The sequence below is a fragment of the Plecotus auritus genome, assembly GCF_963455305.1.
Source record: "Plecotus auritus genome assembly, chromosome: 8".
Taxonomy (NCBI): domain Eukaryota; kingdom Metazoa; phylum Chordata; class Mammalia; order Chiroptera; family Vespertilionidae; genus Plecotus; species Plecotus auritus.
In genome coordinates this window covers 26817858-26874046 of record NC_137782.1, presented here as the reverse complement: position 1 = coordinate 26874046, position 56189 = coordinate 26817858, and the positions used below count along the sequence as shown (strand labels likewise).

Sequence of the window (56189 nt, the reverse complement as noted above, 5' to 3'; positions counted from 1 at the left end):
TTTTTTATGTAAAGGGTCCAAAACTTTCATCATATACTCAAACTATTGATGATGATCTTCAAACCTTTAAAGACCACTTACTCAACAAATATTGGTTAAGTATTTACAGGCTAGGCATTGTGTTAAGAATTGGGAAGCCTTAGCCAGTTTGGTTGAGTGGCTAGAACACTGGCCTGCGAACTGAAGGGTCTTGGGATCAATTTCAGTCAAGGGTAAATGCCCGGGTTACCAGCTTGATCCCCAGTGGTGGAGGGGGAGGGCGCATGCAGGAGGCAGCCAATCAATGATGTTTCTCTCTCATCATTGATGTTTCTATCTCTCTCTCCCTCTTCCTTCCTCTCTGAAATCAATAAAAATATTTTTTTTAAAAGAATTAGGAATATACGCCCGTCCAGTGTGGCTCAGTGATTGAGAGTTGACCCATGAACCAGGAGGTCACAGTTTGATTCCTGGTCAGGGCACATGCCTGGATTGCAGGCTCAGTCCCCAGTAGGAGGTGTGCAGGAGGTAGCTGATTGATGATTCTTTCTCATCATTGATGTTTCTATCTCTCTCTCCTGCTCCCTCTCCCTCTCCCTGAAATCAATTAAAAAACAAACATATTTTTTAAAAGAATTGGGAATACAGTAGTGACCAAGATAGCTATTGTCCTGTGCTCAAGCATTTGAGAGTCCAGTAGGGGAGAAATCAAATGAGTAATTTATTACCAGAAAGACAAGCATCACAAAAGGGAGGCATACTTATCTACTCCAATTGCCCCCATCATGCAGATGAGGAAGCTGAGGCAGGCCCAGAGTGGAGAATTTTCCTCTCCTAGGTCACGGAGCAAACCAGGGACTGAGTGGGGGACAGGAAGGAATGGTAGCTAAGAGCCAGCATGCTAGAGCCGAGCTGCTTTGGTTCCCAGCTCTGCTCTGGCATAGACTTGCTATGGGATCTGAGTAGTTGGCATATTGGTCAATGCCTCAGTTTCCCCATCGGTAAGATGAGGTTAACAATAGTGCTTACCTCATGGGGTTATAAGGGTCAAGTGAGTTAACAGATGTAGAGTGCCTGACACATAAGAAGTGTTTGGGGCTACTCTAATTATGATTGCTCCTGGACTAGCTGGCTGTTTTTACCAATGGGAAGCAAGGAAAGAACACCCCACCAGGAACCCTAGAAACTGATTCCTGGAGTCAATCCAAGCAAGAAGCCTCCTTTCCTCACTCCCTCCCAACTTCCTCCTTTACCCCCTGATTCCACAACCCTCATCAAAGGGAACTTGGAGAGTGCTTGGCTTTCAACACAGCAATGGCAGGAAGTGGTTCTGGTTACCACATCCCCTTCCCCCCTTCCCCAGCCCTTCTTTGCACTACCACAACATAGTTTAGCCAAGACCCTGGGAGAGGAGGCAGGAAGCAGGACATACCCCCAGGTGGGCACCCTCTAAGCCTGACCAGAGTCATAGCTTAGCCTCTAAGCCCCTCACCCAGTGGAGGCCCCATCAGGATGGGAAGGGGCTGATCCTGGAGCCCTGAGTCACCAGCTGGATGACACAGCCCTGCGGGCTCTATTAGTAACTCCAGGCCCCTAGACCGGGGTCAGCCTCACGAGATGAGGAATCTCTCCCCCTAACTAGGAGGGGGAACTCCAAGCCTATTTCTCCAAAACCTGCCAGAGAGGGGAGGGGCAGCCAAGCCTGAGAGGCCCCGGCAGGATGTTGAGAAGACACTTGTGTCTAGGATGAAGCAGAAAGGTGTGTATATTGCAAGACATTTCCTCAGGGGAGAGCATCACTCATGTACCCACCCCCACCCACAAACACACCTGCCATCCCTAGCCTCAGGGTGGTGACAATTCCCAGGCTGACTCTTAGAGGCCCTAATAATAATATTGTCATGCCGCCCACTTATCTGTACTGAGCTCCTTCAACAGGAAGCCATAGAGTGTAGACTTTGGAGTAGCTCCTATTCCTTCTGACTGTTTGACCTTAGACAAGTCATTTTGGCTCTCTGTGCCTCCACTTCCTTGTCTGTAAAATGAGGAGGGAACAGCCATCACTCAAAGGATTGTGGGGGTATTAAATGAGATTACACATTATATGTGTCCTGCCTGGGAATCGAACCAGCAACCCTTCAGTGCATGGGATGACGCCCAACCAACTGAGACACACCAGCCAGGGCAGCAAACCTTCTTAACATCTTTGAATCTGAGCTTTAGAACTCCTTGGCATTCACGGAAGGCAGACATTGTAAACCATGTTCATAGTGATGGACCCAAGGCCCAGAGAAGGGCTTCGGTTTGCTCACTGTCACACAGCTGATGAGTGACAGCGCTCCTGCCCAGGCCTTCTGACTATGAATCCCGTGCTAATATCAGGTCACTGGATCTGACAAGAAGGAAGTCACTGGGGGAAGCAGCCTGGGGGAGTAGGGGGTGCCCAGAAGTCAGGCTGGAGGGGGAGTCAGGAACAACAGAGAGAACAGGATTGGGTGTTTGGTCGGGTGAAGAAAAGATGGAAAATTAAAGGGGCTGGAAGGGGCAGAGAATAGTCGAGGGGCATTTCCTTGAAGGCGAGAGCTTCATGCCCATAGGAAGGGATGGTGCTTGGAGGGAGAGACATGCAAATTGAGGGGGAAAGAGGATGAGCCTGGGACCAGTTCCTTTGGCATCACGTTGCCCACTGGCAGGTAAGGTTATGCTGGGGGTTCCAGCAAAGCAGGTGCAGCCCCAAAACACACATTTAAAAGATTATTTGATTTTTTTTGATTTTTTTTTATTAAGACTTTTTTAGAGTAGGTTTAGGTTCACAGCAAAATTACAAGGAAAGTACAGATTTCCCATATATTCCCTGCCCCTCACATGCAGAGCCTACCCATTATCAACATCCCTCACTCGAGTGGTACATTTGTCACAATTGGTGAAACTTCACTGATACATCGTAATCACCCAAGGTCCATAGTTTATTGTTCACTCTTGGTGTTGTACATGCTATGGGTTTGGACAAATGCATAATGACATGTATCCATCATTGTGCTATCATACAGAGTCATTGCACTGCCCTGAAAGTCCTCTGTGCTCTGCTTATTCATCCCTTGCCACCACAAAGATGGTTTTTATATTTGCAAAAAAATCCTTAAAGCAGCCAACATGGGAAAAATCAGATCCCTGTTGGACTTCCTTTCATAGCCATTTCAGGGTTCAGTGCTGTTTTCCTTTGGATGACAGATCGGGGAGAGACCGTATTCTCAGTGATCACATTCCACAGGTCTGAATCTGGTCCTGTTCACAATGGGAAGAGGTGGAGGGACCCTAATCCTCGGAAATCACACATTAAACATTTAGTGGTCACTCGGTTCATGCTGGTTGGAGCTGCAGGGAGATGTCCACACAGCACACAGGGCAACTGGCAACTTCTTTGCCCCTTTTACAAACCTGGGTTGCACCCCTATTCTTGGCCGGCATATGTTCTCAGGCATCTTCTAGTTCTGGTGCTTCTCAAAGTGTAGTCCCAGGCCAGAAGCATCAGCACCACCTGGGAACGAACAGGTTAGAAATGCAGATCCTCACTGCCCCCACCCCAGAACTATAGAATCAGCACCTCTGATTGGGGCCCAGCCATCTTTGTTTTAACAAGCCTGCCAAGTGATGCTGGTGCTCGCTCAAGTTTGAGCCCTCTGCTCTAGTCAAGCTTCAACCCAACACTAAGGCGGGGGGGGGGGGGGGGGGGGGAGGGGGCGGGGCAGGAAAGATGCTTCTGACACCATTTCCAGATGAGGAAACTGAGGCTCAAAGAGATGAAGCCACTTGCCCAAGGTCACACCGCTAGTACCCAAATCTGGCCTTGCTGACTGTAGAGCTAATGCTCCTCCCCACAGTATTACAGCTAGGGCTGACAATCAAATATTAACAACCAGGACTTCACAAACCCCCAGCAATTAGAACTCATTCAGTCCCAGGAGCTGGGGGAGGGGGGTTGTGTGGATCATGAACCCTTCCACTCCTGGATCCGCAGTCCTAGGGGCCTGGGGGAAGAGGCTAGGGCTCTGGGCCACTTAGACAGTTCAAAACAGCACCTGTTACCAATGGGTAGGGAAATATTTCAATATTTAACAACTGGTGCTTCTGTACCAGTTACACACCAGCTGAACATGAGCCCTGACAACAGTCCCCTTCCTAAAAGGCCAAGTGGAGGGCCTAGGGCTAAACAGAGCTCCAAAGAGGACACAGGTACACACTCATCTATGAGCACACTACCTGTTCAGCAGTGCTTCTCAAATGTGGCTGCACACTGGCGTCACTAGGACTTTCTTTTGAATAGTGATGCCTGGGTTTCACGCCCCCCCACCCCCACCCCACACACACACACACTCACCCTCGGTATTCTGACTTAATTAGTCTGGGGTACAGCCTGGGCAATGGGACTTTTTCCTATGCAGCCGGGTTGAAAATACTGCTCTACAGGGCCCCTGAAACCTGTAAGAGATGAGATTAAGAACCCCTGGTTTGCATCAGTATTTCCCAAGGCTGGGGACTTAAGAAAAACAAACAGGTTCTCAAGAGATCTGATTCAGTAATCAGTGAGGCCCAGAACTGGATGTTAGCAAGCACCCCTGGTTTAGAAATCAGTGGCAGAGACAGCCCCTAAGGTCCTAGGGGCTCAGAGATTTTACCCCCTCCCCCAATCCTCCCCCAACATAGTTGAAGCAATTGAGAACATTTTGCCAGGAAGTATCCAGAACCAATTTCTGCAGCTCTTCCTTCCCCTGTGCTTTGGAGTCATTGCTTCAAAGAACACGCTCTGAATCACAGCCCAAGACACCCTCCCGGGAGAGCCATTTTCAAGCGAAATGCTGCAGAGCCCCAGGCCTGCTCTGATTGCCTTTTCTTCCCATTAATCCTGGGATACCCTCATTTAGATTCGATCTGCATACATTTGCATATTGAGTTCCAGTGCCCCCGCCTCCCGCCTCCCCACCCCTGTGGTATGTTAGGGGACAATAAAACTAATGTATTCACAAAGCCTGCTGAGATGTGTTTGAACCTCATGCAGCGCTGAGACTGATACACCTGAAGCCAGGCGCTGGGAAGGGAGGATGGCACAGGCGGGGCGTGAATGCTGCAGGAAGACTGCAGAGAGGATGCTCTCGAAGCCTCCAAGTCTCCGGAGCTCTGGAAGCAGCAGTTTTAGCCCTGCTCCTGATGAGAGGCAATCTGGGATTTCCCCGGTGGGAAAAGATGGGGGGCACCAGTAGATGGAGTGAGGGAGCTCACCCTTTCAGGGGGGTGGGTGAGATTCCTTCCCAGCCTTAGAAGGGGCCTGGCTTGGGGGTCACTTGGAAGGCTCTCCAAGGTCCAGCCATGGGCTCCGTGAAGAACCTACCAGGTGTCAGCTGGTGCAGTGGAAGCAGCTGGGTGCTGGAATCCAACAGACCTGGTTTGAACGGTGTGATCCGGGGTGAATGGCTTTCTCCCTGAACCTCAGTTTCCTCATCTTTATAATGGGATAGTCAGCTCATTACCTGGTGATGGGAGCCATGCCTTTATTTGGTTTCTCAGTAATGGAATATCTTTTCTAGGCTCCTTCTGAGGCTGGGAAGGAATCTGCTAATGGATGCAAGTGGGATGTGGCATTGGGAGCCCAGCAGCCCTGAGAGTGCACATGGGCTGTCCCTGTGGTATGGTTCTGGCCACTTCCCTTGCCTCCTAGTCCGGCATTGAGCACTCACATCACTGCTGGGAACCTCCAGAAACCTTCTCAATATCCTTTTTGCTTAAGTTAGCCCAAAGCAGTTCTGAGTGCTTGCAACCAAAGGCCCCAGTTGACACAAGGACCATTCCGTTTCTTCTCCTCAACCACTTAAGAGTCTGGCCGTGACCGCAAGCACCACCAGCCTAGTTGCCAAAAGCCTCCTGAAGGTCCCAGGGCACTTCCAGTGCAACTTGGTCCAGATCTACTCCTCTCCAGCCCTGCTCCTTCCTCTAGGCAAACTCCCCTGCCTCTTTCATGGCATTCTCTCCTCCCTGGCCTTCCTAATTTCCAAACCATCTGTATATAATCCTATAGTGCTCGCCCTTCCCCCATGTCATCCAAACAGTTGACAACCTGGTTAATCCTCTTAAATCCATCCTCTCAGTATTAGTCTGGTAGGGCGGCCATAACAAAGTACCACAGACTAGGGGGCTTAAGCAATAGAAATTTATTTTCTCACACTTCTGGAGTCTGGAAGTTTAAGATCAAGGTGAGGACCGGGTTGGCCTGTGTCCCCGGTTTGTAGATGGTTGCCTTCTCCCTGTGTCTTCATGTGGTCTTCCCTCTGTGTGTCTGTGTCCTAATTTCTTCTTCTTATGAAGAGACCAGTCATACCGGATTAGGATCCGCTCTCATGACCTTGTTTTAACTTAACTGCCTCTCTAAAGACCCTATCTCCAAAAACAGTCACATTCTGAGGTGCTGCGGGATAGGATTTCAACAAATGAATTGGGGGGGGGGGGGGCAATTCAGTCCATAACACCCTCCATCCTCTGCATTCTCACTGCCACTGCTTGAGCTTCAGCCCTCCCACTTCTCACCTGGTGGCAAATAGCTCGGCCCTCCAGTACCCAGCACCCACGCTGGTTGGCAATCCCTGACCATGATCAGAAAGCTTCCATAGCTCCCTACTGTCTCCAGAATGAAGACCAAGCTCCCTAGCCTGGCATCCGAGGCCCTACAAAACCTGGCTCCACCTGCTTCCACAATCACCATCGCAATTAGGGCCAGGAAAAAAGGCAATGTTGGCTAGCGCCTTGCTATTCAAAGTGTAATTCATGGACCTATAGCATCCGTACCACCTGGGAGCTTGTTAGCAATGCAGACTCTCGGGTGGGCCAGGCCCCTGACCCGCTGAATCAGAATATGCATCACCTACACAGACCCCAGGCGATAGATGGATCCTTCATATGCATCCAGGAGTTTGAAAGTTCATCCACAGAGGGACTCATAGGAGCATGACCTGTGGTCACCTGGTTGGCTCAGAACTTGACTTTGTCCCAACAGAGCTATTTAATTCACAGGACTCTGAGATGCACAGCAGATGACAATTCTGAGCTAACAAGTGAACCTGACATCCCAAGGCTATTAAGAATGCCTAACTCACAAGTACCAGTATAATCAAATGAAAAGGTTGCTGGAGCCAGCTCTCTGCTGGGAAAGGCAATGTTCTCCTCTTTCATTTCCCTTCGGCAAACATGTATGGAAGCTTTGAAGAGTGCCAGGCTGGGTGCTCGGAGGGTATTGGGCATATGGAAAGAAAGGAGACATGAGTTTGTTCTGCAAAAGCTCACGAAACAGGAAAGGAGACAGACCATAAAAATATGCACTCAACAACCATTGTCTATGACAGCCCACCCTTGCACTCTATTCCTCCATTCCTCCAACTTCAGTTCTTAGAACATGCCATGCTCTGGCCTCTGGACCTTTGCACTCTCCATTCCCCCTGCCTCAAACCCTTCCCACGCCTCCCATCTCTGCCCTCCCCCGTGTCTGGCTAAATCTTATTCATCTTTTAGATTTCAGCTGAGATGTCATTTCTCCCAGGAAAATGCTGCTGACCACCCCAACCTGAGAAGGAGGCTCTTCCGTGCTCCCATGGCCCCTAACCCCCTCAGCCAACCACTTCCCTCATTGTGGCATTTTTCACAATTAAGAGTGAATTTCCTGTCTATTCATCTATCTCTCCCTGCAGGCTGAGATCATTATGAGGGTAGGACCCTTATCTGCTGTGTTCACTGTATTTGTAGGTATTTCCTAAACATAGAAAAACAATAGTAATACTAGTCAGCTTTTTTAATTTAGCTCATAACATGTGCCAGGCACTGACATAAGTATTTATATGTACTAGTATTCACTCATTTAATCGTGAGGGGGGTGCTATTTTCCCATATCACAGATGAAGAAAGAGAAGCACAGAGAAGTTAAGTAAATTGCCCAAAGTAACACAGCTTGTAGGTGGCAGTGAAAGGATTCAAAACCAGGTAGTCTGGCTCCAGAATCCATATTGGAAGAGGAGGTGATTAATTCTATTGGGGAGAAGTAAAAGGTCAGGGGAGGCTTTATCAGAAATAACATCTGAACCAGGTTTTGAAGAGTGAAGAGGAGCTTGCCATCTGGACAAGGAGCAGGGCTTTGCAGACTTGACAACCTCCAACAAGTACCTTTCAGTGCAAAAGCATTTTCCTAAAGGGCAAATGGAAAGTAATGGACAGGACTGGCCAATGAGGCTTAGACAGGGTGAATGCCTTAGATGGCATCCAGTTTCAGCCTGAGTCACCCATGGGTGGGGCAAGGCAGGTTACATATACCCTGGAGCTCTGCTCCTTCTGTCCCTCACTAAACAGCCCCATGTCTTCTGTCCTCTCTGTCCTGGCCTCTCAAATTGACCTGGAGGACTCTACCAGGCACCTTCATGCATACCATTCATTCATTCACTCATTCATTCCGCAAACCTTTACTAGTCTCCTTCTAAGTGTCAGACAACTGAGCTGGGCCCCTGACCTCAGGGGATGACAAACTGATGTGTAAGACAAATACATTCGCAGACTTTTACAATCCACTCTGATTAAGCCACATCGGAGACCTTTTGTCACCTTATTCTCAGGGTAGGCGCACAGAATATACCGTATGTATGGACCACTGAGGAAGGAGTGACATGGGGATGGTGAGTGACAGGGTGGGAGGGCCGAGCTAGACCTCAGAGCTTCTCCTCAACCTCTCTGTGCCCCTATCACTCAGCACCTCGTCTGTGACCATGGGCTGAGGACAAGAGACCTCAGCCCCCAGGTGTGTTGGTCGGTCTAGACCTGGGCTCTGACCTGATGGCCATGAAGCCTGCGTGCATGTTTCAATTTAAATTAATGAAAATTAGATGAAATTTAAAATTCAGTTCCTCAGTCTCGCTAGCCACATGTGGCAACCATACTGAGCAGCACAAGTCATAGATCATTGGCGGCATCCAGAAAGTCCTTGTGAACCATGATGCTAGTCCACAGCAGCGACTCACCTTTTGAATTCAAACGTATTTGGGAATTGACAAGTCTTCATTTTACCAGAAAAAAATTTAAAGCAGTAATAATGATTTTATTTATTTATTTTTTAAATGTCACGAGAGCCAGCCATGCATTTCATAGATTTTGTTACATTTGCTTCTTTTCTCCCTATGTTCTCTGTACGCTCCATGTTCTTTTTTCTTTTTTTAATATATTTCTTTATTGATTTCAGAGAGGAAGGGAGAGGGAGAGAGAGATAGAAACATCGATGAGAATCATTGATCCACTGCCTCCTGCACACCCCCTACTGGGGATCGAGCCCACAACCCGGGCATGTGCCCTTGGCCAGAATTGAACCTGGGACCCCTCAGTCCGCAGGCCGACGCTCTATCCACTGAGCCAAACCGGCCAGGGCAATAATGATTTTTTTTAATGGCCTTGCCTATGTGGCTCAGTGGTTAACCACTGACCTATGAGCCAGGAGGTCACAGTTCAATTCCAGGTCTGGGCACATGTTGGGGTTGCATGCTTTATCCAATTCCCAGTCAGAGGCATGCAGGAGGCAGCCCATCAATGATTCTGTCATCATTGTTTCTATAGCTTTCTCTCTCTTCCTCTCTGAAATCAACAACAACAAAAAAAAATATATATATATATATTTAAAAACATGAACACTAAAAGTAATATGAAAGTTTTTATTAGGCCCGGGGTTTAAAATAGCCATATTAAGAGATATCCATGGAACAATTGGAGAAATTTGAATATTGTGTATTGGATAATTGTACTGTGGTTATGGAGGAGACTGCCTGTTATTTAGAGGATTTAGGGGTGAAATATGAGGATGTCTGCAGTTAACTCCCTTGTGTCTGAGGGAGGAGAGAGAGAGACAGACAGACAGACAGACATGATGAGGGGAGAAAATGTGTCTACATGTTAACAATTCTCATTTGAGAATTCTTCAAAATAAAAGTTGGGGGAGAGGGATAAGAAGTGAAGACAGTGGTCACTCCACTGCCCAGCAGATCATGAGGGCATTTGCAGGGCTGCGCTGATGCTCCAGTTCTTGACGTGGGATGCTGGTTACATGATGCTGTAGTGGGTTGAACTGTGCCTCTCTCCCCGGAAATCTATGAATGTAACCTTATTTGGAAAAAGGGTCTTTGTAGCTGTAATTAAGTTAAGGATCCTGAGATGAGATCATTCTGTATTAGAATGGGCCCTAAACCCAATGACTGGTGACCTTTTCTGAGAAAGCAGAGGAAGACTTGAGACCCAGTGAAGAAGGCTATGTGAAGATGGAGGCAGAGATATTGGAGTGATGCAGCCACAAGCCAAGGAACTGCTGGAGCTCCCAGAAGCTGGAAGAGTCCAGGAAGGATTCTCCCCTAGAGCCTTCAGGGGTGAATGGTCCTCTGACACCTTGATTTCAGGCTTCTCTCCTCCAAAACTAAGAGAATGAATTTCTGTTGTTTTAGGCCACCAGGTTTGTGGTACTTTGTTACAACAGCCCTAGGGTGTTCACTTAGTGGCAATTCATCAAGCTGTACACTTGTGATTTGTGTACATTTCTCTATGTATGTTATACTCCTTAAAAATGTACTGAAAAGAAATAAACCAGAATGACTATCTATTATCAGCATTCATTTTAAAAATTTAAAAGGCCTAGGAAGGACATAATCTCAAAATAAAAATAGGCCCTTAAAATGAAATCTCACTTTATGATACGTTTTTCCCTTCCTTTTGCTAAGAATCCGCAAACATAGCCATTCTAGCTCAGCGCCAGCTGCAGATCAGCTACATCAGAATCCCCTGGGGGGGTTTGAAAAATACAGAATCCCAGACAGAGGTCACAAAGACAAGATAGGGAGTCCAGAAATAGACCCAAATACATGTGGGAATTTAATATATGCTAAAGGTGGCATTTCAATTTAGTGGGGGAAGACAGATTATTCAATATGGTGTTGGTTCAATTGGCTAGCCACTTGGAAAAAAATAAAGCTGTGCCTCTACCTCATTTTATTCACCAAAATAAATTCCAGATGGATGAAACTTTTAATTAAGGGGAAAAACACCCTAAAAGGACATCAAGAGAATATAAGGCGTTTTCTTCTTATAATCTTGAGGTAAGAATTGCCTTTAACAAACATCTACTCAATACTTATTCCCTAACTTTGTGCTTGGTGCTGGAAATGGAGACGAGTGGAGGTCCTTTGCCTTCTAGAACTCAAGCTAGTGAGGGTGATCTAGAACTGTGGTTCCCAAGTTTTAAGATTTCCCTGACCATTATGAATTATTTAATTTAAATTTTTTTTGCTTTTTAATAATCTCAGAGTGGGGAAAACAAGTTTATATGCACAATCCATAATTGCAAAGCAGTTATAAAAAAAAGATTCATACATTTCATTAGGTAAAACCAGATGGTCAAAAACAACAAAACAAGAACAAATAGCCTTGATGGGAAGGGGCGTAGAGATGAAGATAGATTGCTTGATGAGTGTGAGGTTTCCTTTTGGGGTGATAAAAAATGTTTTGGAACTAGTTAGAGGTGGTGATTGCACAACAGTATGAATGTACTAAATACTACTGAACTGTGAACTTGAAAAAAAAAACTTTTAAATGATTAATTTCATGTTATGTGAATTTCACTTCAATATAAAAATAAATAGGAATACAAATTTTGAAATCAACTTTTAAAAAATGTTAAGTGCCTCACTGGGAAAAATTTATAACATAAGGGGAAGATAAGAATTCATTTCCCTAATATACAAAGAGTTATGACAAATCAATAAGGCAAAGATAAACAATCGGTGTTGGTAAGGACATGGAGCAACAGACCACCTCATTTATTGTTGGTAAGAATGTAAATTGGTATGAACTTTGGGAATGTAATTTGGAAATAATTTAAATGGACAGAACTTTTGACCCAGCAATTTCACTGCTGAGATCCTTCTCTTACAGATATACTTACACAAGTGTTCATTGCACTATTCTGGCAACTCAAGCAAACATATAGTTCAAAGGTATTTTTTGCAGCACTATTTATAATAGCAAACAACCTAAGTGCTCATCAGTGGGGAACTAGTTAAACATAGTACGTCCTCTGAGTAGTGGATCCTACCCAGTTTCTAAAAAGAACAAGATGTATCTATGTGTGCTTAGGGAAAACTATTCAGACAAGAACTATTAAGGGTCTGTCTGGGGGGACCGATGTCCGCAACACTTAGTATTATATATCCAGTGTGTGCAGACCTTTAAAAATTTTCTGGAGGGTACACAAGTAGCTAATAACAGTGGTTACATACAGAAAGTCACACTCATGCCGAAACCGGTTTGGCTCAGTGGATAGAGCATCGGCCTGCGGACTGAAGGGTCCCAGGTTCGATTCCGGTCAAGGGCATGTACCTTGGTTGCGGGCACATCCCCAGTAGGAGGTGTGCAGGAGGCAGCTGATCGATGTTTCTCTCTCATCGATGTTTCTAGCTCTCTATCCCTCTCCCTTCCTCTCTGTAAAATATCAATAAAATATATTTAAAAAGAAAAGAAAGTCACACTCAGATTGGGGGACAAGGAGAGAGATTTTTTACCTAAACTTCATACCTTTTTATACTTCTTAAATTTTTTCAAACTGTGAACATATGTTACTCTTATGTATACTGCTTTTTAAGGTTAATTTTTAAAATTATGCAATAGCTTAGGCATAGGAAAAGTGTAGGTAATAATGAAACAGCTCTCACCAGTGTTGCCCAGTGGTTAGAGCATCCGCCCACACACCAAAGGGTCTCGGATTTGATTCCTGGTCAAGGGCATGTGCCTGGGTTGCAGGTTCAATTCCTGGCCCCTGTCTGGGCATGTGGGGGTGGCAACCAATCGATCTTTCTCTTTCTCTCCCTCCCTCTCTCCCACTACCTCTTAAAAAAAATCAATGGAAAAATATCCTTGGGTAAGTATTAACAAAAAAGTCCTACATAATAAAAGGCTAATATGCAAATAGATCGAACGGCAGAACAATCGGCACTATGATGCACACTGACCACCAGGGGCAGACGCTCAACACAGGAGCTGCCCCCAAGTGGTCAGTGCGCTCTCACAGGGGAAGCATCGCTCAACCAGAAGCCGGGCTCACAGCTGGCGAGTGCAGCAGCGGTGGCAGGAGCCTCTCCCACCTCTGCGGCAATCAGACATCCCCTGAGGGCTCCTGGACTGTGAGAGGGTGCAGGCCGGGCTGAGGGACACCCCCCCCCCGCCAGTGCATGAATTTCGTGCAACGGGCCTCTAGTAAATAAATAAACTCAGGTTCCCAACACCCATCTATAATAATAAAAGCGTAATCTTCCAGAGAACCATGCTATGACACCCACTGGCACCAGGCCAGCCAAGGCAGGTGCAATGCGATTGGATGGGGGCCTGGCCATCGCCCCATGATCACCCTGCAAAGGGAGACCCAGGTCACTGGCTGGTGGGGCAATCAATTAGGGGGGGCTCCACGATTGCCCCAAAGAGGGAGGCCCAGGCCACCAACTGGGGGCTGTGGCAGGTGGGCAGGGCCTCCCTCTTTGGGGCAATCAATCACAGGCCTCCCGAACTGTGAGAGGGCACAGGCCGGGCTGAGGGACCTCCTCCCCAATGTACGAATTTCGTGCACCAGGCCTCTAGTATTAAATAATTTAACATGACAGACACAATTTGAAGACCCCTGTGCATCTTTCTTTAACCTCACTTCTCTTCCCCTACCTAGAGGTTACACCATTCTGAATTTGATGTTATCAGATATCCATTTTTGTTCATTTGTTTGTTTTTTGCTGTTACTTACTTAAACAACAGTTCCAGAAACTATAAGTCAGAGCTCAGGATGCCGGCACGCTCAGGTTTTAGTGAGGGCTCTCTTTCTGGCTTGCAAGCAGTTTCCTTCTTGCTTTGTTTTCACATGACAGAGAACCAGACATGCATGTTTTTATTCCCAGGCATTTAAAACACTCTTTTAGCCCTAGACAGTTTTGCTCAGTGGGTAGAGTGTTGGCCTGTGGACTGAAGGGTCCTGGGTTCAATTCCGATCATGGGCACATGCCCGGATTGTGGGCTCCATCCCCAGTAGGGAGTGTGCAGGAGGCAGCCCATTATAATTCTGTCTCATCGTTGATGTTTCGATCTCTCTCTTCCTCTCTGAAATCAGTAAAAATATATTTTTTAAATCTTTTATAACTTCCTTATCTATCAATAGACAGCATATTGTTCTGCATGTTTTATTCTTTATATAAATAACTAGGGGCCTAGTGCACGAAATTCGTCCCTCAGCCCAGCCTGCCCCCTCTCACATACTGGGAGCCCTCAGGGGATGTCCTACTGATGGCTTAGGCACACTCCCCATTGGGAGCAGACCTAAGCCGCAGTCTGGCCTCTCTTTGCGGGAGGCCACCGGCTGATCAGGGGAAGGCGCCAGCCCCATCACTCCACTGCTGCAGCCACTGCCAGTCACCACAGCCGCCAAGGTATTTTCATCAACACGGACTCCAGTCCCTTCACCATGAAAAAATGACAACTTTCTTTAGGCATTTTCAAGATGTCTTTCATAAGCTATGACAGTGGTCGGCAAACTCATTAGTCAACAGAGCCAAATATCAACAGTACAATGATTAAAATTTCTTTTGAGAGCCAAATTTTTTAAACTTAAACTTCTTCTAACACCACTTCTTCAAAATAGACTCGCCCAGGCCGTGGTATTTTGTGGAAGAGCCACACTCAAGGGGCCAAAGAGCCGCATGTGGCTCGCGAGCCGCAGTTTGCCAACCACTGGTCTATGACATTTCTTTCTTTATGACATTTCTTTCTTTATTTTTCTTTTTATCCTCACCTGAGAATATGTTTCCATTGATTTTTTCCCCTTCCCTCTGATCCCAGGCTCCGCCCCTTCCCAAGCCTAAAGCCTCCGCCCCAGGATTTAGGCTTGGGAAGTGGGCACCCCCGCCCCTCCAATGGCAGGCTAGGCCCCTTCCCAAGCCTAAAGCCTCCGCCCCAGCTGGGAGTGACCTGGGTGCCAAGGAGGTTCCCGGGACCCAGGTATGTATGCAAATTAACTTCCATCTTTGTTGGGTTAATTTGCATACTCACTCTGATAGGCTGTGGGCGTAGTGGAGGTACGGTCAATTTACATGTTTCTCTATTATTAGGTAAGATGTTCATCTATACAGTATAGTTCTTAGACCCAGGCAAGTCGGGTCTTGGACCCTGATTTTAAAGGGGTCTCCTTCTGGCCCTTCTCTGTCTGTGCCCCCCATGGGGCAAGGAATCCAAGAGAACATGCACACATGGAGTCTGTGAGCCTCTTGTAGACCACAGTCAGGTTACTCTGGACCCCAGAACTCCAGGCCCAAACAGCCTCCCGCGCTATGCAGTGCCTAAGCAGGGTTTTCTCCCGGTACACCCTCCTGAGGGTGAGCCACCCTAGGCCAAGGGGTGACTGTTTGGGGAGAGGTAGGGTGGGGAGTAAGTGGAGCTGAACCTTCGCTGGAGTGCCCACACACACACAAAAGGAGGCAATACAGATGGGGATAGGCATCCATTTGTATTTTTGCCTTGGACTCTCCTCCCTCCTCCCCCATATGCACATTAAATTCTATGCATTTTGACAACTTGCTTTTCCCCTCAACATTACATTTTTGAGCATAATCTATGGTAATATCTATAGCTCCAGTTTACTGATTTTCTCTCCCTTACAGCATGCCCTCAAAATTTTAAAAGTTTCAGAGATCCCTGATGCCTCACTCAGAAGATTCTGATGTGGGAGGAGGGGCCAGATGGGCTGAAGCATCTGCATCTTTAGGAAACTGCGTGATGCAGCTCGGCAGCTCGGTTTAAGAACCACGGGGAGATAACCCCTCTTGGAGTGCCCCTGGCTTTGCACAGGCAACCTTGTCACTTTCTGCTGTCCCTCCTTGTGTCCCCAAGGTCTGTCTGGACCGGCTCTGCGCAGGCCACCAGCCCGGCAGCCTGGTTCAAGTCTGGGAGAGCTGGCGAAGGCAGCGGGCGCCCCCTGCTGGATACAAATGCAAGCTGAGCAGATTGGGCCCTCCTCGGTGGATCTCTGGCCACAGGCACCCACCCAGCCTTTCCCCCAGCTTTTACTACGGTAGTAGGAGCACTTGGACGCAAATTGCCATCTATTCTGCTCTCAAAAAGTGTTCTCACGTAACAGACTCTCTATGGAATCTTTATTAGGGATAAAAGAGTGTGTGGTTGAGAAACTGCCAGGCTCAAATCCTGGTTTATTCTCTGATCATTGTGTGACCTCAGGCAAATCATTGGACCTCTGAATAACTCAGTTCCTCATGAATAAAATGGGACAGTAATGTTACCTAGCTCATAGGCCTGCTTTGAGGATTCGAGTTTAAACGGGTGCCTGCAGGACTAGTTGCTATAAGATGCCAGACCAGAGCTAATGATTTCTCACAGTGATCCAGAGCTTACTGGTCCAGGAACTGCTGTGTACTCTTTCTGCTGACTGACTGTATCATTTAATCATCACAATTCATGATGTGAGTGTGCTTATGTTCACCCCCATTTTACAAAGGAGGAAAGTGAGGCACAGAGAGATCAAAGGCTCACAGCTCACAGCTTGTAATAACCATGATTTGAACCCAGGCGATTACACTCCAGAGCCCATGCTTTTTGTTTTTTAATCAATTTTAGAGAGGAAAGAGGAATGAAAGACAGACAGACAGACATCGATCGGTTGCCTCCTGTATACACCAGAAATCAACTGGGATTGAAAATGCAACAGCCCAGCTGGTGTTGCTCAGTAGTTGAATGTCAACCCATGAACCAGGAGGTCACCGGTTCGATTCTAGGTCAGGGAACATGCCTGGGTTTTGGGCTCGATCCCCAGTAGGGGGCATGCAGGAGGCAGCCAATCAATGATTCTCTCTCATCGCTGATGTTTCTCCCCCTCTCCCTTCCTCTCTGAAATCAGTAAAAACCTATTTTTTAAAAAGCCTAGGTATGTGTCCTGACCAGGAATCAAACCTGAGAACTTCCAGTGCACAGGGCGATGCTCCAACCGAGCCACACTGGCCAGAGCCTATGCTTTTTTTTTTTTTTTTTTTTTTTTTTTTTAGGGAGAGTAGAAGAGAGAGGGAGAGAAACATCAATGTGAGAGAAACATACTAATTGATTGCCTTCTGCACCAGCCCCCACCAGGGCCCAAGCCAGGGAGGAGCCAGCAACCAAGGTATGTGAACCCGGCACTTTTTGGTCCGCAGGCTGATGCTCTATCTACTGAGCCAAACCAGCTAGAGCACAGCCCATGCTTTCAATCACTACATTCTCATGGCAATTTGGGGGCATGTACTATGCCTATTATATAGCTGGGAACACTGAAGCTCAGAGAAGTGAAGTGACTTGCCTCAGATCATACAACTAATTAGTATTGGAGCCCTGGCTTGGACTTGCCCCAGTTCTGTCTCCTTGCATTATCTGACCTAATTCCATGGCAACCCAGTAGGCATGGTGACCCTGTGTGACAAGTTAGGACATTGATCTGAGATGGTTGAATGACTTGCTCAAGGTCACAGAGCCAGTTAGTAGGGAGCTTTTCCTGTTGGGAGCAGAGCCCAAGGACATTCTGTTCAGGACCCAGCACCTCTGCAGCACCCTGCTCCAGCCCCTGGCCATCTCTTATCTTTATGATCACAGCTCCTGTTCCTAGGACTGTGAGTTTAGCACCACTTGCTTCCAGGCCAACCTCAGCACAGCTGTCAAAGTTGTGCTATCAAGCTGTCACTCATCTGAAACCTTGCCTCAGCATTGGCTCACGGAGCTTTCCATGTGACATGGAAGTCAGATTCCATTCCCCTGCCCTCAGTGGGAGGCAGCCGGTACCATGGAAGGAGCAGGATGTTGGAGCCAGACAATCCAAGGTTGAAATCCAGCTGGACAGGCATCCTCACCTCCCTGAACTCTCATTTCATGACTTCTAATTGGGGATAATGATCTGTGCTTTGCAGGCTCCTGTGAGGATAAAATGCAATAAAGTGTCTACAGTATCTGGTACACAGTGGGTGCTGAGTAAATGTTAGCTCCCTTTGCTAGTTCTGTGCTGCAGACTCTCATCTGCTGTGCATGCCTCCTCACGGGCCCAGAAGTCACCACCTTCCCCTCCAAGATGGTCCCTTGAGCTGTTTGAGAGGTCTCTGAGCCAGGGTTGGGTGAGTGTAGAACATACATCCTCTGTGGTGCCTGGGGCAAAAGAAAGGGCATACAAGCCCTGGGCTCACAGGCAGAATAACAGTACCATATATATCTCATTGTTCAATGGCCAGAGATTAACTGAGCACCTACTATGTACCAGTAACTGTTCTTGGTAATAGGCTACAGTGTTAAGTAAGACAAGATCCCCGTTTCATATATAGCAGGTCCTTGAATACAGTTGTTTCATTCAACTTCATATCGTTATAGGAACTTAATTTAACTATTGTTTCTATCAATTAGCCTGTGCTAATTATAGCTCATTTTGTTTCACTGTACCTCATTTTGAGGGCGGGAGTGGCTTCAGCAGTTACAGTGTTTCCTCTGTGGTTTTAGCTCCTGCTACTAAGGCCCATCATGGCCCCAGCTCCTCCTCTCTGGGTGGCCCCAGTTCTTGGTCTTGGAAATGCCATCTCCTCCCTTTATAGATCCAGCCTCAGGGAAGGTTGTGGCTTCCTGAGTTACTAATCTCAAGTTTGCCTCAACTTTCCCTGGTTGCTCTTTCTGCCCATCAACTTTGTAACTAAGTCTCCATGTTAGATTCCCTCTTTACAGAATCGTCTGGCATAGTCTTCTTTTTCTAGCTAGATCCCTGCTATTGTGTCTCTGTTTTCTTGTCTATAGAGTGGGGGTTCATTCATTCATTCAAGAGTAAGTATCTAGTAGCTTTCTTGTGACTATAAACTGTGTTAAGTGTTGGGAATATAGAAAACAAGACAGATTAAAAAGCATGAAAATCCAGGTGCTGCATACCCTCATGCCTCTGTAATGCTCAGATGAGATGTTTACATAAATGTCACCTGCTGTTTGTGTCTCAGGAATTGCCATCACAAGCAAACACTATTAGGACTATAGACTGTTTTCTGAATCCAACTGTTCTTGTCCTAGGGCCTTTCACCACCACCTATCCCCTCCAATACTGAAATAGAAAGATTTAGGACAAATTAAAGGAAGCTTTAATTTACACTATGGGGAGTCAACTTATGTGGCTCATTATCCCAATGGTGGTACAGTTTTTGGGTTTTTGTTTTTTACATTTTGATTTTTTACAGAGAGGAAGGGAGAGGGATAGAGAGTTAGAAACACCGATGAGAGAGAAACATTGATCAGCTGCCTCCTGCACAGTCCCCACTGAGGATGTGCCCGCAACCAAGGTACATGCCCTTGACCGGAATCGAACCTGGGACCTTTCAGTCCGCAGGCTGATGCTCTATCCACTGAGCCAAACCGGTCAGGGCGAGCGGTGGTACAGTTTTAAGCACAGGGTTAGCTAAACCCATAGGTGGCAGGGGCACGGTGAGAGAAGGTAGAGATGAGTCACAGAGCACCCACCTGCTGACTGCCTACTCTCAGCTCTGCAGCCCTCCTGTAGCATCTAGCACAAAGGCAGAAGCACTGGACTGGGGGTCAGGACACCAGGGTTTGAACCCCAGATCTGCTGACCAGCAAATTCATAACCTCAGACAAGCCATTTCATTTCTCTTAAACTTCTGTTACTTTGTCTGTAACGTGGGAATCTTGAGAATACCTAGGAGGATCTCTACTTGTTGTGTTGATGAGTTTAGAAATGCATGTAAAGCACCTACTGCAGTACCTGGTACTTGGTAAGAGCACAATAAACGTTTGCTTGTATGGTTACTATCTGCTGCAGGAGATCTGGCTGGAATCGTAGCCCTCTGCATGACACTAGGAAACTTGAAGTGGGATTTTGAGCCACTCAGCTTTTCCCTCTGGGCTTGTTTCCCCACCTGCAAAAAGGAAAAATAGTAACCATCCTGCCTGATTCAGGAAAGTATCATCTAAGACCCAGGTATTATCACTACATGAGCAATGATACCTTGTTCTAAGCATGGAGTTTGGAGCCAGATTGCTGGCTTTCGATCCCAGCTCCACTCCTTACTTATAGATTAAATGCTTAGAAAATGACTAGATACAGAGTATTTTTTTTAAAATATATTTTTGTTGATTTCAGAGAGGAAGGGAGGATAGAAACATCAATAATAAGAGAGAATCATTGATTGGCTGCCTCCTGCACACCCCATACTGGGGATCGAGCCTGCAACTCGGGCATATGCCCTAACCAGGCATTGAACTGTGACCTCCTGATTCATAGGTCGACGCTCAACCACTGAGCCACACCGGCTGGGCCCCCTGCTCCCTTAAGATAGATACCATGGTACAGCGAAGCACTGGTACAGGGTGTTTTCCCCTCTTGACTCCTCTAAGCATTTTTCGCAAAAGGTATACTTTAATGTCCTTCTGACCTAGAGGCCCTTCCCTGCTTCTAGAGGTCTTCCCATCAAAACTGAGGCCAGAACTACAAACTGCATGTTCTGATATGGGAAGAACCCTGGATTAGCAGCCACAAAACCAGGGTTGGCTTGATTGTCTTTGTGATGGAAGAATTCTGATATGTTGTTTCCAAGGAGCCATGACCTTGGACCATGAGTTTCCCCTCTCTGGACCCTGGGCTCTTCTTCTGTCCCATGATGAGGCTTTTACCTTCTGTATGATAACATTCTGCAATTTTGTGATTTGTTGGCAAAGGCCAAGGTCAGGGTTGAGCCTTAAGACTAGGGATAGGAATGGGTACTGTGGGACTACTACTGAGTACCATGACATCCTTGAGGCAGGATGCATCCTATCAGCAGGGGGTGAGGGTTGGAGGGGCTCTCCAATGAGGAATCAGGTTGATGTTGGAAAACCACCGGTTGAGTGCAAAATCAACCTATCACTATGCCATTGTTGACCCAACTCTCCAGGGCTGCTCTGGGGGGCCTGACCCTGCCAGATGGGGGCAGAGGGAGAAGAGGGAGCCAAGTTCATCCCGAGGCCTCGTGCTCTATTGCCCCTGCCAAAACCTGCTCCTATGAAAGGACCAGGGAACCCACTCATGCTCAGGTGCATACAAATTACAACAGCTCAAAACACCTTTTATCTTTTGTAATAGATTTTCTTTAAAGGAATTATTAAGATTCTCCCCCTCCCAAAAAAAATTGTATTTTTCAAATGAAGAAAAGAAGTTGTGCAACAACGAGACTTAGGGATAAACCAGGGCACCAGGCTCCTTTGCAAAATGCTAAAAAGTCTTAAATAGAGGGTAGTGCCAAAGATGGCATTTCAGGTATCAGGAGGAGGTGCCCACCTTTCTGAAGGGCTGCAAACCGTTAAATACATCTACACCATGTACACTGAGCAGAGGAGGGCTGTAGAGGATGTCCTGGCCTCCAACTTTATTAGTGTAACATAGACAGCAGGCGCCCCCCTTAGCCATGGGGGTTAGTTCCAAGACTCCTCCCAGTGGATGCCTGAAACCTGGACATAGGTCATGTAAATTACCTATACATACATACCTACAATAAAGGTAATTTAGTTTATAAATTAGGCACAGTAAGATATTAACAATAAGTAATAAGATGGAAACAATTATGACAATATATTGTAATAAAAGTTATGGAACATGGCCTCCCTCTCTGATAACTGATCTGATAATTGAGAGGGCCACTAAGTGACTAAAAGGTAAGTATCATATATACAGGGTGGATGCTCAGGACAGGAATGACCCCCATCCCAGGAAGGAACCAGATGGCACACGATTCTATCACACTACTCAGAACAGCGTGCAATTTAAAGCTTGTGAGCTGTTTAATTCTGGAATTTTCTATTTAATACTTTCAGACCACAGTTGACCCTAGGTAACTGAAACCTTGGAAAGCAAGGCACTGGGGATAGAGGGGGACTACTGCATTATACAAAACTCACTAAGGGCCAAGTATGGAATCCTCTCCATTTCCCCAACTAGTTGGGACTTGCCTCCCAAATCCTTTTACTTGAAGTGACCTTGGACCAGCCACATCCCATCCCAGGACCTCAGTCCCCCATCTGTACAACAGGAATTACAAGTTCCCCATCTGCCAAAACACATCAAACCTAATTAAGTAGCCGGTAAAAGCCAGGAAAAATGACTGATAACACTTATTTCTCCACCTCCAAGTCAAAACCTCCGGGTCGCTGCAAGCTTTTCTGAGCTGTTCCGGGAAAGGCGTGGTCAGGCCCCTGGGAGCCACGCCCCCAGGCAGCGGGGCGGCCTTCGCCGCGCCCAACTCTGCGGCCCAAGGTAGGAACCCAACAGTGTGACGTACCACTCCCTTTGTAACCCTCCACCAAGAAAGTAGTCCCCCAACCCGTAGCGAGCTCCGTCACCCATACTAGGCGACATATAAATCCTAGCCCCTCTCCAGACTCAACTATGATTTTGTGGCCTCAGGGACACCTTCCGGCACACTGGAAACCGGTCTTTCTCCAGGTCGCCGTAGGAAGTAGTTCCGGCCCACGCTAGGCCGATGGGTCCCTCCGCAGCAGGCAAAATAAGATGGCGACCTCGTCGATGCCGGAGTCGGAGAGAAACGCGGCCACGGAAGCGTCAGGTGAGCGTCGGATAGAGTCAGGTCGCCCCACTGCACCCTGCCGTGAAGTGGACCCACACTGCGGGAATACTCGGCAGCAAGGTCCCGGCCGGCGGGGCTGTCCGAATAGGGCCCTGGGGTCCCAGGCCCTTTGGTCGCTCTCGCAGTTGCCTGAGCGGAAACCCGGCGCCGCCACAAGATGGCGTCGGGCCTGGAGCGCAGGCAGCGCCGGGGACAGCCCCGAGTCGCCAGGCCCCGGGACCGTAGCTGTCAGCCCCCTCCGCAAGGAAGTAGGGGAAGGGGGAGCGAGCCACTGACCAAGGGGGCCTGTGGGCTGTACCACCGACCCTGCACCCGGGGGAACTCGGAATGCCGAAGGGCGGAACCACTGAGCCCTGACGGGACCCTTAGAGCGAACCACACCGAGAAAATCGTGGAGGGGAGGAGAGAAGGGTCATACCGCCATTGACCACCCTCCCGGGGATGGGGAAGGGCTCTGGACTGGGAAGCAAGGCTTCTCGGCCCTGTTTTCCCGAAGCTTCCCTCACTACACAAGAGAAAGACCCACCCGGTCGGAGACTCAGTCTGTTCGTCAGCGAAATGGGCGCACGGGTGCAGCTGGGTGGGCCGTGGTTGCCAGCGCCAGTGAGGTGGCCCACCTGTCACCTCTTCTCTCAGAGTGAAGGCCCCAGACCCTGCGCACCCTTGTCAGGCGGCCCCCCGAGCCCATGGAGGAAAACGAGGTGGAGAGCAGTAGTGACGCGGCCCCGGGGCCTGGCCAGCCCGAGGAGCCCTCTGAGAGCGGCTTGGGTGTGGGCACCTCGGAAGCCGTGTCCGCCGACAGCAGCGACGCAGCGGCAGTCCCGGGGCCGGCGGAGGCCGACGACTCTGAAGTGGGGCAAAGCTCGGACCGCGGCAGCAGCTCTCTGGTATGGACCGTGCTGGCCGGCCTGGGTGGAGGCAGGGACCCCAGGCAGCAGTGCCTGGCAACCAGGGGGAAGCAGCCTGCAAGGCTGGCTTGTAACTAATATTTGGTTTTGGTTTACTGTGAGTCCCTAACATGGATTTTCTCATTTACACCTCAAACCCTGTAAAGCACATACCACTCTTTTCCACATCTTACAGAAAAGAAACCTGAGGCGCAGAGTGCTGACAGAGTCAGGATTCAAATATAGGCTGTGGTCTTACCCACTGTCCTCACTCTTTGGGAGATGGGTATCCTGGTTCAAGTCTTGCCTCTGCCTCTTATTTACAGAGTAGCTCTTTGAGCCGCAGTCTTTCTGTCTGTAAAACGGAGCAGGAATACCTGCTTCTGAGCGTGCTGTTTTGAGCTCCCACCAGACATTCTCTTGCAAACACTTTGTAAAACCATTTTTCCCCTGGCTCTGCCACCTCCCTAGCCCCCTCCCTAGTGTGATCTTCAGCAAGCTACCCAATTTCTTGATCTCAGTTTTCTCACCGGTAAAGTGGGAATGATGAATATACCCACCTCAATAGGGTTTTTGTAAGAACTAAATGAATTCATATTTGCAAAGCAATTAAAACAGTGCTTAGCACATAATAAACACTCAAGAATTAGCCATTACTGTTGTTATCTGCAAGACAGTGATCAATTTCAAGACATCACATTATAGAGGTTCACAACAACGGCCCCCACTTTGGGGTCCAGGGTTTCGTTAATTCAGCAGAGATAGGCCTACCATGTGCCCAGCTTGGGTTGGATCCTGGTGATACAGCAGGAACAAGACAGATGTGGTCCCAGCCCTTGTAGAGGATGCAGTCAGACCTGGGAGATGTTACACTACACGGTAAATAGTGATGTGATGTCGGGACACAGGCCACTGCAGCACTGAAGATGGAGAGGTCCCAACTTGGCCTGATTCAGGGTCAGGGTCAGCTTCCAAGCAGAGGTACCAGCTAAATGGCGGGGAGAAAGCTGGGTAGGATGTAGCCATGGTGTAATGCTGGGAAGCCTTTCAGGCAGTGGGAATAGCTTATTCAAAAGTGCAATGAAAATAGCTATGCCTGGCTGTTGTGTGGGGTATGTGGGGCCCTTCCTTTGACCAGGTACCCTGGGACTTGTTCTTGGGGAGTTCTGCACCTAGAGGGCTTCTCTCACTAGCATTCAGTGGGGCTGAGGGTGTGGGTAACTCGGCTCACCATGTGCTTGGGCCTAGGAGCTCTACCTAGCAGGTGGTAGCCTGCCCTGCCCCATCCCTGGCTCCTAAACACCCTCTTTCCCTGTTTCCTATCCCCCAGGAGGAGGTATCTGAGAGCAGCTCAAGCACGGACCCCCTGCCCCATGGCTACCTCCCTGATTCATCTTCTGTGTCCCATGGGCCAGTGGCAGGGGTAACAGGTGGCCCCCAAACTCTCGTGCACTCCAGCGCCCTCCCAGACCCCAACATGCTGGTGTCCGACTGCACGGCTTCTTCCTCAGACCTGGGCTCAGCCTTTGACAAGATCATCGAGTCCACCATTGGGCCAGACCTCATCCAGAGTAAGTCAGGAAGAGGGTGGCAAGAGTCAGGCCCCTGGGGCTTCCCTGCAGAGTCCAGAAGAATCAACTCTGCTTATCCCAGCTGTGCAAACTGGGGAAAATAACTCTCCCACTCTGAATGTGTAACATGGCAACCGGAACTCCTGCCTCATAGTGGTAAAATGGTGTGAGGACTTAATGAGGCAGCACAGTAAAGTTCTTAGCATAGTGTCTGGCATGTAATAAGTGCTCCTTAAATACAGAAACAGTAACACCTAACTTTATACTGAGGTCTGTTCTAAACACTTTATATCCAGTGGCTCATTCATCCCCCAGGAACCCCAAAACATGGGTGCTATTATGATCCTTGCAATATAGATGAGAAATCTGAGGAACAGAGGATGTAAAATAATTTACCCACTGTCACTAGCAGCTGTTGAGCCATGAGCTCATACAGTCTGATTCCAGAACTCATGATTTCCCAAACTGTACCTCCTGTTAATGATGCATGTAAAGGAAAAGCCCTGGGATGGTCTGGAAAGCCAACCCTAAGGAACTGGTGCTGGAACCGGGCCTTAACCTTGGGGACTCCAGGTTTAGTGGTCAAAGGTGGGGCAGCTGGGATAGCCATGGCATCTGTATGATTGTGGGTCATCATGGCACACAAACCAGGCTTCCCAATAGCCCTGTCCTGGGTGGATGAGAAGGGGTTAGGCATCTGAGGCTCAAAGGGATGATGCAGCTGGTTCGAAGTCACACAGGTGAGCCAGAATGAATGTGGGCAATGACAATTGTCATTGTCAGCTGGGAATTCCCTCCCCACATCTCTGTCTAGGCTGCATAACTGTAACCAGTGCTGAGGACGGTGGAGCCGAGACCACACAGTACCTGATCCTGCAGGGACCAGATGACGGTAAGACGCCAAGCTCCAGACCCAGGAAGCCCTGCAGTGGGCTGGACTAGGAGAGGGAGGCTTAGCCACAAACTCACTGTGTGATCTTGACAGTTTAGCCACTGCTCTTGGCCTCAGTTTCCCCACTGTTACTCTTGTAGGGAGTTGGGTTCTAGGTTCCCTGGGCCTGCCTGAGAGGGACAGCTGTAGCTCATGGCTAGCCTGCCCCTCCACTTCCCTTCCCTCTGATTCCCTCACCAACCCCCAGGTGCCTCCATAGCATCGCCAATGTCCAGTTCCACCCTAGTCCACAGCTTGGCAGCCATTGAGGCCCTCGCTGACGGCCCCACGTCCACATCCACATGCCTGGAGCCATCTGAGGAGGCACGGGGTTCGCCCAGCTCCCCAGCACAGCCTCCCCCAGCTTCTGGCACTGAGGAGCCAGATCTACAGAGCCTGGAGGCCATGATGGAGGTGGTGGTAGTACAGCAGTTCAAGTGCAAGATGTGCCAGTACCGGAGTAGCACTAAGGCCACACTATTACGCCATATGCGGGAGCGACACTTCCGTCCAGGTACATTGATAGCAGCCTACCTGGCTGGGACGGCATAGGTGGGGACGGGGTGCTGAGAGGCAGACATGGAAGCTTGTCTTACCTCCCCCACCTTCTCCCAAGTAGCAGCAGCAGCAGCAGCAGCTGGTAAGAAGGGACGTCCACGGAAGTGGGGTACCTCGACCAAGACCCAAGAGGAAGAGGCACCAGAGGAGGAAGACGATGATGACATTGTAGATGCCGGTGCCATTGATGACCTAGAGGGTAGGCCACATGGCTTCCAGGTCTGCTACCTCCACCCCCATCAACAAATACTGGGCTCCTGGCCCTCACGGAGAGCCAGGAAAACAGAATTGACACAGATGCAGTCACAGGTGCTTCCGTATAAGACAGAGGCGTTGGGGTGCTGGGATCAGAACCTCTGTGTGTAGTTGTGTAGGCTGAGCACTGTAAAAGCACCAACCACAACTAAGAGGGCCACATTCACATTTGTCCAACAGAAATAGAATGCAAACCACATACGTACTTTTCCTTTTTGTAGACAAATATTTTGGTTAATCCTCCCCTGAGGATATTTCTTCCATTGGTTTTTAGAGTGGAGGGGAGAGGGGAAGAAGAAACATTGATGTGAGAGAGATGGGTTGGGGAACGAACATGAACACACAACCCAGGAATCAAAACAGGCTGACGCTCTAACTGCTGAGCTACACTGGCCAGGGCCTTTTTTTTTTTTTAAGGTAAAAGGTGGAATTAAGTTTATTGTATATTTACCCAACATATCTAAAATATTATTTCAACATGCAGTCATTATAAAATATTATTAGTTGTTTTACTTTCTTTTTTTTCATACTGATTTTTAGAATCCAGTGTGTATTTTACACTTAATTATGTCTCAGTTTAGGCTAGGCACATTTCAGGGGCTCAATAGCCACATTCGGCCAATAGCTTCTGCATTTTCATAGACTATATCTTACACAGTCATAGCGTTTATAGACTTGAATGTTTATTTCAACTATTTCCTAACAGTGTCTGTAAAGTGTCTTTAGGAAGCAGCGCCTTTTTCTAAATCATGTCCAAGTGCTGTATAAGCCAGTGGTAGGTGTCAGGAAAGGTTCAGAGGAAGGACTGCAGGAGCCTGGAAAGGGATGTGCACAGTCAGCCATGGGGACATCAGGAGGGCTGTCTGGAGGAGGGGTCACTGGTGGGCATGAAGGAGGAGTGGGCAGGGATGGGGAAGTGGGCCTCTTCCCGGGGGAGCAGGGCAAGGGATCAGAGCTGAAAGGGTGGGTCCAGCATGATGCCCACCTTCTCTCACTGTCCCCACAGAGGATAGTGACTACAATCCAGCAGAGGATGAGCCCCGCGGCCGACAGCTGCGGCCCCAACGCCCCACTCCCAGCACACTGAGACCCCGGAGGAGGCCTGGCCGGCCCCGGAAGCTGCCTTGCCTGGAACCCTCAGACCTCCCAGAGGGTGAGACTTGGTCGTGGAAGGGGCCTTGAGGGTGAGGCTGAGGGGTGACCTTCCCTGCTTGCCTCTGTGGAGTCCTGGGGACAGTGTACTGTGCAGAGTAGCATGGCTCAAACCAGGGTAGCTGGCTGGCCTCCTGATAAAGGGGAAATTCCTCCGAGACCAGGCTTGAGAAACCCTGAGTTAAGAAAAGGTACATCAGCTTTATGAAAAGACTGTTCGGTGGTAAGTTGTCACAGAGCAGGAAGAGGTTGAGTCTTTATAGCTGAACTAATAAGGTAAGTGTTAAGTATTATTGTTGAAATAACAACAAAGTTGAGGCCTGAGACTGTCCAAGGAGCACAAGCTTAGAGCATTACAGGCTGGGATACCTCATGGGCATTCATGCCAGCTCTGCATGGTACTACTGTGTGACCTATAGCATGTTACTTCCCCTCTTGAATCCCCTTTTTGTAAATGCAAGTGATAGCACCTGTCTTTTAGGATTGCTTTAAGGCAGGGGTCCTCAAACTACAGCCCGCAGGCCACATGCGGCCCGCCGAGGACATTTATCCGGCCCGCCAGGTGCCGCTGCCTGTCCTGCTTAGCAGCCGTCTCGTCCCGGGCCCGCAATGCGCATAGGAATTTGTTCATAGTTTTTTTTTAAACTATAGTCCGGCCCTCCAACGGTCTGAGGGATGGTGAACTGGCCCCCTGTTTAAAAAGTTTGAGAACCCCTGCTTTAAGGCATAAATATGCACAAAAAGGTACATGGTGGCTGTCTTCGTACATGCAGTTTGGAGGAAATTGTTTTATTTTTTAGTCTCATTTTAAAGTAACTTTTTACTGAGATATATGTTTGGAAAAGCACATCTAAAGTGCATAACTCAGTGAATTTTCAAAGTGAACACACCTGTATAACCTAGCACCCCAATCAAGAAACAGAATGTTACCAGCATTGTCTGTATCATTTTTAATTTTTAAAACATTGTATTGAGATATTGTTGATGTGTTTGAATATATAACACTCCTATCTGCCCTCCAGCCACCCTAGAGAAACCAATGTTAAAGTGCTGCTGTTGCTTCCCAGACTAGAATGTTCTCATGAGGTCACTAGATAAGCAATTATTATCTTCATTTGCCAAATAGGGAAAATGAGACACAGAGAGGGACTGGCTTTGCCTAAAGATACCCAGCAAGTCAACAGAGCTCAACAGAGCTGAACCTAGCACGCAGGTCTCCTGACTGAGAGGTCCCTAGGTCTCTGCTGCCTCTGACTGTCACATTTAAGTCATGCTGTGCTGCACTCGAACCACTGGCTGGCTGCGTCTGTGCTGTGACCTGACATGCCCATTAGTGGAGGGTGGCTGTGTGTGGGGGGAAATATTTGGCTGGCCTGTGTCACACCTGTCCACATCTGTCCTGGTGTGTAATGGCTGATCTGTGATCTGGCATGTCGGTGGCAGGTATGGAAGGAGAGCCTCTAGTGAGTTCCCAGAGTGGACAGAGCCCTCCAGAGCCACAGGACCCCGAGGTACCCAGCTCCTCAGGCCCAGGACACCTGGTGGCCCTGGGCAAGGCCAATAGGGTTCCTGTGGAGCCCAATGTGAGCCAGTCGGATGCAGAGAACGCAGCACCCACCTGCCAGGAGGAGCCCGACACCCCACCCCGCCGCCGTGGCCGACCCTCCAGGCGCTTCCTAGGCAAGAAATACCGCAAGTAAGGGGAACAGAGATGGGGTCAGGGAGGCAGCCGGACAGCCCCAACCCAGCCAGACCTCTCCTCAACACCCTCCTGGCAGGTATTATTACAAGTCACCCAAACCGCTTCTGAGGCCCTTCCTGTGCCGCATCTGCGGCTCCCGCTTCCTGTCCCATGAGGACCTGCGCTTTCATGTAAACTCCCATGAGGCCGGAGACCCCCAGCTCTTCAAGTGCCTTCAGTGCAGCTATCGCTCACGCCGCTGGTCCTCGCTCAAGGTGTGAGCTGCATCTGGAAAGGAGAGTAGCTGGGAAGGGGAAGGCACGGCAGGGGAGGAAGGGAGGTTGGATGAGAGAAGGCAAAAGCCTGGTGGCACCGAGAGGGAGTGGAGGTAGAAGGGCCTTCCCAGGCACCCTCTCCTGCTGTTTCACGGGGCACGTGTCTGGGCTGCCGTGGGCAGTTTTGCAGATCACACACTGCACAGCAGAACGGCATTTTCAGGTGTGCTATTTGTGTAGTGGACTTCATAGATTTGCTTGTTCACCACCATTGCCAGCAGGTGGCAGTGAAGTTGGTGTTATCTAGTGCAGTATGTTAGAAAGTTTTCCAGCAGATGGCAGTAATGTGTCTCATGAGAGGGGCCCAGTACTCTGGCCTTGCAGGCCACTCATTTCATCTTGAGGCAGCCGGAGGAGGTCCCTGGTAGGTGTCAACAATCCCATTTTACTGACCAAGGAACCACAGCTTGGCTGGACCAAAGTGAGGCAGCAAGTTGGCCATCATTGCGGGTGGGGGGTCCTCAAGGAAAAACAGCCAGAGCCCCTGTGCTTTCTGCACACAGTGCTTCCTCAGACAGGGTCCTTTGACCTGGAAGTTTTCTCTGGAAACCCAACGGTGGGGGCAGGGGTGGCTATGCCATCTTGCAGTAGGGAGGGCATAGACTGTGGAGCTGTGCTGCCTGGGTTCAACTTCAAGTTCACAAGGTCACTGTAGGACCTCAGCAAGTCACTTCATTCTGAGCCTGTTTCCTCCTCTATTAAATGGTCAGCAGAACAGGGCCTGGTGCAGAGCAGGTCTGCTTGTTGGGGTGGGTCCCCAGCTCTCATAGGCCCCAGCGCTGGCAGCACTCCCTCTTTTTTCGAGCCTGCTCCCACAGCAGTTCTAGAGCTGTGGGCACAGGTGAGGTGTGGCAGGAGGGAATCTGAGCCCCAATCCACTATCCCTATGCCTCTCTCCCAGGAGCACATGTTCAACCATGTAGGCAGTAAGCCCTACAAGTGTGACGAATGCAGCTACACCAGTGTCTACAGGAAAGACGTTATCCGGCATGCAGCCGTGCACAGCCGGGACCGGTCAGTGGATGTGGATGGAATGGGGACAGGGTGGGAAAGTGGGAGCCCAGAATAACAATGGTTCCAGTTACTACCAGCTCAGGGCCAGGCCCATTCACCGCACAATATAGACATTGGAAAGCAAGGCGATTTATCCCTGATCACTTGGCTCAGACAGAGCAGGAGCAGGGCCTTGAGGTCCCTTATTTAGTTTCTTCCCAGCTACAAGCTTTAATTTCCCTTCTATAAAATGGAGACAGACATTGTTGAGAGGATCTAGAGATTTTTCAGACTCCTGGTCCACACTCATCTTTCATGGTACTATGAGAGAGCAGACTTAGGACAAGTACATGGCAAAACAAAAAAACCTTAGGAGCCTAGTGATTGCTCACTGAATTAAAATTAGATCTGCAGCTTCAAGAAGGAGTTAGCTTCACAGAAGGAGGACCAGTGAGCAGAGGTTGGATACAGGGATCCACTAGGTGGATCTGTTAACAAAAATTAATTAAAAGATAATTTTATTGTGTATGATTTGCAAATCAGAGAACACAGTCCTCGGTATGAACCAAAGACTTACAGGGTTCTTAAAAGGAGAAGGGTTGCCCTAACTGGTTTGGCTCAATGGATAGAGCATCAACCTGTGGACTGAAGGGTCCTGGGTTCGATTCTGGTCAAAGGCACATGCTAGGGTTGCGGGCTCGATCCCCAATAGGGGACATGCAAGGGGCAGCCAATCAGTGATTCTCATCATTGATGTTTCTAACTCTCCCTCTTCCTTCCTCTCTGAAATTAGTAAAAATATATTTTAAAAATAATTTTAAAAGTAAAATGAAAGGAGAAGGGTTGCTAGTGAAACAAAGTTATAAACTTACATTATTGGTTTTGTTTTTTCACATCTTACATCATTCAGTTTTCCACATCTTACATCATTCAGTTTTTGATCAGTCATGGCAGCTGGGTTTTTCAACAGTCAGCTGACTCTGGTCAGCAAGTGGGGCTGTGATGCAAAAATCCAACTGTCGGGCCACATTATGTTGTAAAAGTTCTTATAAGTCCTCAGATCTAAAATCGTGTATGGGAAAGCCAGCTCTCCAAGTTGCTTACAGGTTTTCTTCAGAAAATAAAAAGGAAGGGGAGTTCTGTGTCCAAATAAGGTTGGGAACACCAGGTCAGCCGACTAGTACAATAGCATTCTTTCCTGTGGGATTTCTCAGAACTTTAAAATGCAAATGTATTTTGTTACTGGGAGGAAGAATACACCATTCCCAAATGTAGTGAAGTGCAGACCTTATTTACAGTACCCTCTTAGCATTTCCCCCAGCAAACTAAGAGAAAGGGGCTTGGGTGGGTAGTCGGGACACTCAGGGCTGAGACTGGGTCTAAGTGTATTGGGTGGGCTTGGAGAAGCGATGGTCTAACTCCTGTGCCTTTCTTCTCCAGGAAGAAGAGGCCAGATCCCGTAAGTCTGGGGCCCTAGCCTGGGAAGGGAGCCTGCTACAGAGCTGCTTGTGGGGGTGGAGCCAGGAAACAAGATCTCACCATCTGGACCCCTCTTGTCCCTCCTCAGACCCCAAAGCTGAGCTCCTTCCCCTGCCCTGTGTGTGGCCGTGTGTACCCCATGCAGAAGAGACTCACACAGCACATGAAGACACACAGCACTGAGAAGCCCCACATGTGTGACAAGGTAGGTGGGGCCAAGGGCTGGGCAGGGATGGGGGCAGGAGGCCTCCCTGGGTGATCCATCACCCAACTCAGCCCATCCTTTACAGTGTGGGAAGTCCTTTAAGAAGCGCTACACCTTCAAGATGCACCTTCTCACACATATCCAGGCTGTCGCCAACCGCAGGTATGTCCCTTGAGAGGCCTCTGGGGCTGGAGCAACCCCCACCCCCACCCCACTGCTGAGCTACCCTCCTCTGACCACCCCCAGATTCAAGTGTGAGTTCTGCGAGTTTGTTTGTGAGGACAAGAAGGCGCTGCTGAACCACCAACTGTCCCATGTCAGCGACAAGCCCTTCAAATGCAGCTTTTGCCCCTATCGCACCTTCCGCGAGGACTTCCTGCTATCTCACGTGGCCGTCAAGCACACAGGTCAGGCTCGTCACCCCTCCCTGTCAGTCCTTGCCTTGCCCTGGTCCCCAGTCAGACCTCCTCCTCCTCGCCCCTGCAGCCATGTGAGCAGCTGGAGCCCCTCCATTGTAAAGGAAATCCCCTTTGCGGAGGCCACTCTAACCTCAGTGCTAGTTCCAGCTCAGCCCACTGCTCTCAGGGTTGCCCTGGGCCAGTCACTTTCCCTCTCTGAGCCTTCCTTAGCTATGAAATGGGGGACTAGAACTACAGCTTGGTGGTTATAAAAGTGAGTTCCACTTGTTCTCTGAGCCCTGTCTGTGCTGGGTGCTGGGCTAGAGATGGGTCTTAGATAGGCCCTGCCCTCAGGACATGAAGCAGCAGAAACAGCATCAGTCTGTGCTTGCCCCATGGAAGGTGTACAACGGTTGGTTTTTATTCTCCTTGGTTCCCAGCCCTCTGGCAGGCACACTAGGGAAGATTAGAGAAAGGAAGCCCAGGGGCTCCTTCACCAGATTTCTGTCTACCTGGGAGCTGGTGATTCACATGAGGAGTGTGTGATCATGTGACCTTGAAAGTAGGCACTGGCAGGAAGGCTTGAGTGCAGAGGGCCAACCAGGTTTGTTTCTGTCCTGGCTCACCACCATGGACAGCGCATGTGTTTGTCTAGCTCAGGAAGGAATCGGGGAGTTGGAGAGGTCCTTGGGGTGGTGAAGGTTTCTCTGGGAGGATGGGTGAGGGGGTGGGTAGGCACAAGCATCCACCCTCATGTGCCTACAGGGGCCAAGCCCTTTGCTTGTGAGTACTGCCACTTCAGCACGCGGCACAAGAAGAATCTGCGCCTGCACGTTCGGTGCCGACATGCAAGCAGCTTCGAGGAATGGGGGCGGCGCCACCCGGAGGAGCCCCCCTCCCGCCGTCGCCCATTCTTCTCTCTGCAGCAGATTGAAGAGCTGAAGCAGCAGCACAGTGTGGCCCCTGGACCACCCCCCAGCCCCCCAGGACCTCGCGAGGTAAGCTCAGCCAAGCAGATAACAGACAGAAAGGGCTTGGGGCATTCACCAGGATGACAGTGTGACGTCACCTCTCCCAGCATCCTCATTTGCACAATGGGTGCAACAAAGTGACCCCTGCCTCTCTGGATTGTGATAAAGTGTAGCTGAGGCATAGACATGTCAACCCTAAGCTCAGAGTAGGGGTGGCTTTCCAGTGCTAGTAATAGAGAGGGAAAATATCAGCAGCTTAATCGTGATGATAGTTTATTTTCTCGTATAAAGGAAATCCAGAGATCACTCCAGGGCTGGTGTGGTGTCTCCATGGTCAGTCATTAGGGACCAAGCTCTCTGTATTGTTTTCACAGCCCTCTTAGGAAAACCCCTTCCATCTTTGTGGTTGCCTCATGCTTCATTATAGCTGCAGGAGCTCCAGCCTTCCTAGCCACATCCTAGGCAAGATGGGGGAAGGGCAAAATGGATGTCTGCCATCTATCCACATGTCTTCCCTGTGAACTTTACCAGAAACTCCTGTTCAGCCATGTGACCACACTTTACCTAACTACAAGAGAGGCTAAGAAATACAGTCCTGTAGCTGAGTATGTAGCCTCTTCACTCCCCCAGCAAAAGATGGACCATCACAGTGTGCTGCTAGAACACGGGCTCTGGAATCAGTCTTGTGTTCAAGTCCCAATTCTGCTACTCACTAGCTGTGAGATCGTAAGCCAAATATTTCACTTCTCTGAGCCTCAGTCAGTTCATCTCTAACATGGAGCTGTTAATTTAAAAGTGGTTGTGAAGATGAAACAAGCCAACATATATAAAATGCCCGATACAAAGGAGGTGCTCAGTACATGGCACTGGAATCTGAGCTGCTCTCTCTCAGGATTGGTCCTATCCCCACCCTGCAGGTTCCCCCAGAGGGAGCACCTTTCCAGTCACCTGAGAACCCCCCATTGCTCTGTTCTGACACCCTGGGTGGCGCCACCATCATCTACCAGCAAGGTGAGCTCTGAGGAAAGGTGGGAGCCAGGGTGCTGGGCATGGGCAGGGCTCGTGCTGGAAGATGGGGAGGGTGTTGGTGCCAGTTTTATAGCCTTTTCTAAGTCTCAGGTCCCACCAACCCAGGAGCTGAGGAGTCAGCCGCCATGGCCACGCAGACAGCTTTGGATCTGCTGCTAAACATGAGTGCTCAACGGGAGCTGGGGGGTGCTGCCCTGCAGGTGAGCCACCTGGGGACCTCCTCTTCACTAGACATTGGGAAGAGAGGAGAGTGATGAAGCAGACATGCCGCACCCATGGGGAGCTCCCAGTTAGTGGGTGAGACAGATCCACTGACACCCAGTGGGCACATGCACAGGAGGGGCACCAGCTGTGCCAAGAAGGCTTCAGGAGGGCAGGGAGGTCAGAGGATCTCCCACTCCACTCTCCAGAGTCACCAGCAACCTCTGCAATGCTGAGCAGTGTTCACTGCTCCCCATGCCTTCTAGGGCCCTGTTCTCGTAGCTCTGTGGCCACCCTGTGCCTGTGGGGTCTGAACTAGCTTCCCACCTAACCTAGTGCCCTTATTCATGACCCCCTCCTACAGCCTGAGGACTCCGGGGCTTTCTCCAGCTCGAACCTCTGTCTTGTCCGTGCACCTCAAGCCCACACTCTCCCCTGAGTTCATCATCTTCTCCCTCTTTCATCCAACTTCTCAGGATCACCTTTATCCCCATCTCCTCTCTCTCTGCACCTCCTTGCACTTCTACAAGGCAGGGAGAAGTTTGTGTGCCTCCTGTCTCTCAGCCTCTTGAAAAGATGTAGAATATGTGAGATGATAAATTTCAATAACTTGGAGCAGTAACATGCTGCTAGGGGCTGGGGGACAGACAAAACTCCATGGAGGAGGGAGCCTGGTGTTGGACCTGGAAATCTTCATAGGATTTAGTTTGAGGCATTTGGGGGTGTAGAGAAGTTTTATGTTTTTATATAGTTAGGTGTATCAGTCTTTAATCATTTTTGCCTTTAGTATTCATCCCTAGAAAGGCCTCCTTCTCCCCAAGACTATATAAAATTCATTTGGACTTTTTTCTGAGGGTTTCATTTTTTACACTTAAATCTTCATTCCATTTTATTTTTGGTGTATGCAGAAAGGTAAGGAACTAACTTAATATTTTTTTCCAAAAGTTGTCCAGGGCAGTATATCAAATAATTTTTCCCAGTGGTTGGAAATGTCCCCTTTATCGTTCTCTAGATTCCCACACACGCTGACCTGTCTGCTCTTCTCGTGCCAATATAATGCATTTCTTAAATTACAAAACTATATGCTTGTAGAAAACAAAATGAACATATGTCCTACAATAAGGTGAAAGTTCTTAACTTTCCTCCCTTCCCACTGTTAGCAGGTTAATAAGCATTTCTCCAGTTTTGTCCATGTGCACACTAACAGACCTTTTGTTCCTTAAAAAATGGGATCCCACTAGTCATCTCATCAACAACCTGTCTTCTTCACTCAGCAGTGTAGGGGGCTTGGCCTGACAAGCACATACAGGTCTCCTTCTCAACGTCTCCACATCACGTCTCCACATCCTACCATCAGACAGATGTCCTAACATTTACTTCGTCATTCCTTTATTGGTTGGGTTGTTTCCAGTTTTTCATTAACTCAAGGCAGTGCTTTAGTGCACATACGTTTTCAGGTGCTCATAACCTTTTATTTAAAAAAATATATAACAAAAAACCTCCTACAAGTAGAATTGGTGGGTCTGAAGGTATAAAGCCTCACAAAAAGATATGCCAAATTATATGACCACCCCTAGAGCATGTTTCTCTATGCTCTTGCCAACACTGGGTATCATCAGTCTTTATAAATTTCTTCAATGTAATAGAAGTATACTTCATGGTCATAATTTATAATTTTGCAATCATAAATGAGATTGAACTTCTGTATGTTCATAGACCATTTTATTTCTTCTCTGACTTCTGGGTATCCTGTATCAATTTTTAAATTGTTAGTCTTTTTTATTATCCCTTTGCAAGAGCTCTGTATATAAACGAAGTCCACCTTTTATCTCTCATATGAATTTTAAATCCCAATCACACACCCCCAATTTCTTTGTTTCCTGATTTCATTTTATGATTTGTTTTGTTGTAGGTTGTAGCATATTTCTGTCATAATTAGAAAAATCTCCCTACCCCAGGATTATAAAATTATCCACATTTTTTCTTCACATATTTAGAGTTTTATTATTATATTTAGTTTTTAATCCATTTGAAGCAGACTTTGGAGTGAGACCTGAGATCACACTCTGACTTTATTTTTTCCTTAAGTGGTTTGCCACTTGTCCCTCTACCCCAAGATTTCTCAACCTTGGCACTTTGGGCCAGAATCTGGCCGCCAGATGATTCTTTGTTTCGGGGCCGTCCTGTGCATCCTGGGATGTTCAGCAGCATCCCTGCCCTCTACCTGCTAGATTCCTATTGCACCCTGCCTGCCCGCAATTGTGACAACCAAAAAATGTCTCCAGACATTGCCCAATGCCCCTGGGGGGCAGTATTGCTCGACCCTGTTCTTGTTAAGTGTAATTCCAGTAGCTGGGTGGGATCTGGAAAGGCAGGCTGTGTTTTGGTAGGAACACAAAATTGGGGTTGTGCAAATGAGTGCTGGCAGCACTGGATCTGCCCAGAGCCTGGGTGAGCTCTGAGATAGAAAAGAGCCTTGAACACTAGCTTCTTTGGCGCAGACCTGCTCAGAATGCATTGTGCTGTTGCAGGTGGCCGTGGTGAAGTCAGAGGATGCGGAAACACAGTTAGCATCCCCTGGTGGGCAGCCCTCCTCAGCAAGTGCAGCTCCACAAGTGGTAACCCTCCACGTCGCAGACCCAGGGAGCGATGTGGCAGCCGAGAGCCAGCTAGGCCCCTCTGACCTACAGCAGATCACCCTGGCACCCAGTCCATTCGGTGGGGCTGGGTACAGTGTCATCACAGCACCCCCTATGGAAGAGGGGACATCAGCTCCTGGCACACCCTACAGGTAAGGCCTGCCACCTGCAAGGACCCCTTCAGCCATTTGTAGTCATGCTGCAGGGAGTCAAGAGGACCCTGCCCATTCACACCTAGTTGGCAGGAGGTACAAATCCTAATCTATATATATATATTAAAAGCCAGCAATTGGAACACTAACGACCAGAATGACCAGTCGCTATGACCACCGGTTGCTATGACATCCACTGCAGCCAGGGAATGGGCCTGATCATGGGTGGGGCTGGCAGCCAACCTCCTGCAGCCCCTCCCCTTGGCCAGCCCTGCCCTGATCAGCCCCCCCCACACTCCAATAAGGGGCAGGGCCAGCCAGCCAACTGCGTGCGGCCTCTCCCCCACCCCTACTGGCCCCTCATCAGCCCCCCCCACCCCATTTGGGGGCAGGGCCAGCCAGTCCACCGCCCACAGCCCCTCCCTATAGCCGGCCCCACCCCCCATCAGCCCCCACCACCCCGATTGGCCTGCGGGGGGGCCCCCATCCCCTGCCGGCCCCACCCCAATTGGCCCCACACACACCAATTGGGGGCGGGGCCCATCAGCCAATTGCCCACGGCCCCTCCCCCCTGGCTGGCCCGGGCCCTGATGGGGTGGGCTGGCTTGCCAGCCAACCTCCCACCATCTCCTCCTCCCGACATGCCCCACCCCATCCACCCTGATCGCCAGCCGGACCCCACCCATACATGAATTTAGGCACTGGGCCTCTAGTACATGCATAAAGTGATTGGACCATAGGGGAGTGGTAGGGGAGTGGTATCTTTCTCAGGAGGTCAGAAGTGATCTTTTGGCCACTTAGATGTTCCAGGCACGTGATATTTGTGAACTCACCTACACCATTCTTGTGAGATCCACATTTCCCTCATTTTACAAATGAGGAAACAAGCTAAGGAGGTTAAATAACTCTCCTAAGGTCAGCCACATAGGTGAGGATTTTAGCCCTGCTCCCTTTGGTTCCGAAGTCCTTGTGCTCTTTGTTCTGAATGATTCCTGAAGGTATTTTCCAGTTTTGACCTTTGGAATGAACTCTGGCCCCTTGCTGGCATTGGAGGCCTGGCATCTGCTCTTGGCTTCCTCCACATTGAGTGAATTTGGGGCAGAATTGTTTATATCTCATCTGTTGACCAAACCCCTGGGCAATCTGAGGAAGCCCTGGATCTAAGCACCAAACTATGTAGTTGGGATGAGAGTCTGGCTAGACCTGCACCTGGGCAGTCATCTCAGCATCTGCCCTCTATTCTTGGGCTGTGGTCCCTGTCAGCCCCATGTCTCCAACTGGACCAGACTTAGGCTGGAACCCTCAGGCCATCCATCCCCCACTCCCCACCATGCCCATCAAGGGGCAGGATTACCACTTGTGAGCAAGACAATACTCTGGACACAGCACGAATGACAGAAGAGACAGTAGAGGTTCAGCTGGCAAAGGGCGGAGCCAGGATTTAATCCAGGGGTCCATCTGTGGTGCAGTCACCCCTCGTTGATGACTTTGTTGGGGTCCTCTATCCCCTCCTAGTACCCTGACTCACCTCTCCCCTCCTCTCTGCCCACAGTGAGGAGCCCCCAGGGGAGGCAGCCCAGGCTGTGGTTGTGAGTGACACCCTGAAAGAAGCTGGCACCCACTACATCATGGCAGCCGATGGGACCCAACTGCATCACATCGAGGTGAGGCTGGGTAGCTCACCACACCCCATTTCCCTTCCCATCTCTCCCTCCCTCAGTGCCTTATGCTCCCGTCTCCACAGCTGACTGCAGATGGCTCCATCTCCTTCCCAAGTTCTGATGCTCTGGCCTCTGGAGCCAAGTGGCCTCTGCTACAATGTGGGGGGCCACCCAGAGATGGCCCTGAGCCCCCATCTCCAGCCAGAACCCACCCAGTAGAAGACCCCCAGGGCTCTGCCTCCCCACCTCCGACAACTAGTAAAGCCCTGGGCCTGGTAGTGCCCCCCTCCCCACCATCTGCAGCGTCAAAGAAGTTTTCCTGCAAGATCTGTGCCGAGGCCTTCTATGGCCGAGCTGAGATGGAGAGTCACAAACGGGCCCATGCCGGGCCGAGTGCCTTCAAGTGTCCTGACTGCCCTTTCAGCGCCCGCCAATGGCCTGAGGTCCGGGTAGGTGCTGCTCCCTGTGCCTCCGTTGTCACAAACCTTGACTGACCACCCCCTTGTGCCAGCCCCCTCTAGTCAGAGATAACTCAGCAAGTTTCTCAGGTTGCTCAGTCTGGGGGGAGACCAGACATGACTGATGCCTGACAATGTCCCCAGAGTGAACCATGCACATGGCAGAGCACAGGCAAAGAACATGTCCTGTGGACTTGGGATGCTAGGAGATGTCATGGAGGAGGTGGGCCCGCATATATCATGCTTAGGGAAATTCGAGTCTTTCAGAATACGGAGGGCGCAGAGTTCAAGGGAGGTTCTGGGGCAGGTTCATGATCCAGTTTGAGGGGGGCTCCCTCCCAAAAGTCCCTTCACCCAAGGATTTCGTTTTCAGATCCAACCATACACTGAATCTTCACACTACCTCAGTAAGGGGAGCAGGGCCTGGGGCCCTAGAATGTCAGGGCTTGGAGAGATGGCTAGAGGTCCCTTTGTCCATACCTGTATACTTATGGATAAACTGAATCTGAGAGCAGGGACAGGATTTTCCCAGTGACCTAATGACAGAGCCTCTGGTTTGTACTCTACCCTGTTCCTCCCTGATCCACCTCAGAGGACAGGTTCCCTGACTGCTATCTGTCCGGACCCAGCTGATGCCCCCTACTCTGCCCCTTCCGCAGGCCCACATGGTGCAGCACTCAAGCCTGCGGCCCCACCAGTGTAGCCAGTGCAGCTTTGCCTCAAAAAACAAGAAGGACCTGCGGCGGCACATGCTGACCCACACCAACGAGAAGCCTTTTTCATGCCACCTCTGCGGGCAGCGGTGAGGCTGGGTATAGATAGGCTGGGGCTGCTGGGCATGCATGGTAGGGCCACCCCTGAGCCTTCGTCCTTCCCCTGCAGTTTTAACCGGAACGGGCACCTCAAGTTTCACATCCAGCGGCTACATAGTCCTGATGGGAGAAAGGCAGGGACCCCTACTGCCCGGGCCCCAGCTGGGACCCCCACCCAGACCATCATCCTGAACAGTGATGACGAAACACTGGCTACACTGCACAGTGAGCTGCCTCAGGGGACCCAGGGTAGACCAGGGACTTGAGCCACTGCTCTAGAGAGCACCCGTGGGCCGTGGTAGGGCCCAGGGCATTTCAGATTTTCCTGGAGCCCCTGAGTGAACACCCTCCCCTCTCTGCCCAGCTGCACTCCAGTCCAGTCATGGGGTCCTGGGCCCAGAGCAGCTACAGCAGGCACTGGGCCAGGAACACATCATCGTGGCCCAGGAGCAGACAGTGACCAATCAGGTGAGAGCCTGCACTGGGGGCCCTGCCTGCAGGTCAAGGGAAGGGGTGGGGCACATGGAGAACTGAAGCTAGAGCTGGCTTGGCTGTGGCAGGAGGAAGCCACTTACATCCAAGAGATCACCACAGCAGATGGCCAGACGGTACAGCATCTGGTGACCTCTGACAACCAGGTGAGCTACTGCTGAACACCTCAGCTGTGAGTGCCCCTCCGCCAGGCCCCACATTGGGGAGAAGCAATACTTTCCAAACCACCCTTCCCAGGATGTGTGTTTGCAACTGCCAATGGTGTCCCTGGTCCCCCTGCTGTACCTTCCTCACTGAGCTCCTGATGAGCAGGGCCCTAGCACCTGCTTCCTCTCGACCCTTCAGGTACAGTACATCATTTCTCAGGACGGAGTTCAGCACCTGCTCCCTCAGGAATATGTTGTGGTCCCAGAGGGCCATCACATCCAGGTAGGCCAGGCCTAGGGTGAGAATGGGATGTGAGGAGGATGGACAACCTCCTTCTAGGATCACCAGGTTGGCTTCCTCTCTCCAGGTGCAAGAGGGCCAGATCACACACATCCAGTACGAACAAGGAGCTCCATTCCTTCAGGAGTCCCAGGTAGGGCCCTTGGGGAACCAGATGAAGCTGGGGCATGGGCAGGACTCTTCCAAGGCCAGGTCTCATTGGCTTTTCCCCTCCAGATCCAGTATGTTCCTGTGTCCCCGAGCCAGCAGCTCGTCACACAGGCCCAGCTAGAGGCTGCAGCACACTCGGCTGTCACAGGTATGGTGTTGGACCCTGAAGACCATGGGGCCTGGGGTCCAGGCCTAGCTTCTGGGGCCTGAGCTCACCATCCTTTCCCCTCCCCTGGCAGCGGTGGCTGATGCTGCCATGGCCCAAGCCCAGGGCCTGTTTGGCACAGAGGAGACAGTGCCCGAACACATCCAACAGCTGCAACACCAGGGCATCGAGTACGACGTCATCACCCTGACCGATGACTAAGCAAGCCCCAGGGGCACAACACAGACCATGGATATTGGGGCTAGCCCTGTTGGGGGTGGAGGGAATCCACCAGGACTCACCTCCCTGCTCCATCTAGGATCTCCAGATACTGAGCAGCCAGCATCCTGTCACTCCAAGGGAGCCAGACCTGTGCTATGGGGGTTGGGGTGGGGCAGCTATGGGCACCAGCCAGGACATGCTGGGTGCCCCAGCCTGCAGGCAGGCTTTGGGAAAGAAATTTATTTTTGTTTGGATGGACCCACTGGCCTTGCTCTCAATAAAGGGACCAGAGTCCAGCCCTAGCTGGCTCACTTTGTCCACTTGCTGCTACAGCCTGAAGCAGGCAAGGACTTGGGGAGAAGGACAGGTGGAGCCTATTACAGCCACAAGTGGGGACTGAGGTGGAGGCAGCCTAGCCTGCAGTGCATCCAGCCTGGCCTCTGTAAGTACAGTGGCCCCACACAGCCCATGAGGGCCCCCAGCTTCTTCCCCTGGGCCCCAGAGGAGCAGCCTGTGATAGCTCTGAGCTATATTTCCTCCTGAACATTGACTTGAGTGTAAAACACACCTGCCCACATAGTGTGGTGGCTCCAAGGCCAGCAGGCGGCCAACTTTCTACCTGGGCAAAGCTGCCAGCCCAGCCCTCAGCCCCCCACATGGATTAGCACAGGCTCAGTTCTGGGAGTTAGGGACTTACCAGGTAGATGGTGCAGGGCTCTGGACTCCAGACCTGCTGGGCACAGGCTGAGGCCACCAGGGCCCCAGTTGTGGGGACAGCAGGGTGAGGAGTAGGACACTGGAGCCCTGGGTGGTGTGTTAAGGCCCAGGGGTCATGAGGTGAACCTGGACGTATAGGGGTATGATCCCAGAAGGCTCCAGGGTCCTCAGCTTTTTCTGCCCTCAAGACCCTCACTCGTTCTTACTGGAGGGTTTCTATATTTACTTTTACAAATGAAACAAGGTGGCACAGAAGGTGGGGAGAGGTGTGGGGCCTATTTACAGGGGACTTGAAGTTTGAGGTGGGAAGTTGGAGGGGGGGGCAGGGAGGGGGAGCCTTGGCAGAGCCATAATCTTCCTATGTCATTGGCAGCCCAAGAGCAGAGTCCCACCAGTCCAAACTAGCACCCTGGGGCTCCTCCTCCCCGCAAGATGTTAGGTGGGGTGAGACTCGCGGCTAGGGCCCTGCTCTCGGCCTGAGTCCCGGTCCTTAGCCTCCGAGGAGGATGAGGAGGAAGAGCTGGAGCCATGGCTGCGGCCTGACTGCCGGTAGGCGGTGCTCAGCTCTTGCAGCTTCTCGGCAGTTGGCCCCCACTTGGCAAAGCCAGGGTCGTTCTGCAGGAAGAGCACGGCTGTGTTGTGGACCACCTTGTAGTGCATTTCTTCCCTGCGGGCAGAGGCAGCAGCTCATGGTAGGGCTCTGCTGGCCCAGTCAACCCAGCCCTCTCCCCCTGCCCTCCCTGGAAACCCACTTCTTGCAGACGTGTTGGGACCCACTGCGGTACTCATGTTCAAAGGCGGGCAGAACCAGCTGGTGGCGTTTGAAGCGACTCTGTTCCATGCGGGTGAGCGCCGGTGTTGGGGGTTCCCGCCACTCAGGGATGAACACGATGAAGGACAGGGGCTCTGGTGAGCTCTCAAGCAGTTTCTGTGGGAGGTGGCACGGGGTGGATGTCAGAGGCTGCCCTCCAGGTGCTGGCAATCTTGCTTGCCATCCCTCACCCCAGAACAGCATACCCACCTCGAAGTGAGAGACCATGGCATCCATGAGCTCCTCGCAGAATGGAGGGTTGGCCTCAAAGGAACCACTCAGCGGGGAGAAGTCCAGGCAGGGCCTGGGGACAGAGGTGAGCATTCTAAGTCCCAGAAGGCTCCAGGTTCCTCAGCTTTCTCTGCCCTCAAGACCCTCACTCGTTCTTACTGGAAGGTTTCTATATTTACTCAGCCAGAAATAGGTGCTGCCCCCACGCTTAGGCAGCCACATTGAAGAGATGGCCCTGATGAGGCTAGAGGCCAACATTCGTCCTTAATTCATCTGGGGGCAAGATGTGGCCATATCCATTGAACATATAAGGACAGAGAGGCTCAGGTTTGATGACCCAAGTCCACCAAGCTGATTAGTGGAGGAGCTGGAGCTCAAATCCAGCTCTGACCCCACTGCCACCATAGCACATGCCATACCCAGGAATTCCCTAGCTGCTGAGCTTTCCCTGTTGCTGGCCTGGCCCTGTCTTCTTGCTGGAGACATCATCTCCTGTGTTCACCTCCCCGTTAGTCTGTAAGGCTTCTGAGCTCTATATCACCATTTCTCTTTCCTCCCAGTATTCCAAATACAGGCTAATTCGCTAAGAAACCCACAGGCTTGGTTGGGGATAGGGTGTTAATAGGCTCCCAGAGGTTCAGGGATATGTCCAAGGTCACATATCTGGTGTGGTGAAGGCAGGGACCACACCCGAGATTGCCTGACTCCAAAGCATTTAGAAAGCAGCTAACCAAGGTGGTATCTGCACTCTGGCTGACAGTTTCCCAGGCCTGGGCAGGGGGGCCCAGTAGTCCCTGGCTCTCACCCGCGGGAGCCAAAATAGCCATCTGTGTCAGGGAAGGCAGAGCAGTACTGGCGGAAGTAGCAGTTGAGGGGTGATGCAAAACACTCAAAGCTGACACTGAAGAGTCGGTGGAGGGCCTCGAAGACGTGTACTGGCAGCGATCCCTGTAGGCCTGTCCCCTCGTAGAGGCCTACGCCAAACATCATCTGCAGAGTGGCCACAGTCAGCATCTGGTGCTCAGCCTCCCCCTCCAGAGGAGCCCTCCCCTGCTGCCCCAGGCCTATACCTGGTACCGACGGAGAAGACACCAGACTCGGGGCAGGAACTTCTCAAAGGCAGAGTCATCAATGCAGCTATAGCGGTAAAGGAGCCACTGTGGGACAGAAAGCAGTGGGTTTCAATTCAGCGCAGGTGCCTCCCTTGTCACTGGCCTCTTGCTGAGGACTCTGGGTCAAAAGAGATCCAGCCCTCCCTTCTCCCACCTGTGGAGACCTGCCTCCCCCTTCCCTCCGCTCTTACCAGCTTACTGAAGTAGTTGCGGCTGACCTTGACCATCTCTCCCTTATACCGGATGCAGACCACATTATTCTCTATGTGCATCTCTACATTAGGCATGGGGGGCGCAGACACAGCTAGCCGTACTGGGTAGCAGTATACCAAGCGGGGCTCCACCTCTGGGGCCTCCACCTCCTCTGTGGATGGGGAGAACAGTGAGGGGCCACCCTGGACAACCTGTGTCCACTGTGCCAGGGGCTTCCCACCTCATCCCAGTGACCAAGGGAGGTACATCCCACCCCACAGAGGAGTAAGTGCAGCTCTGACGGTTCAGTAACAAAGGACACGGCCAGGTGATTAGTAGGGACAAGCACTGGTGGCCTGTCATTGTGCCATGCCTTGGGGCCTAGCAGGCAAGCAGGCTCAGATGCCATGCAGAAGTAGAAATGCATCACCCTCATCACAATAGTTACAATACCTCACTGAGAGGTCTTTTGGGGCCAACCACTTTAACTTACCACTGAATCCTCACATGATCCCATTGGCCAGCTATCATACTCAATTTGAGAAAACAGGCTTACAGAGTTTGAACAAAGGTCCAACTAACTAGTTAGCCCCTGCCTGTCTTTCCCACCTTCTCTCATTACTTCGCCGTTTTCTAGAAGGGTGCTGAGAACCCTGGCCAAAGAACACAGCAGGTCGTGTCCCAGACCCTGCTGGGAGGAATGAGCCACCCCAAACCAGTCTATGCCTTGAGGCTGTCTCACTTGTCCCTTCAATCAGGGCCTAGGATAGAGCTGATGGATACAGTCCCTTCCACCTGGCTTCCTACCTGGGATGTTGTTTTCCTTGAGGATGGCAAGGTGCTTCTCTCGGATCCGTTTGACATAATCCAGGGAGATGTGGTAGATCTTACTGCAGATGCCTTCCACGGAGTCCTTGGCCGCAGCTGAGACATGGGGGCCACACTGTTTGCGCAGATGTTCCAGGCGATCCTGGAGGAGACAGGGCTCTAGTAAGCTGGCAGGCAGGGGAGGGCTGCTGGATTGCAGCCGTCCTCATTTAGAAATAGGCTGTGCTACTTATTAGCTGTGTCATTAGGTCTCTGAATCTTATGTCTCACTGTTAAGGATACATGAAATACCTAGCAAGGCAGTTGGAATATTAAATATGGTCATTCCTGCTAAGGGCTTAACAAGCCCTTGATATATAGTAAGTGTCCAATAAATGCCATAATTTAATGTTGGGGTTACACTGTGCCAGATCCCATGATTCTTGGTAGGGAAACAGACAATTGGGCATAGTCCCCGTTTACAAAGCATTTGTAGTCTATTGGGGAGAAAGAACATTACAAAATGGGATCCTTCCTTGATCATTGTAGATTTGAAATTTGAGCTTTTAATAACTTGCAAGAATAATTATGGGCATTTGTAATTTTGCTGAGTCACACATGTGAAAGTCGGATGAGTGAAAATGAGTCATTCTGGCTATTGAGCACACACCTACCTTTGTCAATCTCTACGTGTCAAGTACACAGTTACTATCGTGAAGTGCGAAACCTTGTCTCTTGTGAAAAATAGTCCTGAAAAGAGAGCCCATTGCTAGTGCTGATGAATTAAAGCAGAGATGGGTTTGGGCCAGAAAAAAAAGTTTTGGACACATTAAAGTAGGGAGTTGAATTGAATCTTGTGGTAGCTCTTAAATATATGAACACACACATCCAAGAAAAGACAGTTTGTCAGTCTGTTTCCAAAAGACGTTGATTGTTCATTAAGTTGAAAAGGCAGCTACGGATGGTAGCCAAGCACAGAATTCCATTAAGAATCTTAATGGAAATGTTCTTTGGGAAAAAGCCAGGAGCCTAGACAAACATTTCCATTCACATGAGTTTGGGAACTGATGAGTGTCAAAGGTCTGCTGAGCACGTCGTTGTGAGGCCCTGCCCAGCCTGGGCAGGCAGAGTGGGCTTCTGGGAGGAAGTGGCCACAGAGCCTTTCCATTGACCTTACCCAGGGCCACTCACCATGTAGTCCTCCTTGGAGGCTGAGTGGTCCTTCCGCAGCCAGCTGAAGGTGTCCTCCACGTTCCACTTGACCACCTTCCTGCTGTCAGGGGATGCACTCCTGCCAGAGGCACATGGGGGACCAGCGGTTAAGTGTCTGCTCTAACCTCCTTACTCCTCCCATCCCACTTCCACTGGCATTTAGCCATCAAATCCTAGATTTACATCACAGCCTTTCTTTTGCCTTTGGGAGCTAACCCCACTTCTGCCACCAAAAGCAATGACAGCACTGTTGAGTGTGAGCCAATGGCCTGTGAAACCAGCCCCTCATCACAGACCCATCCTGCTGGGGGCAGGAGAGAGCCAAACCTGGACTCGATGAGCCGCCTGGCCGCCTCTGCATATTTAAAAAGCAGGCGCTTGGCTTCTTCCCGGAACTTGATTCGGGATAACCTAGATTAGAGAGTGGACAGGGTTAGAGCCCTTCTATACAGAACTGGGCACAAACTAAATAGCCCTGGGTCATCCTCAGCTGTGGGGCTATACCTGATGGGAATGTCATTCATGATTTCACGAAACATGGAAGGCGACACAACTGGCTCACAGTTGCTTGGCAACATGGGGTCAGAGCCTTTGTCCACGACCTTGCGTTCCAGCATCCAGCGGTTGAAAGATTCCCGAGGGGGCTCAATGCCTGCAGAACAAGAAGACTGATGATGGTCTGAATTCAGGAGGCATTGTGTGGGCATTGGAGATGCAACAGGAAATAAGACATGACTGCTGTTGTCAGAGGCTTCCATTCTAAGCAACATCTGACAATCACTAGTTCTTTAAAGCATGTTACATAAGGTAAGAAAGGGAGGGGGATTTCTATATTTCAGCAAACTTAAGCAGATTTATTTACTAATTAAAACTACCATTTATTGTGCACTTTCCATTCCACTTACTCCTTGTAGTAATCCTATGAGGTAGTTACTCTTTTTATGCGCTTTTACAGATACATAAAAAGGCTCTGAACAGTGCCTGGCAAATAGTAAGCATTCTGAAAGCATTAATAATTGTTTGTTTTGTTACTGACCTCAGCCACCCTTTATGTAGGCACTGTTATTGTCCCTATCTTACAGATGACGGAACCCAAGTGCAGAGAGGCTAAGTGATGAGCCCAAGGTCACAGAACCAGCACTTAGTGGAACTGGGACTCCAACAGGTCTGTCCCCCTACAGCGCATGCTCAACCACTGGGCTCCAGAGTGCCATCCCCAAGCCCAACTGGCCAACCCCTGCTCCTGCTAAGGGTGGATGAAAACAAAGGAGGCCAAGGCCCAGGAGACAGTTACCTTCTCGCTGCTGGCACAGCTCCCGGTAGTGCTGCCGAAGCTTCAGGATGAGCTGGGAGCGGAGCAGCTCCACCTCAGGATGCGGGGGCAGCACCTCCGAAGGGCCCCGGTGCTTGATGACAGCGTTGGTCTGGATATCTAGATCCCAGTACACCCTTGGGGGATGGAGAGGAGCAATGAGGAAAGTAGAGAAAAGAGAGGAGGTGCACCCTGCCCGTCACCACAACCTCAGTCCCAGGCACCAACAATGCGTGTCCCCAAGCCAATCAACAGGGACTCACTCAGTGGGTCGGAGGAGAGCTGCCTGCTGTTTATCTTCAGGGGATGTTCCCCAAATCTTCAGAGTTGGGGTTCCTGGGATGTTGGGGGAACTGGGCACCGATGGACCTGTGGGTGTCACAGGGATTTCGATCTGGAGCAAAAGAGTCAAAGGCATCAAGTTAGAAGCGTTGGCCGATGGCTCCAGCGCTGTGTACACTGGGGAGCTGTGCACTGGGCTCCCCTCCTGACTAACCTGACAATGCCCAGCCCTTGCAGGGAACCTGCTAGCTGCCTACCAGGAAGCTGCAGACACTCACCTTGGGCTTCTTCACACCATTGCCGCTTGGCTGCTCTTCTGAGAGCTGCCGCTTTCGGGACTTGTTCTCAGCTGGAGGGGTTTCCACCAAGCTTGAGTCTTGGGGCAGTGGGGTCGCATTCAGCCCCAAAGGGTCCGACTGGAGGAGGGAGACCAGCAGAGTTGCAACCAGAGCCAGCAGCTTAGGAGTCCCAGTACTGCAGAATCCTGATGGCCCCCCACCCCCTGCTCCTACTCCTCAGAGAAGAACAGGGGGCTGGGATGCAGAACACTGGGTACTACTCCTGCCTGCTACTTGCAACTGTGTGACCTTGGGAGTTACTTCCCTTCCTAATTCCCTCACCTTCAAAATGGCCATGATACCTCACCACGGAGATGATGATTAAACAAGTCAATGAATATGACCAGCTTAATGTGACATCTGGCATGAGGTCAGCACTCAACATGTGTCTTCCTTAAGAACCAAAATGAAAGTCAGGAATGAAGGGCAAATTCAAGAAATGCTTATTTTTTAAAAAGCAAGGCCCTGTGATGGAACTCCTTTGGTGACAGAATATGCAAGCGATGGTGGGCAGTGGGGCCCTGAAATCACATCAGGTACAAATCCTGCTCTGCCTCTTATTGGCTGTGAGGTCTTGGGCCAGTCATTTCGCCTCTCTGAGCCTCAATGTCTTCATCTGCAAAATGGGAATGCCAAGTGGCTTGACTGTTTCTAAGAAAAGAAATACTGCCCATACCTCCCTTACCACAATGACATCCAAGTTCCCAGAATGTGCCCTCCCCTTACCACTTTCCCTTAACCAACCTTCTTATCTTAACCACTAATTCAGAGACGCATTCAGAAAACCCCACCCCACCCCCAGACCCAGTCAGGATCCCTGATGCACTCTAACATCCTCCTTCACAAAAGTGCCACGTTGTAATCCTAGTAGTCCCCTCCAGTAGATCCCTGAGTTCAAGGGCAGGACCATGTCTTTCTTGTTCACACTGCATCCCAAGCACAGTGCCCAACATGTAGTACAAGTTCAGTATCACACTATTCTAGTCTGTTTATATGCCAGTCTCCCTATATGAGTCTAGGTTCCATGAGATGGGCACTGTGTCTGTTTTGTTGTCATAGTACCCCCAGAACTAGGCACATAATAGTGTTCAGGGTACATTTGGGGAAGATCCAGATTTCAAAGGCTGCTGTGAGACCCGCACCCGAGGCTGGAACTTACAATAACGTCATGCTGGCCCAGCACAGGCATCTCCCATAGAGACTGGTTGGTGAATCTGTTAAAGTAGTAGGGCCGGTTCTCCCTCCTGCTCCAGCACTTCTCCCAGCCCGCATGTACCAACTCCTCTGCAAACAAGCATGGAACCCAGCCTGGGTCAGGGCTCCTCCTGGGGCACCCTTCTGACCCCGCCACCCTGCCACTGCCCCTTGCCAGTACCTGGGAGGTCCTGTACCAGGCGGATGGGCTTTGGAGAAGAGGGCTGGCTCTGATTGGAGGTGCCTGGGGAATGACTCAGCAAGGATGCTTCCTCCCGGGGGCTGCCGTGATTCTCATTGGCCATCTCAGCACCCACACCGGACCTGCCACACAGAGGACCAAAGGGTGTCAGGGCCATCAGGACATGGAGGTCACTTCCACCCACCACCCATCAATTACAACCTAGAGGGCCCCAGTGACCACCTGCAGATGTGGAGAAATCAGTCCCGTCCTGTCCTGGAGGGACAGCATGGTGCCATTGCAGCCCTGGAATCTAAGCTGTGGTTTCCTCAACTGTAAAATGGGTGTACTCCCATTGCTCCTTTTGCCTGAAATATGCTTTCCCCAATTCTCTGCCTGGCTTGCCACTAGGTTCTCATCCTCCAGGAAGCCTTCCTTGACTCTTCCCTCCCCAAGCAAGGCAGTCAGAGCCCTTCCTCAGGGCTATAAACATCTACATTGTAGCACTCAAGAGTCTGTGGTCTTTGAGCTGGGTTTTTCTCTCCATTAAACTGTTAGAACTCCCAGGACTGGGAATTGGGTCCAGTTTAGCTCTCTCCAGAGTGCTCAGCAGGGTACCTGTACCCAGCAGGAGGTCTATTTATACTGAAAATATTTACAAAGCATCAAGTGACAAGACAGAGCAGGGTCTATCTTTGAGAAGCTATTCCCACAAGAAGGAACTGTAACTCCTCTTTCCTGCTCCTATCCAGTAAAATCTAATTGGCACAAAGCACACCCCAGAAGGGACATGACATCTAAATAGATGCCTCATTTTACACTACAGGGTGGGAAGCAGGAAGCAATCTGTTGCTAAAAGAACCAGTGGAACTGAGAAGGAATGTTGAATTCAGTCCTTCATAATCTCCAGGTGAAATTTTATTTAAATACCAGGAAGGAGGTCAGCTCCTTCAGATGTGTATTACCTACTAACCCCACCCAAAATATACCCAACACATGTCTCAATGAACAAAGTAGTTCCCAACCTGGCCAACTGTGACCAGACTGGTGATCCTAATGGTGTTTTCAATATGTCACAATACCCCAAAGAAATCAAACATACCCACCAAAAGACCACAAAGGCACATTTAAACATCAGTTATCTTTGCTTGCTGAAATTTTATCAATTCACTGTGGTCACACTGATTATCTCATGCTGATCAGAAGCTCTGATTGGCTGTTGACAACATCATAGGAATCATTGGGACATTGATTTTATTGTACACTCAGTCGGAGACATCTTTTGTTAATTTGGAAAGGGAAAAGTGAATGGTTGTTTCATTGGTACAGTTTGGCAAATAAAAAACGCAGGAAGCAAAAGGACATCCATACAACAAAAAGGGGCCATGATAACAAAAAGGTTTGGAATCACTGACCAAGGGGAGAAAAAGCTGTAGTTGCCTTGGTTCTCTGCGGAAGAGGGGTTCCTGGTGCCTTGGGGCTGAGCCCACAGGTCTCAAGGCTGAACGAGTTCCCTCTTTTCTCACCCTCCAAGGTCTGCAATACTAGCATGAGAGGATTTTCTTCTCTGGCCGGGTGGACCCCGAGTCACAGGGTCCCACAGAGGCAGGGAAGAGGCCTGCAGAAAGGCTCAGCACGTGGGTGGGCTGGTCAGCAGTGGAGTGAACGGGGGCCCAGGGAATTCCTTGCATCAGCAACTGCAGAGCAAATAGAAGAAAATAGTCACAGACCTGTGAAACACTGCAGAGCAGGGACAACAACAAGATGGGCAAATTAGAAGCTTCCAGGACAGGGTAGGACACACTGTGGGGGAGCTGGGGACTCAGGGAATAAAAACGGTACTTCTCAAGCTTCCCAACCTAACAGGTTCACCCTCTTAGACATGCAGTCTATAGTCGCATAGAGCTCCGTGTTGATGAGGGCCCTGGGCCTAATTTAATGTTCTACTTTCACTGTCTTAAAATATTTAAATTTTTAGCAAGGGGCCCACATTTTCATTTTGCACACTGGACCCTTCAAATTGCCCTGCCAACTGAAGTATCCCTAAGACAAGAGAAAAGTGAACAACCATACATATCACAGATTGAGGGCAAGTTCAAAGCCACCCACACTTCTTTGAACTAAGTCTTTAACGAGCACACACATATGCAAATGCATTATATAACAGTGTGTTCATCTTTATTGAAAACTATTTTCCCCAAGAAACACTGTGTGATATTGATGCACCAGTTAGATTAGCTATGCGGAGGCGGCACAGCAGCACAGCTTAATGAAGCCAAATGGGGACACTGCAGTGTTTCCAAAACCGGCTATGCATAAGAACCAGGTGGCTTGTAAAAAAAAAAAAAAAATCAGATTCCTGTCCCTCACTCCATCCATCTCAGGAGTCAGAAATGGGGAGGGGAGGTACACAGAATTTGTGTGTGTTTTTTAAATGAACATGAGGAGTGGGACTGAGAGAGATGGGATGACCAACCTTTTTGCTTTATACCATTTCAAATCTTTAGCAATTTTTTACAATTAAATTTTTTTTTAATTTCACAGCTGATTTGGAAGCAGCAGGTCATTTATCAAAGTACCAGTGGGCCCCGACCGGCATGGCTCAGTAGTTGAGCACACACCTATGAGCCAGGAGGTCACAGTTGGATTCCTGGTTAGGGCACATGCCTGGGTTTCGAGCTCCATCGTGCAGGAGGCAGCCAATCAATGATTCTCTCTCATCATTGATCTTACTATCTATCACTCTTCCTTCCTCTCTCAAAGCAATAAAAAAAAAATTTTTTTTTTAAGTACCAGCTGGGGTTGGGCAGACCCAAGTTCCAGAACCTTCTGCTACTTTCCGATTTATAAACCGCACTCAATCTCTATGGTCTCTATGCCTAGAGTCTAGCATATTTACAGCCTCAGTAAAAGACAATTACTATTATTAAGATGGCGTTTTTATTGATTCTGTAGCTCGCTGGTCGCCAGCATACCGCAGTTTGACAGCCAAGCAGTTTAAGGATAAACTGTATCTGCGCAACCAACCAAAGAAACCCACCAGAACATAGGGTCCATTCCAGGATTGGAGAAAGATGGGGGGCGGGATCATCTCAGTAATACACCAATCAGAATCCTCCAGCCCAGTAGGGCGGGGTCAAAGGACTTGCAAAGTGCGCGGGTGCGGGGGCGCGCGAAGGAGGGGCGACCCCCAGCGCGCGCACACCTTCCCCTCTCCCCCCACCCCAGCGGGGGCGGGCTGTTTGGCGCGCGCGCGCCGGCCCATCTCCCGGGCTCCGCCCCCCGCCCCGCCGCGCGCTCCCGCCCCCGGGCTGAGGCGACTCAGAGTCGGAGCCCGACACAAAGGCGGCGGCGGCGGCAGCAGCGGAGGGGCCTTAGAGGCCGCTCCGCCAGCGCTCTCCGGGCCCACCTCCCTCACCCAGGCCACCGGCCCGGCCGCCCACCCTCAGGCCTAAGATGGCGGCGGCGGCAGAGACGAAGCAAGCGGTGGCCCCGAGTGAAAAGCGTCGGAGAGGCCACCACCGTCCGGCTTCGGACTCACGGATCCTGGCACGGCTCGCAGCGGTACCATGGCTTTCTGGCGCTCTTACCTGCCCGAAGCGGACTCGACGGGATGCGGCTATCCGTTCTGCTCGGCCGCCGGTTTTGCCGCCTCCGCCTCTCCCTCCCCAGCGCCGCTCCCGCCATCTTGTGTCCCGGGCCGGGACTCCGCGCTGCGCATGCGCTGGTACCGCCTCTGAGGGACCTCGCCGCTCCCTGCCGCCATCTTGAGTGTGGCAGGACAGTCCGGGTCCTCAAACCCCGCTTCTTTTCGGCCCCCTCCTCTGCCTCCCGTTTTTCCCTGCTTTTCCATGCGGGTCTGAGGAGGGGGAGGCAGCTTTGCGGGCCCTGGGATGTGGATAGAGGAAGGAACGAACTCACAAGCACGCTCCCTGACTCAGTTTCCCACGCGGGCACGCCCGCTGAGCGGAAGGACCCGGGTGGGCGGTGCGCCAGGGGGGATCGGATTGAGTGTGCGCACCAGGGGGCGCGGGCGGGTTTGAAACCAACTGAGGCCCGGCTCAGACGCCGGCCCGAGGGCGGAGTCCTGGTGACGTAGGCTGCGAACGTAATGTGGACCGGGGTCCTAGCCCCGGTGCTGCTCTGCCACTTCCAGCCTGTCGCTTGCCCTCTCTGGGCCTCTGTCTAGGGTTTTCCATATCCAGGTTGCATGCAAATTGAATCTCCCATAATGAGGCTGCACAGGTTATAAGTGCTCTTGAGTAGAAGAAAGAACAGCTATGGGAGACTATAAAGATGGCTTTGCTGGTTGCAACTGGCTAGTTCTAAATATAAATATTTTACACTGTAGCCCGACCGGTGTGGCTCAGTGGTTGAGCGTCTACCGTCTACCCAGGAATCAGGAGGTTCATGGATTCCCGGTCAGAGCACATGCCCGGGTTGCTATTGATCCCGGCAGGGGGCGTGCAGGAGGCAGCCGATTGATGTTTCTATTCTCCCTCTCTGAAATCAGTTAAAACATTTTTTAAAAAATCTTACACTGTAAAATAATGGCTTTGGACAAAGTTGAGAAATTTGTCAACTAAATGCATGTGAGGGGCATTCCAACACTGACATTTATGGCCACTAGTTGCTTTGCAAATCTTCCCTGAGACCTCAAACCAGCTACAAAAGGTAGGCCATCAGAAGACTAGCGGTTACCAGGTGCCCGGTGCCCTGCTTCATGCAGAATTCTTTGGTAGAGGCCCGCAGACTCACTAGCTCCACCTTCTGGTCTCTCAAGTGTGTCGACTTGGCAGTGGAAGACTAAAAGGCCCCCTGCTATTCTACTTGAGCTTCCCATGTGGAGCCAGAGGCTGCAGATAACCACCTGGGCAGCCTTTCTGGTGTCCATGGTGTCTGGCCCCATGCAGCTTGATGAGGCTGGGAGTGTCATAACTGGAGGCAGTAGTATGAATAGTAAATAAGAACTAGGGTTCTCGCCCTAGCCAGTTTTGCTCAGTGGGTAGAGTGGCGGCCAGAGGACCTGAAGGGTCCCAGGTTGATTCCCGTCAGGGTACAAACTGGGGTTGCGGGCTTGATCCCCAATAGGAGGCGTGCAGGAGGTAGCCAATCAATGATTCTCATCATTGATGTTTCTCTCTCTTCCTCTCTGAAATCAATAGAAATATGTTTCATAGATAAGTAGCCCTACCCAGATAACCCAGGGCAGAGTGGCTCTGGAGCATTGTCCCATCCAACAGGGTGGAGGTTCCATTCGGACAGGGCACATACCTGGGTTG

At 50.3% G+C, this 56189-nt stretch overlaps 2 protein-coding genes across 16 annotated transcripts; one reads left to right on the top strand and one right to left on the bottom strand.

Annotated features, from left to right (window-relative positions):
• The first annotated feature begins 22577 nt into the window (after positions 1-22577).
• ZNF335 (zinc finger protein 335) lies at positions 22578-42837 on the top strand. 6 transcript variants are annotated; one of them, XM_080686394.1, is made up of 28 exons: positions 22592-22673; positions 23331-23581; positions 24912-25152; positions 25967-26044; positions 26292-26597; positions 26703-26840; positions 27903-28049; positions 29492-29744; positions 29827-30004; positions 30966-31078; positions 32498-32516; positions 32625-32741; positions 32827-32903; positions 32988-33148; positions 33905-34137; positions 35028-35121; positions 35245-35339; positions 37872-38131; positions 39684-39795; positions 39876-40241; positions 40910-41052; positions 41133-41287; positions 41427-41530; positions 41623-41700; positions 41900-41983; positions 42069-42134; positions 42218-42299; positions 42391-42837. In XM_080686394.1, the coding sequence occupies exons 2-28, from the start codon at positions 23381-23383 to the stop codon at positions 42516-42518; spliced, it is 4029 nt and encodes a 1342-aa protein (XP_080542520.1). In that variant the 5' UTR covers positions 22592-22673; positions 23331-23380; the 3' UTR covers positions 42519-42837. The 6 variants fall into 6 exon arrangements, with proteins under 6 accessions (XP_080542522.1, XP_080542520.1, XP_080542518.1 ...); XM_080686392.1 differs by having other exon boundaries at positions 22598-22673; positions 35230-35339; positions 42391-42826; XM_080686393.1 differs by having other exon boundaries at positions 22598-22673; positions 26700-26840; positions 42391-42826.
• Positions 42720-54988, bottom strand: PCIF1 (phosphorylated CTD interacting factor 1). 10 transcript variants are annotated; one of them, XM_080686408.1, is made up of 18 exons: positions 54498-54633; positions 52323-52604; positions 52010-52123; positions 50908-51050; positions 50692-50816; positions 49473-49610; positions 49176-49306; positions 48895-49049; positions 48105-48252; positions 47928-48011; positions 47580-47679; positions 46389-46551; positions 45581-45753; positions 45348-45434; positions 45083-45267; positions 44257-44350; positions 43988-44163; positions 42720-43902 (listed from the first exon to the last, which is right to left on the bottom strand). In XM_080686408.1, the coding sequence occupies exons 4-18, from the start codon at positions 51029-51031 to the stop codon at positions 43671-43673; spliced, it is 2115 nt and encodes a 704-aa protein (XP_080542534.1). In that variant the 5' UTR covers positions 51032-51050; positions 52010-52123; positions 52323-52604; positions 54498-54633; the 3' UTR covers positions 42720-43670. The 10 variants fall into 10 exon arrangements, with proteins under 10 accessions (XP_080542534.1, XP_080542530.1, XP_080542531.1 ...); XM_080686404.1 differs by having other exon boundaries at positions 52014-52123; XM_080686409.1 differs by having other exon boundaries at positions 43439-43850; positions 52014-52123.
• Positions 54989-56189: the final 1201 nt, after the last annotated feature.

Bases quoted from the DNA above. Each gene is read 5' to 3' on its own strand.
- PCIF1 (XM_080686401.1), bottom strand. From the start codon at position 52,042: ATGTTTAAATGTGCCTTTGTGGTCTTTTG. The intron at 49,050-49,175 runs GTGAGTCCCTGT...CCATCCCCCAAG, and splicing joins GCTCTCCTCCGACCCACTGA to GGTGTACTGGGATCTAGATA. The intron at 45,268-45,347 runs GTATAGGCCTGG...GCCACTCTGCAG, and splicing joins GTCTTCTCCGTCGGTACCAG to ATGATGTTTGGCGTAGGCCT.
- ZNF335 (XM_080686391.1), top strand. From the start codon at position 23,381: ATGGAGGAAAACGAGGTGGAGAGCAGTAGTGACGCGGCCCCGGGGCCT. The intron at 32,904-32,987 runs GTATGTCCCTTG...GACCACCCCCAG, and splicing joins CAGGCTGTCGCCAACCGCAG to ATTCAAGTGTGAGTTCTGCG. The intron at 35,340-37,871 runs GTGAGCCACCTG...GTGCTGTTGCAG, and splicing joins TGGGGGGTGCTGCCCTGCAG to GTGGCCGTGGTGAAGTCAGA.